The sequence below is a fragment of the Oryx dammah genome, unplaced genomic scaffold (assembly GCF_014754425.2).
Source record: "Oryx dammah isolate SB20612 unplaced genomic scaffold, SCBI_Odam_1.1 HiC_scaffold_24, whole genome shotgun sequence".
Taxonomy (NCBI): Eukaryota; Metazoa; Chordata; class Mammalia; order Artiodactyla; family Bovidae; genus Oryx; species Oryx dammah.
In genome coordinates, this window is record NW_024070208.1 from 57,588,784 (window position 1) to 57,660,872 (window position 72,089).

Genomic DNA, 72,089 nt, shown 5'->3' on the forward strand with positions numbered 1-72,089 from the left:
TTTCAAGATGTAGCATATAAAAAAGCAAAACCTCACTAATCATTTTATATGCTGAAATAATATTTTGAAAGTATACGGTTAAACATAATGTTTTATTAAAATTAATATCTGTTATTTTTGCTATTTTGTTTAGCTACATTTCACATGTTCAACATCGTGCATGGCTAGTGCTTACTGCACTAAACAGGACATCAACAATATAAACAACACATTTGGCCCAGGAACTGCTAAGTATTGTAAAATGCAGTGGTGGTTCAAGAAGTTTGGCAGAGGAGACAAAAGCTTTGAAGATGAAGAGCACAGTGGCCAGCCATCAGATGTTGACGACAACTGAGACCATCATCAAAACTGATCCTCTTGCAACTACATAAGATGTTGCCAAATAAATCAATGTTGACCATTCTACGGTTGTTCAGCATGTGAAGAAAGTTAGAAAAGTGAAAGTTTGATGTGTGCATGCCTCATCAGTGACCACAATTCAAAAATATCTTCATTTTGAAGTGTCATCTTCTCTTATTCTACACAACAACAATGAACAATTTGTCCATCGGATTTTGACATGCAACAAAAAGTGGATTTTATACAACAACTGGCGAGGATCAGCTCAATGGCTGGACCAAGAATTTCCAAAGCCCTTCCAAAAGCCAAACTTGCATCAAGGAAAGGTCATAGTCACTGTTTGATGGTCTGAGCCAATCTGATGCACTACAGCTTCTGAATCCCAGTGAAAACATTACATCTGAAAAGTACACTCAGCAAATTGATGAGATGCACTGAAAGCTGCAATGCTTGCAGTTGGCATTGGTCTACAGAAAAAGCCCAATTCTTCTTCATGACAACACTCAACTGCATGTTGCACAACTAATGCTTCAAAAGTTGAACAAATTGGGCTACAGATTTTTGTCTCATCCGCCACATTCACCTGACCTCTTGCCAACTGAGTACCACTTCTTCAAGCATCTCAAAGACTTTTTGCAGATAAAAGACTTTCACAACCAGCAGAAGACAGAAAATATTTCCCAAGAGTTTTCTTGAATCCTGAAGCAAGGATTTTCATGCTACAGGAATAAACAAACTTATTTCTTATTGGCAAAAATGTGCTGATTGTAATGGTTTCTATTTTGATTAATAAAGATGTGTTTGAGTCTAGATATAATGATTTAAAATTTAAGGTCTGAAACTGCAATTACTTTTGTACCCAAATAATATGTGTATAATATATGCATTCATTATATATACATCTACAAGTATACTACCTCCTGCTTTTCAATGAGACCACATGTAAAAAAAATACATCATATCAATCTGCAGAGAAAGTGTAATCCTATTACTATGTGATTTTACCATGAAAATATACATAGACACATTTTAGTGAATATTTGTTAATTACTTTTCAATGATTGAAATAAACTTGTGGAAAAGCTTGGATATAACTGATGTTATAATTAAGTTACCAAGCTAAGATTAAAATATTGCTAGGAGGACAACATAAAATTATAGCTAAATTTGACATTATTAAAGAGAGATAATAAAGAAGGAAAAAAAGATGGTGATGGGGATGTGTGGTTGATACATTTATTCTATGAAGTAAAAGTCCATGAAGCATAGTGTAAAATGGATGAAATAAGGAATTGATTTTTATATAATTTTTATTTAAAGCTTACTAAAAATTAGAGGAATGACAATATTGAAAGGATAAATGAGGATTGTATCAATAAAAAATCATTTTTACTGGCAAGTAATTCACTGATTATATAAAATAATAAATAGAAAATTAAAAGTTTGCCATATATATTATTTACCTAAATAGAGGAAATGGACACATCTTAAAGCACAGTATTTAAAAATTATTATGTCTTGAAAATAAAACTGACTATGTCGATACTGTTTTTCTGTGGTAAGCTCTTTGCAATATTCTATTTTTTTTACAACATTTATACATTATTAAATACAAGGGATAGGATTTTAATATCTATCAAAATAATAAAGTTTCCCACAAACTTTGATGCACTACTGAGAATTTGCTTTAAGGAAATTATTCAGTGTAATAAAGCTACATGCATGAAAATTTTTATCATGGAATATGGACAATGTTGAAGTGTGGAAACATAACCATAATAAAGGGATAAAATATACAAGTAGTAAACTATTAAAAAGCATGAAGAAATTTAAATCTATGACTATACTGAAGAAATATAATTGTATATATTCTGTTGCATTTATAATGTAATTAGAAATAGTCTAAGAAAAGCAGATGTTTGTTTTTGCTGCTCTTCTGTTTTGTATAGCTTCTGTTTTTTGGCTTTCTAAACCTTTGAGGAGTAAATGTCCCAAAGGGAAGAGATTATGGTGGCAGAATCAGGTTGGGAAATAGAAGGATTAGAATCTAAAGATCAAGAAAAGGAGACATGCTTGGGAAAGAGAATCAAAGTTACACAGAAGAAAACAGTGGAAAGAGTAGCTTGCATGTTGCAGAATTGTCATAATGAAGGACAATCAAGCCATCGAGCTTCCCCAAGGTTGTGTCAATCACAAGTAAAGAAACACTAAATACTCTCAACTCTGAGACAAGAAGCCTGTGTTAAGGCAGTGGGTCTACTAAGAGACTACCCAGGCTGGGCAAGCCCATAAATTCCTGAAAGTGACAGGAACTTCTACACATAAATTAGCAGCACTGTCTCAAGGTCTTCAAAGGCTGGGTGAAGTGCCTATTGAGCTAACCTGCATCATCTGTAAAGGAAATTCACTGGTCAACTGATCCTATAGTTGAGCACTTGCTTTTGACCATGACTTGGGCTTCCCTGGTAGCACATATGGCAAAGAATCCACCTGTAATGTGGGAGACCTGGGTTTGATTCCTGGGTTGGGAAGTTCCCCTGGAGAAGAGAATGGCTGCCCACTCCAATATTCTGGCCTGGAGAATTCAATGGACTGTATAGACCATGAGGTTGCAAAGTGTTGGACACGACTGAGCGACTATGACTTTCACTTGTGCTATACCTATTATTTTCTTACTTTTGCATTGCTTATATAGACGAATAACTTTGAAAAGTGCAATAAAAATAATAAAGACAAAATACACAGCTGCATACATGCATCTAGCAGATATAACATGTCAAATGTCAAATCAGCACAGAAGAGGGACAGTAGCTGGTGGTGGAATTTAGTGAAGAGAACTACACACTTCCCTCCTCTAACTCTGACATCTAGGCAGGAACTTGACCTCTTTCTCACACAGATTAGAAGAATAAGATAGTCACCTGTATATTCCCTGGTAAAGCCAACTTTTTCCCCCACTACTGAAACTTTGTAGAAATAATTGTCTAGCCTCAACAAAAAAAGAGGAAAAGCAAAAGAAAGCAGTCACTTAAACATTTTTCTTTTACATATTTTTCTCATAGTTTTGAATATCTATGATTAAACAAGGACTGACAGCATGCTTAGTTTTAGAGAGATTTCTGAGATTTATTTTCATTTTGTTAAATTTAGCTCATCTTAACATCCAGGAACCTGAACATACTAAAGGAGTTTACTTGATTTTGAAAAATATGAGAGAAATGATAGGATATTGCTGGAAACAAGGATGCATTTTTATTAAGCTGAAAGATAATCACTGTAACCTTAGTAAACAACACATTAACAGGGAAATGCAAATAATCTTGAGTATGAGTAGGAAGGCATAATATTTCCACATCCTGTGATGGCTGTGTTTCTGAGATAGCACTAGGAAGGCCTGAATATTCTCAAATGCTTTGTTCCACCTCTGGGGACTGCCTCCTGCTTGGCGATAAATGTGGCTGGATTTAAGCAGGGTTGAAATACTAAAGTATTTTAATCAAATGAAATGAATTAGATTGTGGTCAAAACCTAAAATAGCAATTTTATTTGCTCTTTAAAAAAAAAACAAATTTGCAATCTATAGGGCAAATTTTCAAAAAAGGAAACTTTTATGGCTCATAATGACGATTACTATTAATCTAAAGCCTTGATTTCTCTTTCTCTAAATATTACTATAATTATCACCTACAAACTACTCCAGGCATATTTCACAGATCCTGACTCTCCATCTGTTGTGGTTTATTATCTAACTGCTCGAGAGTTGATAGACACAAAACATCCTATCACTACACTTTCATTAATTATCAAATTAGTAAAATTTCAATTCCATCAAGTGATGATTCTTTATATAAATCTGTTATCATGCCATTCTCTTCCAAATACATGTTCTGGTTTTCTTTCCTCTTTTCCATGCCAAAGTGCAATTTAAATGAGAGTTCTCTCATGATTTTGTATTTAAGATGCTTGCTGTGACAACTCCCAACCTAAAACCAAACAGAATAAGAAACTCTTTATTCTGCACAATATGAACAGAGTAAAATGTGGACATCAAGGTGTAAAAAGTTATTAAAAATAAAAAATAAAAAACAACGTAGAAAGTGATTATTTCAAGTCACCAGAGATAGAGGCTCATAATCATAATTCATAACATCAAGAAGTAAAAGTCCAGCTTAAGAAAAGATCACCTAAGGGCATGAATCTAGAAGATTATCAGCATCTTTCTATCTAGAAATCCACAGTACTCTGCTTACCTAAAATTGCATGAAACATGTTCCTGGGTCTATTCAGGCAGAATTTAAAAGAATTCCTGTCAAACATTCTCTTTTCCTTAGGACAAGGTGACAGATATGAGCGATCAAAGAAGTACTGTACATATAACCTTTCTTAGCTTTAGAAAGGTTCCTGATTCTGTCATAACATTAAACACTCTGGGAAAATATGACCTTGACTACAAAATTATTGAGGAAGCTGAACACCTGGTTGTTGATTTTAGTGGATTATGTCAACTGAATTGGGGGGATAAAAAATGCCTTCCTTGACTCAGTGATATTTATTACTGCCATCAATAACCTAGATCGATACTTTCTTTCAGAAAAAAAAAAGTCCTTGTTACTCACTTAGGAATCCAGGGACAGGTATTGTCCAAACTGCCCTTCATCATTTCATCTTTGTTGTCCACACCTCATTTGAACTGCAGGTATATCATTCTCTTTCCTATTACAGCCATTCTTAATTTCATTATTTACCCTCTTTTAAATCATAAGTGAAGAACACAAGGAAATACATCAGTTTATTTGAAGTGCTACAATGCCATATTGCTCAGATTGCAAATAATGAGTGAGATAATACAATTAGTTTCCAGAAAGCTGTGTTCTGAAGACTTACATGGGTTATATTTGCAATTTAATTTTCAGTACTCCTTTCCAGGAGTTATTGATTATTTGAATTTGAATTGGAACCTGGGATTCCATACTTTCCACTAGTGCCCTGCAACTAGGTGTTGGACAAATACTCATTTAAATATTATAATTGAACATGTCCTTTAAGTTTGCAAATCAAGAAGCAAGTAAAGATAGGATACAAGACCAGTGTTTGATGCTTTACTGGTTTCTTTCACTAAAGTATTTAAAATTCTATTTATAAAATGCTCTGTGTCTGAGATATGATGACTACAACAGAAATGTCAAGGAATATTTACATAAGAGCACTACACAATCATCAAAGTTAAACATTAAAGGGCTGTCATTTTTTACATTCTGATATAAAGTGAGAGCCTCAGTCCTAGGTATTTCTGGTAAATGATTTAAGACTGTTTCAAGTTACTAAAAACCGTATTCAATTTTGCATAGAATATTCCTGTTTAATGTTTTTGTCTTTAACGAATCCTAAAATGCATGCTAACAATCAATTTATATAAGCTCTTCCACTTTTGATTTGAAAATGTAGTTCCTATCAAGTGTAGAAATAGAAGAAAAATAGATTATAGTTTGTCTATATACACTAGATATGGAGTCCAGTTCAGTTCAGTTCAGTTGCTCAGTCGTGTCCAACTCTTTTTGACCCCATGGACTGCAGCGAGTCAGGCTTCCCTGTCCATTGCCAACTCCCAGAATTTACTCAAACTCATGTCCACTGAGTCAGTGATGCCATCCAACCATCTCATCCTCTGTCATCCTCTTCTCCTCCTGCCTTCAATCTTTCCCAGCATCAGGGTCTTTTCAAATGGGTCAGTTCTTTGCATCATGTGGCCAAAGTATTGGAGTTTCAGCTTCAGCATCATTCCTTCCAATGCAAACAGCACCCTGGACTCATACTTAACAGATGCTGTCCAAGTTCCCAAATAGCATAAATTTAAGGCTGATTTTGAAGAAAGATTGTAACCTTGTGTTCATCTTCAAATTACACTCAGCTGGCTGCATTCATTCTCTGTCATAGTGATGTTACCTCCTTCCTACTTCTCTTACTTCCTATACATCCTTTTGCTAGTAGTAAGGATTGAAAATGAGGAATCTAACTATATCACAAACCTCCTCAAAGACATCAGTGGTTATAATAGATGATATACAAATCAAATTCCTTTTCTTTGAATGTTCATGGGCTGGCCTTTGCCTGTGATAAAATTCTTCTCAGCTCTTTCCTAACTCAAAATTTATGTTCCAGTAACTCTAAACTTTGCACTTGTAGTTCTCAAACATATCAGATTCTCATACACTTATGTCTACATAACTACTGTCTGAGATGACTTTGTTAATCATCAAGCATATATTTGGTTATCATTCAAGTCTCATCTCTACTTTAATTTCTAAACATTCCATCATGCACATCTAGTACACAGTTATCACCACTATATAAACTCAGCTTTGTACCTAGTAGTATTAGTATTTCTCTGTATGTGTTCTCTCAAATAGCTATAAATGCATCATGATTTTTCATTAAGACAATTTCATAATTGATATTTAAGGTCTCAGTTTCATCATAGAATGTCAAAGCTGGACATGACCTTAGATTCATTTGAACATGGCTTCTTTTTGTTAAACACAGTGAGTATGAATACATGGCAGGAGGTTGTTTTGGGAGTGAACCTCAGAGCTTAACTTTTCCAGAAGTTTAAATGCCTTGATTCACCTTTCCTCTAAAAGCCAAATGTTAAGAAAATAGAATGATTAAATGTTAATTTGAAGTCATCTGTGAGAAGCCTCAACGTAACCTTCTGACATACAAAAGTTAAAGCATTCTGCTCTTATTCATGTTTTATCTGACTTTAATGAAAAACTTTTAAATGTTATAAAAAATGTTCTAAGGTAAGATTTGTTTGTATCTATTTTTAAAAATTCATGGTTGTCCCAAATGTTAAAAAAAAAAAAAGCCTGAAATTCAAATGGAAGATATATGTCAATGAGAAATGTAGGGAGAATCTAATGTCAAAAATGTATTCACTGAATGATTATCAGTTTGGCCAATCAAGTAAAACACAGGGAAAAAAAAAAAAGTCTAAATTCCTGTGGCTTAAGATATACTGATTATTTTATAACCTTCCAGGAATAAGGAGAAGTCTCTAGAATTAAAAATGTCAAACAAGAACCTTTCACTCAAAGCTGAGTATTTATGCATATAAATTATTAATATATTTGAAATCCCTTTACAATGAAGTCTATGATGGATCACATCTGATTGAAAGATCTCAGTAAACAACTGAATCTGACTCTAATCATTGAATTTCCAAAGGTATCTTAAGACATGCTTACTTTATATTGTCTTCAATTAAATCTGTTTTCTTAGATGTGATGTTATCATAATATCTGAATCTCTGCCCACTTATCTTTACTGGATACTTTTAGTTGCTCAGTCATGTTCGACTTTTGGGGACCCCATGGACTTATAGCCTACCAGGCTTCTCTGTCCATGGAATTCTCCGGGCAAGAATACTGGAGTGGGTATTCCCTTCTCCAGGATGTCTGGAGTGGGTATTCCCTTCTCCAGGGTATCTTCCTTTGCTTGATAAGATATATGTGCATTTCTTTCTGGGGAGATTTCTTATGAAGAACTATAAAGGATATGATATTTAACCTTGTTTTATGCTTTAGTTATTGGCCTAAAGAAATTCTAAAGAAGCTTAATACTATAGGAAACATAGAGAAATTTCCCCACAAGTGTTTTTATTTTATAGATACTGGCAGAATACAAGAGACTCCCCGATCAGAGGTATAAGATTTTATTACTTGAAGCACAACAGCACCACAGGCTACAGAGCTGCACTTGTTTCCCTCAGCACCACCTCCCACCATGTCCCACAGCATAATACAGAGCAGCCGGATGCATGCTGCACATGCAGAAGGTTTACATCACAGGTAAGGAAACCATAAGTTAAGGAATCCTAATTAAATAAGGCAACTGCTGGCAAGTCTACCCAAACTTTATCCCAGATGGAGACACAATACTTATTAAATTGGACAAAAACAAATCACTACTCTGGCATGAAGAGAGTCATTAACACTATCATTATAGTTGTATCCTACACAAACCTCCTTGAAAAGATACTCCAGAACTAATATTTTCTAAAACAGAGAGCACCAGGCCTAGATGGGTTCACTGGTACATTGTACCACTTAAGAAATGTATTTTACCAATTCTCTGCCATCTCTCTGAGGGGACAGAAGTGGAAAGAATACATCTTAACACAGCCTGTGAGGCCAGGATTCCCCTAAAATAAAAATTCAGATAAAAATGCTACATGGAAAGAAAATTACAGGCCAATATTTCTCATAAAAATATGTGTAAAAATCTTCACCAAAACATTAGCAAATAGAACCAACAGTGTATAAAAAGAATTATACACTGTATCCAAGTGGGATTTATTGCAAGCATGAGAAGGTGGTTCAACATTTGAAAATCAATTAATGAAATCCTTGATATGAATAAGCTAAATAAAGAAAACTCACATGATCTCATAAGTAGGTGCAGAAAAAGCATTTGATAAAATCCAACACCTATTAATGACAAAAATTCTTCATAAAATAAGAATAGAGGGGAACTTATGCAGCTTGATAATGGATATCTACAAAAAGCATACAGCTAACATCATACTTAATGCTGAGAAACTTGCAATTTTCCTACTAGGTCAGGTACAAGGCAAGAAAGGCTACTATCACCACTCCTTCTCAATATCTTACTTGAAGTTCTAGCTAATGAAACAAGATAATAAAAGGGAATAAACTCTACACATATAGGAAAGGAACACACAACTATCTTGATTGACAGATGACATGATTGTCTATGTAGAAAATTCAAAAGTATCAACAGATAAACTCCTGGAAGTAATAAACAATTATAGCAAAGTTAAAGAATACAAGGCAACTATATAAAAGTCAGTCATTTTTCTATATATCAGTAATGAATGAGTGAAATTTGAAATTAAAAAAAATACGATCGCTGAGTTTTCCCTGGTGGTCCAGTGGTTAGGACTTTGCCTTCCAATACAGTGGGTGCAGGTTTGATTCCTAGTTGTAGCTAGGATCCCACGTGCTTCATGGCCAAAGGACAAAGGATAAAACAAGCAATATTGTAAGAAAATTAAAAAAAAATAAAAATAAAAAAACCCCACACAATCCCACTTAAATTAGCATCCAATAAATTACTTAGGTATAAATCTAATAAAATGTATAAAATATCTATAGGAAAAGAACTATAAAAATTTGATAAATGAAATAAAAAAAGTAAATAAATAGAGAGATAGTCCATGTCATGGATATGAACACACAGTACTGTTAAGATAACAGTTCTTCACAACTTGATCTATAGATTCAATCACAATTAAAATACTAGAAAGCTATTTATAGACAGTAAGAAACTGTTTCAAAAGTTTAAATGGAGAGGCAGAAGACAGAGAATAGCCAACATAATGCTGAAAGTAAAGAAAAAAGTTGAAAGACTAATTTTATCCAATTTCAAGACTTACCACAAGGCTACAGTAATCAAGAAATTGGAGTGTTGGCAAAAGAACAAATAAATAGATCAATGGGACAGAATGGATAGTCTCTAAAGAAAACTACATCATTATAGTCAACGGTGGCGATAAGGAGATACCCCTCGTCCAAGGTAAGGAGCAGCAGCTGTGCTTTGCTGGAGCAGCCATGAAGAGATACCCCACACCCAAGGTAAGAGAAACCCAAGTAAGATGGTAGTTGTTGCAAGAGGGCATCAGAGGGAGGACACACTGAAACCATACTCATAGAAAATTAGTTAATCTAATCACACTAGGACCACAGCCTTGTCTAACTCAATGAAACTAAGCCATGTCTGCAGGGCAACTCAAGACGGGTGGGTCATGGTGGAGAGGTCTGACAGAATGTGGTCCACTGGAGAAGGGAATGGCAAGCCACTTCAGTATTCTTGCCTTGAGAACCCCATGAACAGTATGAAAAGGCAAAATGATAGGATACCAAAAGAAGACCTCCCCAGGTAATTAGGTGCCCAATATGCTACTGGAGATCAGTGGAGAAAGAACTCCAGAAAGAATGAAGGGATGGAGCCAAAGCAAAAACAATACCCAGTTGTGGATGTGACTGGTGATAGAAGCAAGGTCAGATGCTGTTAAGAGCAATATTGCATAGGAACCTGGAATGTCAGGTCCATGAATCAAGGCAAACAGGAAGTGGTCAAACAAGAGATGGCAAGGGTGAACGTCAACATTCTAGGAATCAGCGAACTAAAATGGACTGGAATGGGTGAATTTAACTCAGATGACCATTATATCCACTACTGTGGGCAGGAATCCCTCAGAAGAAATGGAGTAGCCATCATGGTCAACAAAAGAGTCCAAAATTCAGTACTTGGATGCAATCTCAAAAGCAACAGAATAATCTCTGTTCGTTTCCAAAGCAAACCATTCAATATCACAGTAATCCAAGTCTATGCCCCAACCAGTAATGCTGAAGAAGCTGAAGTTGAACGGTTTTATGAAGACCTACAAGACCTTTTAGAACTAACACCCAAAAAAGATATCCCTTTCATTAGAGGGGACTGGAATGCAAAAGTAGGAAGTCAAGAAACACCTGGAGTAACCTGCAAATTTGGCCTTGGAATGCAGAATGAAGCAGGGCAAAGATTAACAGAGTTTTGCCAAGAAAATGCACTGGTCATAGCAAACACCCTCTTCCAACAACACAAGAGAAGACTCTACACATGGACATCACCAGATGGTCAACATCGAAATCAGATTGGTTATATTCTCTACAGCCAAAGATGGAGAAGCTCTAATACAGTCAACAAAAACAAGACCAGGAGCTGACTGTGGCTCAGATCATGAACTCCTTATTGCCAAATTCAGACTTAAACTGAAGAAAGTAGGGAAAACTGCTAGACCATTCAGGTATGACCTAAATCAAATCCCTTATGATTATACAGTGGAAGTGAGAAATAGATTTAAGGGCCTAGATCTGATAGATAGAGTGCCTGATGAACTATGGGATGAAGTTCGTGACATTGTACAGGAGACAGGGATCAAGACCATCCCCATGGAAAAGAAATGCAAAAAAGCAAAATGGCTGTTTGGGGAGGCCTTACAAAAGGCTATGAAAAGAAGAGAGGTGAAAAGCAAAGGAGAAAAAGAAAGATATAAGCATCTGAATGCAGAGTTCCAAAAAATAGCAAGAAGAGATAAGAAAGTCTTCTTCAGCGATCAATGCAAAGAAATAGAGGAAAACAACAGAATGGGAAAGACTAGAGATCTCTTCAAGAAAATTAGAGATACCAAGGGAACATTTCATCCAAAGATGGGCTCAATCAAGGACAGAAATGGTATGGACCTAACAGAAGCAGAAGATATTAAGAAAAGGTGGCAAGAATACACAGAAGAACTGTACAAAAAATATCTTCATGACCCAGATAATCATGATGATGTGATCACTAATCTAGAGCCAGACATCTTGAAATGTGAAGTCAAGTGGGCCTTAGAAAGCATCACTAAGAACAAAGCCAGTGGAGGGGATGGAATTCCAGTTGAGCTGTTTCAAATCCTGAAAGATGATGCTGTGAAACTGCTGCACTCAATATGCCAGCAAATTTGGAAAACTCAGCAGTGGCCACAGGACTGGAAAAGGTCAGTTTTCATTCCAATACCAAAGAAAGGCAATGCCAAAGAATGCTCAAACTACCGCACAATTGCACTCATCTCACATGCTAGTAAAGTAATGCTCAAAATTCTCCAAGTCAGGCTTCAGCAATATGTGAACCGTGAACTCCCTGATGTTCAAGCTGGTTTTAGAAAAGGCAGAGGAACCAGAGATCAAATTGCCAACATCTGCTGGATCATTGAAAAAGCAAGAGATTTCCAGAAAACCATCTATTTCTGCTTTATTGACTATGCCAAAACCTTTGACTGTGTGGATCACAATAAACTGTGGAAAATTCTGAGACAGATGGGAATACCAGACCACCTAACCTGCCTCTTGAGAAATCTGTATGCAGGTCAGGAAGCAACAGTTAGAAATGGACATGGAACAACAGACTGGTTCTAAATAGGAAAACGAGTACGTCAAGGGTGTATATTGTCACCCTGCTTATTCAACTTCTATGCAGAATACATCAGGAGAAACGCTGGACTGGAAGAAACACAAGCTGGAATCAAGATTGCCAGGAGAAATATGAATCACCTCATATATGCAGATGACACCACCCTTATGGCAGAAATTGAAGAGGGGCTAAAAAGCCTCTTGATGAAAGTGAAAGAGGAGAGTGAAAAAGTTGGGTTAAAGCTCAACATTCAGAAAATGAAGACCACTGCATCTGGTCCCATCACTTCATGGGAAATCGATGGGGAAACAGTGAAACCATGTCAGACTTTATTTTTGGGGGCTCCAAAATCACTGCAGATGGTGACTGCAGCCATGAAATTAAAAGACGTTTACTCCTTGGAAGAAAAGTTATGACCAAACTAGATAGTATATTCAAAAGCAGAGACATTACTTTGCCAACTAAGGTCCGTCTAGTCAAGGCTATGGTTTTTCCTGTGGTCATGTATGGATGTGAGAGTTGGACTCTGAAGAGGGTTGAGCACCAAAGAATTGATACGTTTGAACTGTGGTGTTGGAGAAGACTCTTGAGAGTCCCTTGGCCTGCAAGGAGATCCAACCTGTCCATTCTGAAGGAGATCAGCCCTGGGATTTCTTTGGAAGGAATGATGCTAAAGCTGATGCTCTAGTACTTTGGCCACCTCATGAGAAGAGTTGACTCACTGGAAAAGACTCTGATGCTGGGAGGGATTGGGGGCAGGAGGAGAAGGGGACGACAGAGGATGAGATGGCTGGATGGCATCACTGAGTCGATGGACATGAGTCTGAGTGAACTGAGGGAGATGGTGATGGACAGGGATGCCTGACGTGCTTCGATTCATGGGATCACAAAGAGTCGGACATGACTGAGTGACTGAACTGAACTGATCTTTGATAAAGAAACAAGGACAAAGCAATGGTACAAAATAGTCTCTTCAATGAATGGTACTGCAACAACTGGACATCCATATGCAATAAAACAAAAATATCTTGGTACAGACTAACACCCTTCATAAAAGTTAATAAAATGTAAGGTGAGGTGAAGTCGCTCAGTCGTGTCTGACTCTTTGCGACCCCGTGGACTGTATCCTACTAAGCTTCTCGGTCCATGGGATTCTCCAGGCAAGAATACTGGAGTGGGTTGTCATTTCCTTCTCCAGAGGATCTTCTCGACCCAGAGATCGAACCCAGGTCCCCTGCATTGGAGGCAGATGCTTTAACCTCTGAGCCACCAGGGAAGAAAAAACTCCTTAAAAAATAGGCAAAAGTCTATGTGATTGTGCATATAGTGGTGACTTTTAGGTATAATACAAAAAGCAAGATCCATTAAAAAAATAAACTGTCTTTAATGAAAATTAATTTTTTTTTCTGAAAGACAATGTTCAGTGAATTAGAAAACAAGCCACAGGCTGGAAAACAAACACTTGAAAAGACATCAGGTTAAGACGTAACCAAAGCATAAATAAATAAATAAATAAACTGAAAACTCCACAATAAGAAAACAAACAACCCAAGTAAAAACTAGGCCAAAGGCCTTTCAGACACCTCATGAAAGAAGATTCCAGCATTAGAAAAGATATGCCAAATCATATGTCATCAGAGAAATGTAAATGCAGTTGATATACTACTAACATCTGTTAGAATGGGCAAAATTCAAAACACTGACACCAAATTCTGAAGAAGATGTGGAGCAATAGGAACTCTCAGTCATTGCTGGAGTGAGTGCAAAATGGTGCAGCAACTTTGGAAGATAGTTTAGTAGCTTCTTATAAATAAAATTTACATATTACTTCTCTGTGATCCAGCAACCAGGCTCTTTGGTATCTATCAGTTGACTTGAAACAAACTACCACATATTTCTCCAGCAGGGAATTGCAATTCAGGGTCTGAAATCATAGCAAACCACACCCAAGTCTGGAACATGAAGGGAAGGTGAATGCTTTTATAGAGATGAAAAGGAAGTTGGAAGGGCTCTAGTAAAAAAAGTCCATGGCTTTTCACTGGCTGAGTCTTTGCCAGGGAAGAAGTTTTTCTTCTTCCTATTGGTCTCTCTTATCATCACAGGATGTGAGAGCACCCCCATTTTGGTCTCCCAACTGTGTTTAATTGAGATTTCATTAAATTTTTGCATAATTGAAGGATTCCAAATTTATGTCCACACATTTAAATCCACACAAATTCTGCACACAGAAGTTTATAGTAGTTTTACTTATAACTGCCATAACTTGGAAGCAACCAAGGTACTTCAGTAGACAAATGGATAAATAAACTATGGTACTTCCAGACAATGGAACATTATTCAGCAGCAAAAGCAAATGATCTACCACATTATGAAAAGATATAGAGGGACATTATATGCATAGAAGGATCATAAATGCATATTATTAATAGTAAGTCAGTCTGGAAAGGCTCCTCCACATTGTAGGATTCTGGTGGGAGATACTGATAATGGGGGAGGCTGTGTAGGTATAGGAATTGTATGGGAAATCTCTGTATCTTTCTCTCAATTATTTTGTGAATAAAACTTTTCTAAAAGTAAGTCTTTATAATCATAATGTTAGATACTCCAGAACAAAAGTTGATCCAAGACCTGCAGAAACATGAAACCTCTATGGAGAATGTTTTCCCAATTTTTCTAGAATCTTAAGGTTCTTTAGGACCTCTTCAAACCATTAGGCAGTAACTGAATTGTTGTTGTTTACTTGCTACGTCATGCATGCCTGACTCTTTGCGACACCAGGACTGTAGTCCACTCGGCTCCTCTGTCCATGGGGTTCTCTTGGCAAGAATACTAGAGTGGGTTGCTATTTCTTTCTCCATATTTAATTTCTACTTCATATAACTTTAACAAAACCTTGAAGAAACTCTCAAAGTTGTTAAAAATGACATCAATTTCAATATTGTTTAAAAAAAAGCACCAGTTCGGTTCAATTCAGTTCAGTCACTCATTTGTGTCCGACTCTTTGCAACACCAAGAATCACAGCAAGCCAGGCCTCCCTGTCCATCACCAACGCCCGGAGTTCACTCAAACTCATGTCCATCGAGTTGGTGATGCCATCCAGCCATCTCATCCTCTGTCACCCCTTTCTCCTCCTGCCCCCAATCCCTCCCAGCATCAGAGTCTTTTCCAAAGAGTCATTTTTTCACATGAGATGGCCAAAGTATTGGAGTTTCAGCTTCAGCATCAGTCCCTTCAATGAACACCCAGGACTGATCTCCTTTAGGATGGACTGGTTGGATCTCCTTGCAGTCCAAGGGACTCTCAGAGTCTTCTCCAACACCACAGTTCAAAAGCATCCATTCTTTGGCCCTTAGCTTTCTTTATAGTCCAACTCTCACATCCATACATGACCACTGCAAAAACCATAGCTTTGACTAGATGGGCCTTTGTTGGCAAAGTAATATCTCTGCTTTTGAATATGCTATCTAGGTTGGTCATAACTTTCCTTCCAAGGAGTAAGCATCTTTTAATTAACTGAATAGTAACTTTTAAGTAACTGAATGCTGCTGCTGCTGCTAAGTCGCTTCAGTTGTGTCCGACTCTGTGCGATCCCAGAGATGGCAGCCCACCAGGGTCCCCCATCCCTGGGATTCTCCAGGCAAGAACACTGAAGTGGGTTGCCATTTCCTTCTCCAATGCATGAAAGTTGAAAGTGAAAGTGAAGCCGATCACTCATGTCCGACTCTTCACGACCCCATGGACTGCAGCCTACGAGGCACCACCATCCATGGGATTTTCCAGGCAAGAGTACTGGAGTGGGTTGCCATTGCCTTCTCCAAGTAACTGAATAGACCTATGCAAATAATGACCTTTTGAAGCATCCGATTTCTGCTGTAATCTTATTGTACACAGTGGTACCTGGGTTATTTTTTTCAGGTTCAGATTCCCTGAGTGGAGATTAAAAGAATGATTATTGTGCAAATGATACAGTGATGAAATTATGTCAGTAAAATCTATGAAAGTGTGAGGAAGCAAGATTAAGCAGGGGGAAAAAAAAATCTGGATAAAGATTTGACTTCTCTAATTTCAGCCTGAACCAACAGAGAACATAAACGGCAGGACAAAGTGGTCAAACTTGAGGGAAGGTAGCTAGCTTTCAGTACTCACCATATCTGTCAGTCTTTGGTTTTATCCATGGCTAGGGTGAGTGCATCAATTCTTCAGTGCTCAGCCTTCTTCACAGTCTGACTCTCACATCCGTACATGACTACTGGAAAAACCATAGCCTTGACTAGACGGACCTTAGTCAGCAAAGTAACATCTCTGCTTTTGAGTATGCTATCTAGGTTGGTCATAACTTTTCTTCCAAGGGGTAAGCATCTTTTAATTTCATGGCTGCAGTCACCATCTGCAGTGATTTTGGAGCCCCCCAAAATAAAGTCTGACACTGTTTCCACTGTTTCCCCATCTATTTGCCATGAAGTGATGGGACCAGATGCCATGATCTTCGTTTTCTGAATGTTGAGCTTTAAGCCAACTTTTTCACTCTCCTCTTTCACTTTCATCAAGAGGCTTTTTAGTTCTTCACTTTCTGCCATAAGGGTGGTGTCATCTGCATATCTGAGGTTATTTACTGCAGGGAGATCCAACCAGTCCATTCTGAAGGAGATCAGCCCTGGGATTTCTTTGGAAGGAATGATGCTAAAGTGGAAACTCCAGTACTTTGGCCACCTCATGCAAAGTGTTGACTCATTGGAAAAGACTCTGATGCTGGGAGGGATTGGGGACAGGAGGAGAAGGGGACGACAGAGGATGAGATGGCTTGATGGCATCTCTGACTCGATGGACGTGAGTCTGAGTGAACTCTGGGAGTTGGTGATGGACAGGGAGGCCTGGCGTGCTGCGATTCATGGGGTCGCAGAGTGGGACACGACTGAGTGACTGAACTGAACTGAGGGTGAGTTACAAAACTGTAAGCTACTTCTGTATGTTTAAGAAAACTCCATTTAGCCAAGACCATTTTTCAGGATAAGGGAACAGCATTCAACTATTGTCAGCCAACACTCAAAGACGCTGAGACATAGGCACTCCAGTCCAATAAAGGTAATGTAGGCAGGGCACCAAGGATGTGGACTACATAGTATAATGACTTTACATAACATAATTTGGCTTCAAATAATCATAAGTTGCCTTAGAAATGTATATTACATAAGAAGCCTTAAAAACATACATATGTCAAATTAACCCTTAAGCACATGTACTTATGTACACATATTTATATACAGTTCCACTGTAACAAATATGAAATATATATATTTAATTGATATAAATTTGCCTTTATATTTTATAATTTGTGAATCATTTCTAATTAGAAAGGTGACTGATTTAATTATTTGACTAGAAATTCTAGACAATGTCTAATTTTTTTTTTTTTTCTCACATAATCCCTGCAGCATGTTCTGGCAATGAAAACCATTTCATATACATTAGCATTGCACTTAAGGTTGTGATAATTACTACTCAAAAGAGTCCTGTAGTATATAAATATTTGAATTTCATACTAAATATATCAGTTTTGTGGCTTTTAGCACTCTCTTCAAATGGGTGCTCATATATCCTTCTTTGATTTTTCTTCCAATTCAAAGACAAAATAACTAACAATCATAACCATAAAATAATTATGCTTTTTAAGCTTTCTTTAAAAGTTTGGCACCCCAACAGCTATTGGTGAGTCTTTACAAAGAAATAGAGAAATTAAGAAATGATAGCTGACTTCCTTTTTGAGGTACAATAATTCTGTTCTAACAAAAGTTGTTTCTCTTTTTAAGAACTTAGGCAGTGTCTTGTCAAAATTAAATACCCTTTTATATTTTCTTATATTAGGGTACCTAATATTTATATTGGGACATAAATTCAAAATGCCAGTACACTGCTTTAATCATACTGGTCATAGGGACAGTCCTTTAGTTTTTTTCAGGATGCTGAAGATCACAAGATTCAGAATGCTCTATATTTAAAAAAAAAAAAAAAAAGGCTGTCCAGCAGACAAATTCCCTAAGCAATAGTGAAGGTCATTGAAAATGCCTTTCACTTATGTTGAAGTTGCCAAATATCCTTTTCATTCAAACATTTTGTTTCAGTGCGTGGAGAATTCAATGTGGTATGAGAGTGAGTCTGAATTACTAAATGAGAAAAGTATGTATTCTGACCAAAATGAGATACCTGTGAGAAATCCATCACTGTTTGCCATTCGGATCAACAGAAGCTTACGCATTTCCTTATGCTGCTCTGGTTCATCTTCATTATGTCCAGTGGCAGAGAGACATCAAATAGATTTACATTTTCTTTTTTTTTTATCTCTGGAGAATATTTATTAATTTTTGTATTACATTGAATTGTTGCTGGTTTGTCTCAGTTTTTGTTTGCCCAAATATATTTGTATTCCATTTCAAGACAAGTAATATTTTACATTTACAAGTGTGAATTTGTGTAACCCTCATAATTCCTTTAGAAAGGTTATTTTTATTTCTCTTATTTAAAACAAGGACATTCTTCAAGAGAAATATACATTACAAAATAGAAAAAATACTATTCTTGTTCTATGATTTGTATGGGAACATAACCTCAGATATGCAGAATATACTACCCTTATGGCAGAAAGTGAAGAGGAACTAAAAAGCCTCTTGATGAAAGTGAAAGAGGAGAGTGGAAAAATTGGCTTAAAGCTCAACATTCAGGAAACGAAGATCATGGCATCTGGTCCCATTACTTCATGGGAAATAGATGGGGAAACAGTGGAAACAGTGTCAGATTTTTATTTTGGGGGGGCTCCAAAATCACTGCAGATGGTGACTGCAGCCATGAAATTAAGAGATGCTTACTCCTTGGAAGAAAAGTTATGACCAACCTAGATAGCATATTGAAAAGCAGAGACATTACTTTGCCAACAAAGGTCCATCTAGTCAAGGCTATGGTTTTTCCAGTAGTCATGTATGGATGTGAGAGTTGGACTGTGAAGAAAGCTGAGTGCTGAAGAATTTATGCTTTTGAATTGTGGTGTTGGAGAAGACTCTTGAGAGTCCCTTGGACTGCAAGGAGATCCAACCAGTCCATTCTGAAGGAGATCAGCCCTGGGATTCCTTTGGAGGGAATGATGCTGAAGTTGAAACTCCAGTACTTTGGCCACCTCATGCGAAGTGTTGACTCACTGGAAAAGAATTTGATGCTGGGAGGGGTTGGGGGCAGGAGGAGAAGGGGATGACCGAGGATGAGATGGCTGGATGGCATCACTGACTCAATGGACATGAGTCTGAGTGAACTCCAGGCATTGGTGATGGACAGGGAGGCCTGGAGTGCTGCGATTCAGTGAGTTGCAAAGAGTTGGACACGACTGAATGACTGAACTGAACTGACTGATGGGGACTATAGGCTGATGTGAAGATGGACTTTTGAAGCTAGATAAGTAAGGCTAAGTCATCTCTTTGACCACTTTGAAAGCAACTGCACAGTTGCAAGTGATCTGAAAACCATGCAGAAGTAGGATGAAGGTATAAAAAGAAACACAGATTCTGTTTCAAGTACTGTATACTGTAAAGAATGAAAAAAGTATAGAAGGAAGATAAAAGGTTACAACTGTCTTGATGAAATAACCATGGCTTTACTGGCATTTCCAAATAGAAAGCCAACTGCCACTTTATAAAATTACACAAGCAGAAATATTAATATTTAAGTAATGATCAAGGGATACTGAAAAATGTTTCATTTCTATCTGCATCATCATATGTTCAATTGAAAATAATAGAGTGGTTAAATATGTTTAATATTGGGGTTTAATGGCAGTTCATTTTGATGAAAGCTGATGATTCATGAAGTTGCAACATATATAAAAGAAGACATATTTGACAAGGAGTTGAAACATCTGGTTTCTATTTGTAAATTTGATGACCATTCTGAATGTCAGTTTCTTCATCAGTTAAATAAAGAGGTTGGGACAAATTATCTGTAAATTCTTTTTTGGATAGATGCATTGTGACTCTATGGACGAAAACACTCTAGAACCAAAATACAACTTTAAATACATTGAAATACTTTATAAGGTGTATATTTAAATATAAATTTTCATTAATATTTCAAAATAGTTTATATTTAGAAAACCTAAGTAATTTTATTTATTAAAATACATATACAAGCAGTATACTTTTCTTATAAAATACATTTTTGTAATATATAATTAAATATTAATCCTAGAAGACATCTAATTTAGACAACTGTTATATAAACCACTACTCTGTATCTAAAAGACTATTGAGATTCTATACATTCAAAATGAGATTACTACTAATAAAGTCTTATTTTTTAATAATTTAATCAATGATTATTTTTAAAATATAAATTTATTTATTTTAATTGGAGAATAATTACTTTACAATATTGTATTGGTTTTGCCATACATCAACATGAAACCTCCACAGGTATACATGTGTTCCCCATCCTGAGCCCCCCCTCCCACCTCCCTCCCCATATCATCTCTCTGGGTCATCCCAGTGCACTAGCCCCAAGCATCCTGTATCATGCATCGAACCTGAACTGGCGATTCGTTTCATATATGATATTATACATGTTTCAATGCCATTCTCCCAAATCATCCCACCCTCTCCCTCTCCCATAGAGTCCAAAAGACTGTTCTATACATCTGTGTCTCTTTTGGTGTCTCACATACAGGGTGATCATTGCCATATTTCTAAATTCCATATATACGCATTAGTATACTGTATTGCTGTTTTTCTTCTGGCTTACTTCACTCTGTATAATCGGCTCGAGTTCCATCCACCTCATTTGAACTGATTCAGATGTATTCTTTTTAATGGCTGAGTAATATTGCATTGTGTATATATACCACCGCTTTCTTATCCATTCATCTGCTGATGGACATCTAGGTTGCTCCCATGTTCTGGCTATTATAAATAGTGCTGCGATGAATACTGGGGTACATGTGTCTCTTTCAATTCTGGTTTCCTCAGTGTGTATGCCCAACAGTGGGATTGCTGGGTCATAAGGCAGTTGTATTTCCAGTTTTTTTAAAGGAATCTCCACATTGTTCTCCATAGTGACTGTACTAGTTTGCATTCCCACCAACAGTCTAAGAGGGTTCCCTTTTCTCCACACCCTCTCCAGCATTTATTGCTTGTAGACTTTTGGATCACAGCCATTCTGACTGGTGTGAAATGGTACCTCATTGTGGTTTTGATTTGCATTTCTCTGATAATGAGTGATGTTGAGCATCTTTTCATGTTTTTGTTAGCCATCTGTATGTCTTCTTTGGAGAAATGCCTGTTTAGTTCTTTGGCCCAAACACTCTCTGACATAAATCACAGCAGGATCCTCTATGACCCACCTCCCAGAATATTGGAAAATAAAAACAAAAATAAACAAATGGGACCTAGTTAAAATTAAAAGTTTCTGCACAACAAAGGAAACTCTAAGCAAGGTGAAAAGACAGCATTCAGAATGGGAGAAAATAAAAGGAAATGAACCAACTGAGAAAGAATTAATCTCAAAAATATTCAAACAACTCAAGCAGTTCAATTCCAGAAAAATAAATGACCCAATGATTATTTTTTTTAAATCTATGAGTTACATTCTATGAGGCCACTATCACCCTAATACCAAAACCTGACAAAGATGCCACAAATAATGAAAACTACAGGCCAATATCAATGATGAACATAGATGCAAAAATCCTTAACAAAATTCTAGCAATCAGAATCCAACAACACATTAAAAAGATCATACACCATGACCAAGTGGGCTTTATCCCAGGAATGCAAGGATTCCTCAATATCCACAAATCAATCAATGTAATTCACCACATTAACAAATTGAAAAATAAAAGCCATATGATTATCTCAATAGATGAAGAGAAGGCCTTTGACAAAATTCAACATCCATTTATGATAAAAACTCTTCAGAAAGCAGGAATAGAAGGAACATACCTCAACATAATAAAAGCTATATATGACAAACCCACAGCAAACATCATCATCAATGGTGAAAAATTGAAAGCATTTCCCCTAAAGTCAGCAACAAGACATGGGTGCTCACTTTCACTGCTATTATTCAAAACAGTTCTGGAAATTTTGGCCACAGCAATCAGAGCAGAAAAAGAAATAAAAGGAATCCAAATTGGAAAAGAAGAAGTAAAACTCTCACTGTTTGCAGATGACATGATCCTCTACATAGAAAACCCTAAAGACTCCACCAGGAAATTACTAGAGCTAATCAATGAATATAACAAAGTTGCAGGATATAAAATCAACACACAGAAATCCCTTGCATTCCTACACACTAATAATGAGAAAGTAGAAAAAGAAATCAAGGAAACAATTAAATTCACCATTGCAATGAAAAGAATAAAATAATTAGGAATATATCTACCTAAAGAAACTAAAGACCTATATATAGGAAACTATAAAACACTGGTGAAAGAAAACAAAGAGGGCACTAATAGATGGAGAAATATACCATGTTCATGGATCGGAAGAATCAATATAGTGAAAATGAGTATACTACCCAAAGCAATATACAGATTCAATGCAATCCCTATCAAGCAACCAGCGATATTTTTCACAGAGCTAGAACAAATAATTTCACAATTTGTATGGGAATTAAAAAAAAAAAAAAACTCGAATAGCCAGAGCAATCTTGAGAAAGAAGAATGGAACTGGAGGAATCAACCTGCCTGAGTTCAGTCTCTACTACAAAGCCACGGTCATCAAGACAGTATGGTACTGGCACAAAGACAGAAATATAGATCAATGGAACAAAATAGAAAGCCCAGAGATAAATCCATGCACCTATGGACACCTTATCTTCGACAAAGGAGGCAAGAATATACAACAGATTAAATAAAATCTCTTCAGATTAAAGAAAATCTCTTTAACAAGTGGTGCTGGGAAAACTGGTCAACCCCTTGTAAAAGAATGAAACTAGAACACTTTATAACACCATACACACAGATAAACTCAAAATGGATTAAAGATCTAAATGTAAGACCAGAAACTATAAAACTCCTAGAGGAGAACATAGGCAAAACACTCTCTGACATACATCACAGCAGGATCCTCTATGATCCACCTCCCAGAATACTGGAAATAAAAGCAAAAATAAACAAATGAGGCCTAATTAAACTTAAAAGCTTCTGCACAACAAAGGAAACTATAAGCAAGGTGAAAAGACAGCCTGCGGAATGGGAGAAAATAATAGCAAATGAAGCAACTGACAAACAACTAATCCCAAAAATATACAAGCAACACCTGCAACTCAATTTCAGAAAAATAAACGACCCAATCAAAAAATGGGCCAAAGAACTAAATAGACATTTCTCCAACGAAGATATACAGATGGCTAATAAATACATGAAAAGATGCTCAACATCACTCATTATCAGAGAAATGCAAATCAAAACCACAATGATGTACCATTTCACACCAGTCAGAATGGCTGCTATACAAAAGTCAGCAAGCAATAAATGCTGGAGAGGATGTAGAGAAAAGGGAACTACCTTACACTGTTGGTGGGAATGCAAACTAGTACAGCTACTATGGAGAACAGTGTGGAGATTCCTTTAAAAACTGGAAATAGAACTGTCTGATGAACTATGGAATGAGGTACCTGACATTGTACAGGAAACAGGGATCAAGACCATCCCCATGGAAAAGAAATGCAAAAAAGCAAAATGGCTGTCTGGAGAGACCTTACAAATAGCTGTGAAAAGAAGAGAAGTGAAAAGCAAAGGAGAAAAGAAAAGATATAAACATGTGAATGCAGAGTTCCAAAGAATAGCAAGAAGAGATAAGAAAGCCTTCTTCAGCGATCAATGCAAAGAAATAGAGGAAAAGAACAGAATGGGAAAGACTAGAGATCTCTTCAAGAAAATTAGAGATACCAAGGGAACATTTTATGCAAAGATGGGCTCGACCAAGGACAGAAATGGTATGGAACTAACAGAAGCAGAAGACATTAAAAAGAGGTGGCAAGAATACACAGAAAAACTGTACAAAAAATATCTTCACTACCTGGATAAGCACGATGGTGTGACCACTCATCTAGAGCCAGACATCCTGGAATGTGCAGTCAAGTGGGCCTTAGAAAACATCACTACGAACAAAGCTAGTGGGGGTGATGGAATTCCAGTTGAGCTGTTTCAAATCCTGAAAGATGATGCAGTGAAAGTGCTGCACTCAATATGCCAGCAAATTTGGAGAACTCAGCAGTGGCCACAGAAGTGGAAAAGGTCAGTTTTCATTCCAATGCCAAAGAAAGGTAATGCCAAAGAATGCTCAAACTACCGCACAATTGCACTCATCTCACATGCTAGTGAAGTAATGCTCAAAATTCTCCAAGCCAGGCTTCAGCAATATGTGAACTGTGAACTTCCTGATGTTCAAGCTGGTTTTAGAAATGGCAGAGGAATGAGAGATCAAATCGCCAATATCCGCTGGATCATTGAAAAAGCAAGAGAGTTCCAGAAAACCATCTATTGCTGCTTTATTGACTATGCCAAAGCCTTTGACTGTGTGGATCACTATAAACTGTAGAAAATTCTGAAACAGATGGGAATACCAGACCACCTGACCTGCCTCTTGAGAAATCTGTTTGCAGGTCAGGAAGAAACATTTAGACCTGGACATGGAACAACAGAGTGGTTCCAAATAGGAAAAGGAGTACGTCAAGGCTGTATATTTTCACTCTGCTTATTTAACTTCTATGCAGAGTACATCATGAGAAACGCTAGACTGGAAGAAACACAAGCTGGAATCAAGATTGTTGGGAGAAATATCAATAACCTCAGATATGCGGATGACACCACCCTTATGGCAGAAAGTGAAGAGGAACTCAAAAGCCTGTTGATGAAAGTGAAAGAGGAGAGTGGAAAAATTGGCTAAAAGCTCAACATTCAGAAAACAAAGATCATGGCATCTGGTCCCATAACTTCATGGGAAATAGATGGGGAAGCAGTGGAAACAGTGTCAGACTTCTTTTTTGGGGGGGGGCTCCAAAATCATTGCAGATGGTGACTGCAGCCATGAAATTAAAAGACGCTTACTCCTTGGAAGAAAGGTTATGATCAACCTAGATAGCATATTCAAAAGCAGAGACATTACTTTGCCGACTAAGGTCCGTCTAGTTAGGGCTATGGTTTTTCCAGTGGTCATGTATGGATGTGAGAGTTGGACTGTGAAGAAGGCTGAGCACTGAAGAATTGAAGGTTTTGAACTATGGTGTTGGAGAAGACTCTTGAGAGTCCCTTGGCCTGTAAGGAGATCCAACCAGTCCATTCTGAAGGAGATCAGCCCTGGGATTTCTTTGGAAGGAATGATGCTAAAGTTGAAACTCCAGTACTTTGGCCACCTCACGCAAAGAGTTGATTCATTGGAAAAGACTCTGATGCTGGGAGGGATTGGGGGCAGGAGGAGAAGGGGACGACAGAGGATGAGATGGCTGGATGGCATCACTGACTCGATGGTTGTGAATCTGTGTGAACTCTGGGAGTTGGTGATGGACAGGGAGGCCTGGCATGCTGCGATTCATGGAGTTGCAAAGAATCGGACTCGACTTAGCAACTGAACTGAACTGAACTGAACTATGACCTAGCAATCCCACAGCTGGACATACACACTGAAGAAACCAGAATTGAGAGACACATGTACCCCAGTATCCATTGTAGCATTGCTTATAATAGCCAGGACATGGAAGCAACCTAGATGTCCATCAGCAGATGAATGGATAAGAAAGCTGTGGTACATTTACATCATGGAGTATTACTCAGCCATTAAAAAAATACATTTGAATCAGTTCTAATGAGGTGGATGAAACTGGAGCCTATTATACAGAGTGAAGTAAGCCAGAAAGAAAAACACCAATACAACATACTAACACATATATATGCAATTTTAAAAGATGTTAATGATAACCCTGTATGTGAGACAGCAAAAGAGACACAGATGTATAGAAGAGACTTTTGGACTCTGTGGGAGAGGGAGAGGGTGGGATGATTTGGGAGAATGGCATTGAAACATGTATACTATCATGCATGAAACGAATCAGAAGTCTAGGTTTGATACAGGATACAGAATGCTTGGGGATGGTGCACTGGGATGATCCAGAGAGATGATATGGGGAGGGAAGTGGGAGGGGGGTTTCAGGATTGGGAACTCATGTACACCCGTGTTGGATTCATGTCAATGTATGGCAAAACCAATACAGTATTGTAAAGTAAAATAAAGTAAAATTTCTAATTGTAAATCTAATTGTAAAATGAAGGACTTTTAGTGAGCATGTAAAATTAAGATCACATTATTTTTAATTATATTTACTGAGAAAGTTAATGTCTTTTTAAAGTGATATGTGGCTCTCTAAATAAAAAGTAAAAATTTTCTTCACAGTTTTATATTATCATATTTTACCTCTTATTCAGTATTATATGGCTATTTGAAAAGAGTGACTGAATGAGTTTGTATGCCTTCTTCTTCACACTATGAGTTTGTATCAAGAAACTAAAAAATTTTGAAATTGTTATAAATAAAAGATAGGTAGTTTGGTAGCTTGATCCTTCTATCAGAGTTTCACATTTCATGTTCTCTGGTATATTCATCTAGCAATACATAGATAGATAGTATGAGAGATACATATATGCCTGGAGTGTAATGACATTACCTTTGAAATTTGATCGTCTTCCAGAGAAGAATGCTTCATTTAAATATACATGTAATGGGACATTCTTTTAAAAGTAGTCATTTTCACTGAAAAGGACAGTCATTTATAAATCTTATCAACAGATTCACTCATCATAGAATTACTATTATTGGAAGGATACACAAAAAATAATCGACTGCTTCTCTTTCTCATGCCTGGGATCATCAGTCTCGTCTCTGAACTCAGGTCCTATCTAATGTTAGTTACTGTTATCAAATTATCAGTGTTCAAGCTTTGTAACAGAGCTGTCAAATTTCATACTGTGAATATCTTTGACCATAAAATATTCACATTTATCAGTCAAATATATTCCAACGTGCTGACAATGAAAATAATACACAAACACCCCTCATAAATATCGAAGGCTAAATTCCAAATCATTGCCACAAGTTGCATATTGAAAAAAGCAAATCACACAAATTTTGGGTCCCCAGAATTTGTGCATACAGAAATTGTGTTTATACTGTACTGTAGTCTATTGTGTGCAATAGCATTATGTCTAAAAAACAATGCATGTTCCTTAATTTAAATTGCTTTATTGCTAAAAAAAAAAAATGCTGTATTCTGAACTTGCAGCAAGTCATAAACTACTTGCTGGCAGTGGTTCTTGTTTTGATGTTGATGGCTGCTTACTGATGAGGGTGGTGGCTGCTGAAAGTTGAGGTGGCTGTGGCAATTATTTAAAATAATAAAACAATGCAGTCTGCTGCTTCAATTCACTCCTCTGTTTAAGAACAATTTCTCTGTAGCTGCAGTACTGTTTGATAACATATACCTCACAGTAGAACTTCTTTCAAAATTGACATCAGTCCTCCAGAACTTGCTGTAGCAATTGAGTAATATCTTCAGGTTTCACTTCTAATTCAAGTTCTCTTGCTATTTCTACGGTATCTGCAATTATTTCCAACACTGATGTCTTCAACCCCTCAAAGTCATCCATGAGGATCTGAATCAATTTCTCCCAAAATTTTGTTAATGATACATTGACCTGTGCCCATGAGTCACAAATGTTTTTAATGGCATCTAGGATGGTGAAGTTTTCATTGCAATCCCAAAGAAAGGCAATGCCAAAGAACGCTCAAACTACTGCACAATTGCACTCATCTTACATGCTAGTAAAGTAATGCTCAAAATTCTCCAAGCCAGGCCTCAACAGTATGCGAACCGTGAGCTTCCAGGTGTTCAAGCTGGTTTTAGACAAGGCAGAGGAATCAGATATCAAATTGCCAACCTCCACTGGATCACTGAAAAAGCAACAGAATTCCAGAAAAACATCTATTTCTGCATTATTGATTATGCAAAAGCCTTTGACTGTGTGGATCACAATAAACTGTGGAAAATTCTGAAAAAGATGAAAATATCAGACGACCTGATCTGACTCTTGAGAAACCTGTATGCAGGCCAGGAAGCAACAGTTCGAACTGGACATGGAACAACAGACTGGTTCCAAATAGGAAAAGGAGTACGTCAAGGCTGTATATTGTCACCCTGCTTATTTAATTTATATGCAGAGTACATCATGAGAAATGCTGAGCTGGATGAAGCACAAGCTGGAATCAAGATTGCTGGGAGAAATATCAATAACCTCAGATATGCAGATGACACCACCCTTATGGCAGAAAGTGAAGAGGAACTAAAAAGCCTCTTGATGAAAGTGAAAGAGGAGAGTGAAAAAGTTGGCTTAAAGCTCAACATTCAGAAAACAAAGATCATGGCATCTGGTCCCATCACTTCATGGCAAATAGATGGGGAAACAGTGGAAACAGTGTCAGACTTTATTTTTAGGGGCTCCAAAATCTCTGCAGATGGTGACCACAGCCATGAAATTAAAAGACGCTTACTTCTTGGAAGGAAAGCTGTAACCAACATAGTTTATTAAAAAGCCATGGCATTACTCTACCAACAAAGGTCTGTCTAGTCAAAGATATGGTTTTTCCAGTAGTCATGTACGGATGTGAGAGTTGGTGTATAAAGAAAGCTGAGCACCAAAGAATTGAAGCTTTTGTACTGTGGTGTTGGAGAAGACTTTTGAGAGACTTGTACTGCAAGGAGATCAAACCTTTCCATCCTAAAGGAGATCAATCCTGGGTGTTCACTGGAAAGACTGATGTTGAACCTGAAACTCCAATACTTTGGCCACCTGATGCAAAAAAGCTGACACATTTGGAAAGAACCTAATGCTGGAAAATATTGAAGGCACGAGGAGAAGGGGATGACAGAAGATAAGATGGTTGGATGGTGTTACCGACTCCATGGAGATAAGTTTGAGTAGACTCTGTGAGATGGTGGTGGACAAGGAGGCCTGGCATGCTGTGACTCATGGGGTCACGAAGAATCAGCCACAACTGAGCAACTGAACTGAACTGAACTGAGGATGGTGAATGCTTTCCCAAAGTTTTTGATTGACTTTTCCATAGAGCAATCACTATCTATGGCAGCTATACCCTTAGGAAATGTATTACTTCAATAGTAACACTTGAAAGTCAAAATTATCACTTGATCCATGCGTTTCAGAATGCGTGTTTCATTTGTAGGTGCAAAAAACAACATTAACCTCATTTTTCATCTCCATCAGGGCCCTTGGGTGATCAGGTGCATTGTCAATGAGCAGTAATATTTTGAATGAAAATTCTTTTGTTTCTAAGCAGTAGGTGTTGATGGTAGATTGAAAAGACTCTAGGAATCACTTTGTAAACAGATGTGCTGTCATCCACGCATACTACAACCCTTACCCCTAATGTTGGCTTTAAAAACCCTTCATTAAAATCTATCAAGAAGTTCAAATCTTATGAGCATCAACTGCATGTTGTCCTTGCTTGGCGCCCTGCAAATAAATGCTGTACTTCCCTTTACCATAACCAGGTATCAGTAAACTGGCTTTATTGTGTGTCTGCAAACAAACCCAAGTTTGACTGGTATTTTGCACAGTAAACACAAAAATCTCAACGTTACCCATGGGTTTTCTTAGCTGATCATGTGAACCAAAAATCACATGATGAGATACATGATAGAGTGTTTTTACATTTTGGAGATTAAAATCTATTTTGAATGTTTCAAATTATTTGTTTTAATATTTTTTGGAATTCAGAATATTTTGGACATTTTTGTCAGACCAGCATACACTGGGATAGTCATCTTTAAAAGGTAATTCACTTCAGTAACTTAGAAAAGTAATTGGAAAGGAAGTTGTACACTTTATATACTCCGACACTTCAAATTATAACCTCTATGCTTCAGAAAGCAATGATTATTTATTAAACCATTATTACCCCCAAGATTTATGTCTTTGTGCACTCTTAGTAACATCCTCACCCACATATGCTATGTCAGGCAAGAAAGAATGAGGTACCTGGATATACTGAATTTACAGCTTTTCATTACATATACCTGAATATTATTGTAGTTGCTCTATGAGTCAGAACACAATGAGACTTTAGTCCTAAGTCTGCTGAAACAGAGAAGAAAGTTAATGCTCATAAATGCATCACTTTAAAGTTATATCAAACTAAATCCAACCAACAAAATCATTTGTAGTAGCTTAAGTGATATTTGTGGAATTATTTCCAGGTTATATTTTCTTATGCATGGTTTAAATCTCAGAGCTGTCATACAAGTAGTCTCTACACAAAAGTGATTCTGATCAACTGTCTGCACTTAGAAATCCCACACAGTTGAAGAAGGAAATGGATAAATGGATGTTGTACAAAAGATTCAAATGACAACAGCTGCAGACAAGCTGTGCATCTGGCACATTCTGACTTGTTATCTCGACACAGCGGAAGTGACAATGGTTTCCTTAATCCTGTGATCATGCTCTGTACAATCTGAATCATTTTCCCATAACTTTTGGACCTCCTACAGACATCTATGTTCCAAATTTCATCTTTTATCGCATTACATCATAGTATTGCAGCAGTATACCATGGCACCATAAACTGATATTTTACATGCTGCCTTTGTATGCATTTAGTACTGATAAAAAGAAAATTACTCAGAACAGTAATTGGTCAGACAGGCAAGTAACAATTATTTGGAGGTACAACAGCCACACACAATGTTATCAGTGACAATGTTTTTTCTTGTTAGTTTCAATTTGACAAATATTTATCACAGCCTGCATTGTGGGTGAAAGCAAAAATGTAATCCTTGTATTCAGGAAGACAAAAATTACATATAAAACATTTAAATATAATCCAGATAGTGCCTCAGTGCTAAGATGTGCAAAATTTATGTTTTATATATGTTCTAAAATGATGTATCTAAGGATATTTATAAAGTAAATTCACCCACCCTTTTGGTGACATTCTCTTAGCAATCACAATAGCTACAGTTTTTGAGCACTCACCATCTACTAGTCACTATCATTAACTCATTTAATTGTCCCAACTACTGCATAAGTCATTTTGTATTATTAGACTATTAGGCCACAGATGAAAATATAGATCTGTGTGAAGTTAAACATGTCTGCACTAAGTGGAGATGAGATTCAAGCCCAGGATTCTATGAGTGTGGAGTGCATTTTCTTAAGCCTTTTGCCACCCTACCTAGTTAGGTGCTAGTATGCACAGTATTTTTCCCCAACTGTATTGAGATACAATTGATATTCAACATGTGTAACTTTACAGAGTACCACACATTGATTTGATACACTTACATACTGAACTATGATTAGTACCTTACTGTTAGCTAATACCACCGTCAAGTCACATAATTATCACTTATTTCCTATGCTGAGCACATTTAAGATCTACTCGCCAGTGACTTTCAATTATACAGTACAGTACTGCTATCTAGACTCCCAATGCTGTGTATTAGATTGCCAGAAGTACTGGATATCTGTACCCTTTCACCAACCACTCATTTACCCCCACATGCCAGCCCTTGGTAATCACAAATTTAGTCTCTGTTTGGCTTTTTCATGGTACTTTTACAAAGTTCTCAGGAATAACAGACAAATTTTGCAACTGAAGGGACATCTTCAATGACTGGAGGAGATGTTGTTACTAGCTTCTGGTGGATAGAGATCAGAGATGCTGCAAATCACCATATACTATACAGGATGAGTCCTTATAATCAAGATTATCCTGCTCAAAATATTAGGAGTGCCAAGGATATTTTAACTAGACAATTCTTTGTTGCAAAAGACAGTCTTATATGTAATTTTGTTAGCCACAACTCGGCCTCTGTATAGGACTTCCCTGGTGGCTCGGATGGTAAAGAATCTGCCTGTAATGCAGGAGACCCAGGTTCGACCCTTGATCGGAAGATCCCCTGGAGAAAGGAATGGCTACCCCCTCCAGTATTCTTGCCTGGAGAATTCCATGGACAGAGGAGCCTGGAAGCTACAGTCTATGGGATCACAAAGAATCAGACAATACTGAGAGACTAACACACACACACACATACACACACACACACACACACACACATACACATACACATACCTCTATACGGTAGAATGTAATAGCATTCCCTTCTTGAACTGTGACAATAAAAATATCTGCAGATATGAACAAATATCCTCTGATGGATCAGCAGCTGACACCTCTCCTTAAGAGCCAGGCCCTGAAATAATTAGCTCATAGTCAAATGAGGAAGACAGAGAAGTAGTCTGCCAGATAGTCATGGTATTTCATATAACTAAAACAGAGAGAGAGAGAAGACATCAGGAAATTAACATTGCTTAGGAGAAAGCTGAGTGCCAAAGAACTGATACTTTTGAACTGTGGTATTGGAGAAGACTCTGGAGAGTCACTTGGACTGCAAGGAGATCCAACCAGTCCATTCTGAAGGAGATCAGCCCTGGGATTTCTTTGGAAGGAATGATGCTAAAGCTGAAACTCCAGTACTTTGGCCACCTCATGCGAAGAGTTGACTCATTGGAAAAGACTTTGATGTTGGGAGGGATTGGGGGCAGGAGGAGAAGGGGACGACTGAGGATGAGATGGCTGGATGACATCACTGACTCTATGGACGCGAGTCTGAGTGGACTCCGGGAGTTGGTGATGGACGGGGAGGCCTGGCATGTTGCAATTCATGGGGTCGCAAAGAGTCAGACACGACTGAGCGACTGAACTGAACTGAACTGAGGTCAATTCATGGAGTCTTCACTATGATGTGACTGAAGGGGGTTTTAAGGATAAAAATATAATATCTATCACAGAAAAAAAAAAAAAAAACAGAGAGAGAGAGAGAGAAGCCACTCAATTCAGTGGGAGAAGACTGTACAAAGCCATAGCAGAGAATAGGAAAATGTGGCCAATGCAGGAAGTGAGGACATGTTCCTGTGGCTCATCAATGGGGTGACAGCAGGTGTGATGCTTAATTTTATGTCAACCTGACTGGACCACAGGGTATTCAAACTTGGCCAAACATATTCTGTTTGTGTCTCTGAGGACATTTCTGGGAAAGATGAACATTTGAATCTGTAGACTGAGTAAAGTAAGCAAGCAGATTACTCTCCCCAAAGAGGGTGGGCCTCATCCAATCAACAGAAGAACAAAAAGGCTGAGTCAGAGGGAATTTCTACCTGATGGCTAGAGCTGTGACATTGCTCTTTTCTGGCCTTTAGACTCCTCCTGAAACATTAGCTTCCCTTGTATCTTAAGTTTGCTGGTTTTGTGGTTGGAATTTACATCACTAGCTCTCCTGGTTCTCAGACATACAGATGTAGTTGGTACTACATATACAGGCTTGCCTGGGTCTCCAGCCACAATCACATAGTCATGAGAGCCAATTCCTTGTAATAAACTTTAAAAGTCCCTCTCTGTAGAGAAGTGTCACTAATAAAAGGAGTGATAGGTGTTGGAGAAAAAAGAAAAGGTCAGAGAGTAAGGCTGGTGTCAGACTCAAGGCCTTGTATAATGAACTAAGACATTTTAACATAACCCAGAAGGAGAAACATAAGTTAAGATAAAATTTTTACATGTCTGTCATTTTTCATGCACTGTTTGCCACAATGGGGGAAGCCAGTATCAGATAATATATGCTTGTTCATGAGTTTATCGGTATGAGGAAAAGGGTGTTGTTTTTGTTTTTTTTTTGGGGGGGGGGGCGGACAATATGGAGTAGAGCCTGGCAGTGAGAGTCTGGATGAAAAGTCCTATTACTCTAAACCAGGCAAGAGATGGTAATAATGGGTACAAGTTACTAATCAGAGAATTAAGAAAGGACAATTTAGGCAGAAGGAACAACACACAAGGTAATATGATAAAAAGGAATGCTGGGGGTACAGTGACTCTTCCCTATTCAACAATATATCATATAATTTATTCCTTGTATTCCAACATAATTTCTTGACTCAGAGGCCATATTTTTATTGTTTAACTTCCCCAAAGCAGGGATAAATTCACAAGGTTAACAATGTAAGTATCATGTTCTCTTACAGCCTTCCAGACTGTTTCTAAACCATGCAAGTAACACACTGTCAGCCTAAAACAGACTGCCAGTTACTTCTCTAGCAAAAAAAAAAAAAAAAAAAAAAAGTTTATTTGAGATGAATAAAGAATTGCAATTTAGGGATTTTTCAACCGTGACAATACATATGCAGATCCCTATACAGCAAAAGGAGAACTCTTTTAAAGAAAAGAAAAATTGGGAGAAAAGCAGAGAGGGCTAGGGTAAACAGAGTCCACTGGAGAAACTAAGAGTCTGAAGGATAGTAGTTTTTTCACTGGTTGAGTCATGACTGGTTCTCATTGGCTGGGCTTTTGTCAGACAAGAAGGGGAAGTCTTTCTGTTTCATTCTGCTGTTAGTGGTGGGGTGTGAAAGCTCCCCATTGTGGCTTCCCCACCCTATTTTAATTGAAGTTAATTTCATTAATTTTTATAATATAAGGTAAATACCTAAAACATTCCTTCTCCTTTTTTCTAAGTAGTGCAATACATGAGTTTAAATGAGCTCTCCTATCCTCAACTGAATACACAGGTTACTTGTTTCTTACACAGAACAACCAGCTACAGTCAACTATTTAAAAGAGCTCTTATCAAGAGAACCAGATTTCTCACATCTACAAATAATAAATTTATGGAACTTTGATGATACGATAATTATTAGGTCATTTTTATATATAGTCCTCTCTATTAACTGCATAACATGTATCTAGGCAGAAAACAAACACAGGAGCTGAAAGTCAGCAAGATAACAAAGTTTTCTTTTTCTCTGTGTTTTATCTGAGTTAACTGAGTGAGTCCAATAAAACCTTTGAGGCAATCATTCCTGAATTATTATATGCTCTCAACTACACCCTGGAGACATATACACTGAAAGAAATACAGGTGGCTGTGGAGTGCTTCACTTAATTGGACCAATGTTATGAGTTAACATTAAGCTTTAATGTGACAGAGATTGTTTTCACAATTCAGAAAATCTAAGATTTTCACTAACGGGTAAGTAAATAACTGTCTGAATCATATTCCTTGTGGTCTTTCAAATGGCTCCAGGCAAAAATGTATGTTAGAAATCTGTCTTAGTAGTTTTCACCTCACCACCTATCAAAATTCTCTTGGTTCAAGGGAAAAAACTCGAAATTTTCTATTTTACAAGTGTGCATGACTGGAAATCAGTGTTGCTACTTCTCTAAGTATCATGTTTTTAAACCTTATTTGAAGTTATAAAATAAAAGGTTCTGTTTAGTTTAAAAGACTCAGGGTTTAGAAGCAGGTAAGTTAAACACTGAGCCGGTATCAATGCCTGTCTTTCAGCCACCCTGTCACCCCTGCTTATGCCCTTGCCCTCAGACAAACCACAGGATGGCAGTTTATCACACACGGCAAAGGTGGAAAGTGATAGAATGCAGAAGAGGTGTTAGAGAAGAGACAGGGAAGAAAGATAGGAGGTTAACTGGACATTACAGAATTGTTATTGTTCCCAGGAAACCAGGTAAAAACCATAGCTTTGGCTCTCCCACATTCATGTTTCATTTGGGGAATGCCGCTGATGTTGAAATTTCTGCTATGTTCCTGGATTGATGTATTAACCTTACTTCATTTCCAAGAAAGCATAGTATGTTACTGGAATATGTATTTTCTAGTTTATACTTTCTTCTGAATTATGAATTCTCATAAATCATATTTTAAAAGGCATGTTCTTTATGAAAAAGCAAAATATGTATCTTTCCTTCTTAAATCATGTGACAGTATAAATGTTTAATAAGTTTTGCAGCAGCATTAATAATTCATTCTAATACACAACAGAACCTGCAAAAATAGTCATTTGAAGCTGGATTTTAGAACCAAATATAAAAGCTTTTAAGGCTAAACCATGGCCTTCTTTATCTGATCACAAAGGAACATATATCCTCTTACAATGAACCAAAGTTTTATATTTTTCACCTTTTTTTTTAAAAGCTGAAAGAGCAAAAAATCAGCAAATGCAAAAAAATAATAATAATTCATTTTACCTTTATAAGGAATCAGAGATACCTTAAATACTCCCCCACTCCCAATTATTACATACACGTTGACAAATGGTAATGCTATTATACAATAACAGGAACCCAGATCCTTTGAGGGAGCTGAATTGAGAACCAGGAAAGAAATACTAAAGATGAGTTGTGAACATCATCTGGTGCTAGAAGCAAGGACTGTGTTAGTTGTTCAGTGGTGAGTGATTGCAACTCTTGAGTAACTCCCAAACCTGTGAGACCCCATGGTCTGTAGCTCACCAGACTTCCCTTTTCATGGAATTCTCCAGGCAGGAATACTGCAGTGGGTTGTCATGCTCTCCTCCAGGGGATCCTCTTGACCCAGGGATCAAACCCAAGTCTTGTGCATTACAGGCAGATTCTTCACCATCTGAGCCACCAAGGAAACAACAAGGCAGTGTTAACAAATGATGGGACTATGTCAAAGGGACACAGAAGTTAACTGAAAGAGCTCCCAGTGTACAAAGTTAGAAAAGAATTAGCAAAAATAAGTAAAATATTATTGAATTATAACTCAGAATATAAAATACATGTCCACAGATCCATACGGATATGGATGACTGAAATGAATGGTTCAATAAATATATTAATGGAGAGTAACAAAGGTCCGTCTAGTCAAGGCTATGGTTTTTCCTGTGGCCATGTATGGATGTGAGAGTTGGACTGTGAAGAAAGCTGAGCGCAGAAGAATTGATGCTTTTGAACTGTGGTGTTGGAGAAGACTCTTGAGAGTCCCTTGGACTGCAAGGAGATCCAACCTGTCCATTCTGAAGGAGATCAGCCCTGGGATTTCTTTGGAAGGAATGATGCTAAAGCTGAAGCTCCAGTACTTTGGCCACCTAATGTGAAGTTAACTCATTGGAAAAGACTCTGATGATGGGAGAGACTGGGGGAAGGAGAAGGGGACGACAGAGGATGAGATGGCTGGATGTCCTCATCGACTCGATGGACGTGAGTTTGAGTGAACTCCGGGAGATGGTGATGGACAGGGAGACCTGGAGTGCTGCGATTCATGGTGTCGCAAAGTGTCGGACAGGACTGAGCGACTGAACTGGACTGAACTGAACAGACAAACTGACCATAAAGAAAAATTCCAAACAACTAATGTAGATATTTCACTTACCCAGAGGTCAAGTATAAATCCCCACTCCTTAAATGAAAGCTGCACATTGTGGTGTCCTTCCAAAGAGGAATGCACTGAAAGAGAGAGGAAAAGAGAAACTTTACAGTGGAGAAATTTGACAAGCACTCTCTCAGCCAGGTGATCAAGTTTAATATGAATAGTAATAAAGTTATGTTGATGTATTTATGCTTGGTATGATGCAATAGGAATGATACTTTACCTCAATGGTTTTTCTTCCCATACTTGCAGTTCTAGTCAAATCATGAAGGAAACATCAGACAAATCCTAATTTGAGAATGTGTTACAAAAATTGTGACCAAAAACAAGAAAGTCTGAAACTGTCACAGCCAGCTGAAACCTACGGGGACATGATGCCACAATGTCTTACCTTGTGTAAATTACTGGCTCTAGAAAAGGTAATTAGGTAAACAATATGGTGTGATCTCTCATCTAGAGACAGACATCCTGGAATGTGAAGTCAAGTAGGTCTTAGAAAGCATCACTACGAACAAAGCTAGCGGAGGTGATGGAATTCCAGTGGAGCTATTTCAAATCCTGAAAGATGATGCAGTGAAAGTGCTGCACTCAATATGCCAGCAAATTTGGAAAACTCAGCAGTGGCCACAGGACTGGGAAAGGTCAGTTTTCATTCCAATCCCAAAGAAAGGCAATGCCAAAGAATGCTCAAACTACCGCACTATTGCACTCATCTCACACACTAGTAAAGCAATGCTCAAAATTCTCCAAGCCAGGCTTTAACAATATGTGAACCGTGAACTTCCTGATGTTCAAGCTGGTTTTAGAAAAGGCAGAGGAACCAGAGATCAAGTTGCCAACATCTGCTGGATCATTGAAAAAGCAAGAGAGTTCCAGAAAAATATCTATTTCTGCTTTATTGACTATGCCAAAGTCTTTGACTGTGTGGATCACAATAAACTGTAGAAAATTCTGAAACAGATGGGAATACCAGACCACCTGACCTGCCTCTTCAGAAATCTGCATGCAGGTCAGGAAGCAAGAGTTAGAACTGGACGTGGAACAACAGACTGGTTCCAAATAGGAAAAGGAGTACGTCAAGGCTGTATATTGTCACCCTGCTTATTCAGCTTCTATGCAGAGTACATCATGAGAAACGCTGGACTGGAAGAAACGCAAGCTGGAATCAAGATTGCCAGGAGAAATATCAATAACCTCAGATATACAGATGACACCACCCTTATGGCAGAAAGTGAAGAGGAACTAAAAAGCCTCTTGATGAAAGTGAAAGAGGAGAGTGGAAAAATTGGCTTAAAGCTCAACATTCAGAAAATGAAGATCATGGAATCGGGTCCCATCACTTCATGGGAAATAGATGGGGAAACAGTGTAAACAGTGTCAGATTTTACTTTTTGGGCTACAAAATTACTGCAGATGGTGACTGCAGCCATGAAATTAAAAGACGCTTACTCCTTGGAAGGAAAGTTATGACCAACCTAGATAGCATATTCAAAAGCAGAGATATTACTTTGCCAACTAAGGTCCATCTAGTCAAGGCTATGGTTTTTCCAGTGGTCATGTATGGATGTGAGAGTTGGACTGTGAAGAAGGCTAAGTGCCGAAGAATTGATGCGTTTGAACTGTGGTGTTGGAGAAGACTCTTGAGGGTCCCTTGGCCTGCAAGGAGATCCAACCAGTCCATTCTGAAGATCAACCTGGGATTTCTTTGGAAGGAATGATGCTAAAGCTGAAGCTCCAGTACTTTGGACACCTCATGCAAAGACTGACTCATTGGAAAAGACTCTGATGCTGGGAGGGATTGGGGGCAGGAGGAGAAGGGGATGACCCAGGATGAGATGGCTGGATGGCATCACAGACTCGATGGACGTGAGTCTGAGTGAACTCCGGGAGATGGTGATGGACAGGGAGGCCTGGCATGCTGCAGTGCATGGGGTCACAAAGAGTCGGACACCACTGAGCGACTGAACTGAACTGAACTGAACATACAGGTGTTAATTTGTGATTAAACATACATCTTCATTTTCACCACTTATGATTTCTAAAATGAAAGAAAAGTACAGAGTTTCAGCACAGTTTATATGTTTCATAGTGAGTTTGTTTTGCTACTCTTTTTGTGCACACTGAGTAGGAGACTGGTTGACTACTTTGTTGTCAGTTCAATGAAATAAAGATGAAATCAGTAGTGGGGTCTAATATTCTAAGTTGTCCCATCGTGACTTTACTTCAAAATGGTCTAATGGGATAAATATATATTTCACCTCTCTCTCTTGTTTAATAAAGATGTAAGACTTCCTGGTCAGATCCTTCCAAAGGAAATAAAAATCACTGACATAACCTAGCATGTTTCAATTGGAAACAACTGTGGTTTAAATTCTGCTTTTGGTTTCCTCTCTTACTTGTTATGACTTAGAAATTTTCATTCTCAATTTGTCACCTACATGGAAGGGAGGAAAAATAAAAATTGCTGAAACACTGTGCCTATTTTCATTATCACAATAGATGTATTCAGCTGAATCTCTGTGTTTCTCTTTCTTTTATATCTTTTAGTGTCAGGGGTCTTTGCCAAGCCCCAGGTTAACTTTTCAGGGAAGGTAATTAAAAGGAACTAGCAGCTGTTCTCTTTCCATAGAAACATGGATTGATAAGCAATAGATCAACAGTAGAAGGCTATACACATATTTTAGTGATGACTTATGCCTAACAATTATTGGGAGTATATAAGAAACAGATCCTGAATATGATTTTAGTAGATGTTCCATTAACCCAAGTAAGGGAGGGATAGGACTGTTTATCAAGATATCTTCATGTGTAAGTTACTTGTTAGAATGTACAAAGAAGCTCTGTCATATAAAGTTTTTTTGAAGTTATTAGGATTATACACAAGCTTCCAAATTTTTATTTGTTTTCTTATTTGGAGAAATGTTATAAAAGCAAGAAAATATATTCATTTAATTTTTAATATGAAGAGTTAAAGATCTATTGTCATTCACTTGCAGTATGGCTATAAGAAAGTCATTTTATCTGTGGGAACATACTTTAATTTCATTCTGTGAATATTAATGCACATATCAGCTTTCATCACTAAAATGAACATCAAGTTAATTTGTAAACAACAGTGCTTACAGTATATAAAGATTAATAGCAGTATTGACACACTGGCTTCAAAGAGAACACCCTCAAATATGTTTTCCTTTGCCTATTCAAGGTTATACAAATTACAAAATTGCTTCCATTTTCAGTTTCAATATGTAAAGAACTTGGAAGTCATTATACTCACATAGGTCACAGGGAAAACTATCTGCCCAAAACACTCTTCAATTTCTCTCTGAAATTTGGAGAGACAGATGAATACAGAGTCACAGCTGAGATATGCTTACCTAGAGCAGAAGTCACTGGGGCCATAAAATGATGATAGATACACTTACATGGTGATGTTGATGAACTGCTGGAGGCTGAGTATGGACTAGCATGAAAACGAGAAACTTACAAGGACTACAGTTTTGGTGTATTGCTAATTTCTCTGCTGTTTGCTTATAAATATTACAGAAAGTGAAAGTGAAAGTCGTTCAGTCCTGTCCAACTCTTTGCAACCTCATGGACTATACAGTCCATGGAATTCTCCAGCACTGAACACTGGAGTGGGTAGCCTTTCCCTTCTCCAGGGGATCTTCCCAACTCAGGGATGAAACTCAGATCTCCTGCACTGCAGGCAGATTCTCTACCAGCTAAACCACAAGGGAAGCCAAAGAATACTGGGGTGGATAGCCTATACTCAGGAAAAGAACTGCAGTCTCCTGCATTGAAGGCATATTCTTTACCAATTGTGCTATCAGGGAAGCCCATAAATATTCCAGACATAATAACAACACCAGGAAGATTGTTTATCAATTGTGTATTTACTTAAATCAAAGTTCAATAAAGTATTTATTTAGAAGAGAAGGAAACTTAAAAATAATTAGTTCCATCTGTAAGTATTTTTTAATTTTCTGTCTCGTTTCCTGGGATTAAAATCTACTCTAGGAGGCGGTCCTAAAATGGTGGAGAAATAGGACAGGGAAACCATTTTCTCCCCCATAAATTCATCAAAAGAACATTTAAACACTGAGTAAATTCCACAAAACAACTTCTGAATGCCGGCAGAGGACATCAAGCATCCAGAAAAGCAGCCCATTGTCTTCGAAAGGAGGTAGGAAAAAATATAAAAGACAAAAAAAGAGACAAAAGAGGTAGGGATGGAGCTCCATCCTGGGAAGGGAGTCTTAAAAAGAGAAGTTTCCAAACACCAGGAAACACTCTCACTGCCAAGTCTGTGGCAAGCCTTGGAAGCACAGAGGGCAACATAACAGGGAGGAAACATAAATAAATAATTAAAACCCACAGATTACAAGCCCAAAGGTAACTCCCCCAGCAGAGAAGCAGCACAGACGCCTGCACCCACCACTAGAAAGCAGGGGCTGGGCTGCATTGCTTAGAGTAAGGATCTGGCCTGAATGCCCCGAGGGCAAACTGAGCTAACTAACTTGGGTTAGCAAACCAGACTGTTGGATACCTACCACGCAAAAAGCCAGCCCTAACCTAAGACACCACCAGGCCCGCACACAGAACAAAGAACTGAACAGAGATAGCCAGCTGCAGACCATCCTCCTCTGGTGACAGGCAGCCAGAGCCAGAAGGGGGCAATCGTAGCCCCAGAGAGACATTATCTACAAAACCATAAGCAGGCTTCTTTGCTAACTAAGACTTCTTGGGGTTCTGGATGGTCAACATCCACCTGAGAAGGTGCGGTGGTTGTACACCCAGAACACCGAGTGACAGGGACAGGGGAGGTGATAAGTCACAGCGACCTTGCTCGCCAAACACCTCATCACCTGAGCTGCTCGGACCTGGAAAGGGCACAAAACGCAGGCCCAACCAAGACTGAGCCTCTGAGGACAACTACCCGAGTGCCTGAACCTGACCGGCTTAGACCTGGTAGGTACATGCAGCCCAGGGCTGGTCTCAGACAGCTTCCGGTGGAGCAACCTAGAGCCTGAGCAGTGTGGGCAGGGAGGGTACACTCGCCTTGAGCGGGGGCAGGCCCAGTGTGGCTGAGACACTGCGAGCACACGTCAGTGTTATTTGTTTGCAGTATCCCTTCCTCCCCACAGCGTGACTGAACAAGTGAGCCTAAAAAAGTGTCCACCACCACCCCCTTTGTGTCAGGGTGGAAATCAGACACTGAAGAGACCAGCAAACAGAAGAAGCTAAAACAGAGGGAACCGCCTTGGAATTGACAGGTGCAATAGATTAAAACCCTGTCGTTAGTACCGACTTCATAAGAAAGGGCCTATAGATTTTGAGAAATATAAGCCAGACCAAGGAACTATCCGAAAATGAACTGACATTACAATACTCACAAACCAGAGAAAGCCCTAGATATATTTTTACTATTTTTACAATCATTCTTTTTTATTTTTTTTTAAAATTTTAAGTCCTCTATTACTCTTTTAATATTCACTTTTATAACCTACTATTACTTTACAAAAAAAAAAAGACCCTATTTTTTAAAAGCAAACTTCATATATTATATATATATAATTTTTGTGACTTTTTTTTTCACTTTCTTTTTTATCTTCTTTTCTTTAATATTGTAATTTTGAAATTCCAAACTCTAATCTAGATTTTTATTCTTTGCTTTTTGGTATTCGTTATCAATTTTGTAACTTTAAGAACCCAATCTTCAGTACCCATTTTTACTTGGAAGCAAGATTACTGGCTTGACTGCTCTCTCCCTCTTTGGACTCTCCTTTTTCTCCACCAGGTTGCTTGTGTCTCCTCCCTACCCCCTCTCTTCTCTACCAAACTTTGTAAATTTCTGTGTGTTCTAGATGGTGGAGAACACTTAGGGAACTGATTAATGGCTAGATCTGTCTCTCTCCTTTTCATTCCCCCTTTTATCCTCCTGGCCACCTCTGTCTCCTTCCTCCCTCTTCTCTTCTCTGTATAACTCCATGATCATCTCTGAGTGGTCCAGTTGTGGAGTGAACATAAGGAAGTGATTACTAGCTAGCTTGCTCTCTCCTCTATTGATTCCACCTCATCTCATTCGGATCACCTCTAACTCCCTCCTCCCTCTTCTCTTCTCCATGTAACTCTGTGAACCTCTCTGGCTGTCCCTCACTGTGGAGAAACTTTTCATCTTTAACCTAGATGTTTTATCAACAGTGTTGTATAGAAGGAGAAGTCTTAAGACTACTGTAAAAATAAGACTAAAAACCAGAAGCAGGAGGCTTAAGTCCAAACCCTGAAAACATCAGAGAACTTCTGACTCCAGGGAATATTAATTGACAGGAGCTCATCAAACGCCTCCATACCTACACTGAAACCAAGCACCACCCAAGGGCCAAAAAGTTCCAGAGCAAGACATACCACTCAAATTCTCCAGCAACACAGGAACACAGCCCTGAGCTCCAATATACAGGCAGCCCAAAGTTACTCCAAAACCAATGAGATCTCATAACTCATTACTGGACACTTCATTGCTCTCCAGAGAGAATAAATCCAGCTCTACCCACCAGAACACTGACACAAGTTTCCCTAACCAAGAAACCTTGACAAGGCACCTATACAACCCCACCCACAGTGAGGAAACTCCACAATAAAGAGAACTCCACAAACTGCCAGAATACAGAAAGGACACCCCAAACTCAGCAATATAAACAAGATGAAGAGACAGGGGAATACCCAGCACATAAAGGAACAGGATAGTTCAGTTCAATTCAGTTCAGTTGCTCAGTCGTGTCTGACTCTTTGTGACCCCATGAATCGCAGCATGCCAGGCCTCCCTGTCCATCACCAACTCCCAGAGTTCACTCAGACTCACATCCATCGAGTCTGTGATGCCATCCAGCCATCTCATCCTCTATCATCCCCTTCTCCTCCCAGCATCAGAGTCTTTTCCAATGAGTCAACTTTTCACATGAGGTGGCCAAAATACTGGAGTTTCAGCTTCAGCATCATTCCCTCCAAATAAATCCCAGGGGTGATCTTAATGTCCACCAAACCAAACAGAAGAGGAAGAGATAGGGAATCTAACTGATAAAGAATTCCAAATAATGATAGTGAAAATGATCCAAAATCTTGAAACCAAAATGGAATCACAGATAAATAGTCTGGAGACAAGGATTGAGAAGATGCAAGAAAGGTTTAACAAGGACCTAGAAGAAATAAAAAAGAGTCAATATATAATGAATAATGCAATAAGTCAGATCAAAAACACTCTGCAGGCAACAAATAGTAGAATAACAAAGGCAGAAGATAGGATTAGTGAAGTAGAAGAGAGAATGGTAGAAATAAATGAATCAGAGAGGAAAAAAGAAAAACGAATTACAAGAAATGAGGACAATCTCAGAGACCTCCAGGACAGTGTTAAATGCCCCAACATTCAAATCATAGGAGTCCCAGAAGAAGAAGACAAAAATGAGAAAATACTTAAGGAGATAATAGTTGAAAACTTCCCTAAAATGGGGAAGGAAATAATCACCCAAGTCCAAGAAACCCAGAGAGTCCCAAACAGGATAAACCCAAGGTGAAACACCTCAAGACACATATTAATCAAATTAACAAAGATCAAACACAAAGAACAAATATCAAAAGCAGCAAGGGAAAAACAACAAATAACACACAAGGGGATTCCCATAAGGATAACAGCTGATCGTTCAATAGAAACTGTTCAACCCAAGAGGGAATGGCAAGACATACTTAAAGTGATGAAAGAAAATAACCTAGCCCAGATTACTGTACCCAGAAAAGATCTCATTCAAATATGAAGGAAAAATCAAAAGCTTTACAGACAAGCAAAAGCTGAGAGAATTCAGCACCACCAAATCAGCTCTCCAACAAATGCTAAAATATATTCTCTAGACAGGAAACACAAAAACGGTGTATAAACTCTAACCTAAAACAATAAAGTAAATGGCAACGGGGTCATACTTATCAATAATTACCTTAAACATAAATGGGTTGAATGCCCGAACCAAAAGACAGACTGGCTGAATGGATACAAAAACAAGACCCCTATGTATGTTGTCTACAAGAGACCCACCTCAAAACAGGGGACACATACAAACTGAAAGTGAAGGGCTGGAAAAAGATTTCCATACAAATAGAGACCAAAAGAAAGCAGGAGTAGCAATACTCATATCAGATAAAATAGACTTTAAAACAAAGATTGTGAAAAGGGACAAAGAAGGACACTACATAATGATCAAAGGATCAATCCAAGAAGAAGATATAACAATTATAAATATATATGCACCCAACATAGGAGCACTGAAATATGTAAGACGAATGCTAACAACTATGAAAGGGGTCATTAACAATAACAATAATAGTGGGAGACTTTAATACCTCACTCACACCTATGGATACATCAACTAAATAAAAAATTAACAAGGAAACACAAACTTTAAATGATACAATAGACTAGTTAGACCTAACTGATATCTATACGACATTTCACTCTGAAACAATTAATTTCACCTTTTTCTCAAGTGCACACGGAACCTTCTCCAGGATAGATTACATCCTGGGCCATAAACCTAGCCTTGGTAAATTCAAAAAATATTGAAATCATTCCAAGCATCTTTTCTGACCACAATGCAGTAAGATTAGATCTCAATTACAGGAGAAAAACTATTAAAAATTCCAACATATGGAGGCTGAACAACAAGCTGTTGAATAACCAACAAATCACAGAAGAAATCAAAAAAGAAATCAAAATATGCATAGAAATGAATGAAAATGAAAACACAACAACCCAAAACCTGTGGGACACTGTAAAGGCAGTGCTAAGGGGAAAGTTCATAGCAATACAGGCATACCTCAAGAAACAAGAAAAAACTCAAATAAATAACCTAACTCTACACCTAAAGCAACTAGAAAAGGAAGAAATGGAGAACCCCAGGGTTAGTAGAAGGATAGAAATCTTAAAAATTAGGGAAGAAATAAATGCAAAAGAAGCAAAAGAGATCATAGCAAAAATCAACAGAGCCAGAAGCTGGTTCTTTGAAAGGATAAATAAAATTGACAAATCATTAGCCAGACTCATCAAGAAACAAAGGGAGAAAAATCAAATCAATAAAATTAGAAATGAAAATGGAGAGATCACAACAGACAACACAGAAATACAAAGGATCATAAGAGACTACTATCAGCAATTATATGCCAATAAAATGGACAACGTGGAAGAAATGGACAAATTCTTAGAAAAGTACAACTTTCCAAAACTAAAAAAGGAATACATAGAAAATCTTAACAGACCCATCACAAGCACGGAAATTGAAACTGTGAACAGAAATCTTCCAGCAAACAAAAGCCCAGGTCTTCACAGCTAAATTCTTCCAAAAATTTAGAGAAGAGATAACACCTATCCTACTCAAATTCTTCCAGAAAATTGCAGAGGAAGGTCAACTTCCAAACTCATTCTATGAGGCCACCATCACTTTAATACCAAAACCTGACAAAGATGCCACAAAAAAGAAAACTACAGGCCAATACTATTGAGGAACATAGATGCAAAAATCCTTAACAAAATTCTAGCAATCAGAATCGAACAGCACATTAAAAAGATCATACACCATGATCAAGTGGGCTTTATCCCAGGGATGCAAGGATTCCTCAATATCCACAAATCAATGTAATACATCACATTAACAAATTGAAAAATAAAAGCCATATGATTATCTGAATAGATGCAAAGAAAGCCTTTGATAAAATTCAACATTCATTTATGATAAAAACTCTCCAGAAGGCAGGAATAGAAGGAACGTACCTCAACATAATAAAAGCTATATATGACAAACCCACAGCAAACATTATCCTCAATGGTGACAAACTGAAAGCATTTCCCCTAAAGTCAGGAACAAGACAAGGGTGCCCACTTTCACCATTACTATTCAACATAGTTTTGGAAGTTTTGGCCACAGCAATCAGAGCAGAAAAAGAAATAAAAGGAATCCAAATTGGAAAAGAAGAAGTAAAACTCTCACTGTTTGCAGATGACATGATCCTCTACATAGAAAACCCCCAAGACTCCACCAGAAAATTACTAGAGCTAATCAATGAATACAGTAAAGTTGCAGGATATAAAATCAACACACAGAAGTCCCTTGCATTCCTATACACTAATAATGAGAAAATAGAAAGAGAAATTAAGGAAACAATTCCATTCACCATTGCAACGAAAGAAACAAATACTTAGGAATATATCTACCTAAAGAAGCTAAAGACCTATATATAGAAAACTATAAAACACTGGTGAAAGAAATCATAGAGGACACTAATAGATGGAGAAACATACCATGTTCATGGATCAGAAGAATCAATATAATGAAAATGAGTATACTACCCAAAGTAATCTATAGATTCAATGCAATCCCTATCAATATACCAAAGGTATTTTTCACAGAACTGGAACAAATAATTTCACAATTTGTATGGAAATAAGAAAAACCTCATATAGCCAAGGCAATCTTGAGAAAGAAGAATGGAACTGGAAGAATCAACCTGCCTGACTTCAGGCTCTACTACAAAGCCACAGTCATCAAGACAGTATGGTACTGGCACAAAGACAGAAATATAGATCAATGGAACAAAATAGAAAGCCCAGAGATAAATCCATGCACCTATGGACACCTTATCTTCGACAAAGGAGGCAAGAATATACAACAGATTAAAGACAATCTCTTTAACAAGTGGTGCTGGGAAAACTGGTCAACCCCTTGTAAAAGAATGAAACTAGAACACTTTCTATCATCATACACAAAAATAAACTCAAAATGGATTAAAGATCTAAACGTACAATCAGAACCTATAAAACTCCTAGAGGAGAACATAGGCAAAACACTCTCTGACATACATCACAACAGGATCCTCTTTGACCCACCTCTCAGAATATTGGAAATAAAAGCAAAAATAAAAAAAATGGGGCCTAATTAAACTTAAAAGCTTCTGCACAACAAAGGAAACTATAAGCAAGGTGAAAAGACAGCCTTCGGAATGGGAGAAAATAATAGCAAATGAAGCAACTGACAAACAACTAATCTCAAAAATATACAAGCAACTCATGCAGCACAGTTCCAGAAAAATAAACGACCCAATCAAAAAATGGGCCAAAGAACTAAATAGACATTTCTCCAACGAAGACATACAGATGGCTAATAAACACATGAAAAGATGCTCAACATCACTCAATATCAGAGAAATGCAAATTAAATCCACAATGAGGTACCATTTCATGCCAGTCAGAATGGCTGTGATCCAAAAGTCTACAAGCAATAAATGCTGGAGAGGGTGTGGAGAAAAGGGAACCCTCTTACACTGTTGGTGGGAATGCAAACTAGTACAGCCACTATGGAGAACAGTGTGGAGATTCCTTAAAAAACTGGAAATAGAACTGTCTTATGACCCAGCAATCCCACTGCTGGGCATACATACCAAGGAAACCAGAATTGAAAGAGACACGTGTACCCCAATGTTCATCACAGCAATGTTTATAATAGCCAGGACATGGAAGCAAACTAGATGTCCATCAAGCTGTGGTACATAAACACAATGAAGTATTACTCAGCCATTAAAAAGAATACATTTGAATCAGTTCCAATGAGGTGGATGAACTGGAGCCGATTATACAGAGTGAAGTAAGCCAGAAAGAAAAACAGCAATATAGTATACTAATGCATATATATGGAATTTAGAAAGATGGTAATAATAACCCAGTATGCGAGACAGCAAAAGAGACACAGAGGTATAGAACAGTCTTTTAGACTCTGTGGGAGAGGGAGAGGGTGGAATGATTTGGGAGAATGGCATTGAAACATGTATAATATCATATATGAAACGAATCACCAGTCCAGGTTCGATGCAAGATACTGGATGCTTGGGGCTGGTGCACTGAGACGATCCAGAGGGATGGTATGTGGAGGGAGAGGGGAGGGGGGTTCAGGATGGGGAATACGTGTATACCTGTGGTGAATTCATGATGATGTATGGCAAAACCAATACAATTTTGTAAAGTAATTAGACTCCAATTAAAATAAATAAATGTACATTTAAAATAAAATAAAGTGCTTTCTTTTAAAAAATAATAAAATCTACTCTAAGCTTTTTGCTATGGGCATGTTTTATATTTAATATTTTTGCTCCATTATCTCTTTTCTTCAAGTGGATTAGATCCCCAGTATTTTTATGCTATGATAAGTAATTCTAGATCATTAAAGATTTGCCCTGTATTTTTGTTAATTTATAGTGCTATTTATCTACTATTTATGATTGCCTATCATCTTCATTACCAATTTCTCAGTGCAGTTAAAGTTATGTTAATATACATTGAGGAGGATTAAATATGAGCTATTAAGTTCTTCTCAGAGACATTTGTCTATTTTGGTTTTTCTCAGACATGTCTATTTTGAAGTGATTATTTGTTTATTTATAGGGGTTTCTGATGTTACCAACTTTACTAATTGAAAAAATATAGTGAAAATTTTCAACCTGTCATTTGAGATATGGGAAAAAAAGAGGGTATTGAAATGCTCAGCCAGAAAATTTTGCAAAAGGGCTGGTACTGTAGATCCTGAATAATTTTCCAAGATTTTTATGAAACAAGTATCTTCTGAGTTTATTTCCTACTATTTGTTACTTGAAATGTTTGTCTAAAAGATGAACAGTTTTGTCTTGGCTTTTCTTTGGTGTATCAGCGCACTAGGGGACAAATAATCAGAATGAACTGCAGCTTTTCTAAAATATACTTCATTAATAGGACAATTTAAAAGTAAATCGAGGAGAGATACACGTATGATAAAAACTATAAATAGCCACATTTTTCAATTATTAAATAACTATATTTAATTTCATTGAATATTAAATTAAATAAAAATTTCATATGTACATCATTTCAGTTGAGTGCAGTCGTTCAGGCACGTCCGACTCTTTGCGACCCCATGAATTGCAGCATGCCAGGCCTCCCTGTCTATCACCATCTTCAGGAGTTCACTCAAACTCATGTCCATCAAGGCAGTGATGCCATCAAGCCAGTGATGCCATCAGGCCATCGCATCCTCTGTCGTCCCCTTCTCCTCCTGCCCCCAATCCCTCCCAGCATCAGTCTTTTCCAATGAGTCAACACTTCGCATGAGGTGGCCAAAATATTGGAGTTTCAGCTTCATCATCAGTCCTTCCAATGAACACCCAGGACTGATCTCCTTTAAGATGAACTGGTTGGACCCCCTTGCCGTCCAAGGGACTCTCAAGAGTCTTCTCCAACACCACAGTTCAAAAGCATCAATTATTTGGTGCTCAGCTTTCTTCACAGTCCAACTCTCACATCCATACATGACCAGTGGAAAAACCATAGCCTTGACTAGACGGACCTTTGTTGGCAAAGTAATATCTCAGCTTTACAATACACTATCTATGTTGGTCATAACTTTCCTTCCAAGGAGTAAGAGTCTTAATTTCATGGCTGCAATAACCATCTGCCATGATTTTGGAGCCCCAAAAATAAAGTCTATCACTTTCCACTGTTCCCCATCTATTTCTCATGAAGTGATGGGACCAGATGCTATGATCTTAGTTTTCTGAATGTTGAGCTTTAAGCCAACTTTCTCACTCTCTTCTTTCACTTGCATCAAGAGGCTTTTTAGTTCTTCTTCACTTTCTGCCATAAGGTTGGTGTCATCTGCATATCTGAGGTTATTGATATTTCTCCTGGCAATCTTGATTCCACCTTGTGCTTCTTCCAGCCCAACATTTCTGATGATGTACTCTACATAGAAGTTAAATAAGCAGGGTGACAATATACAGCCTTAACTTACTGCTTTTCCTATTTGGAACCAGTCTGTTGTTCCATGTCCAGTTCTAACTGTTGCCTCCTGACCTGCATATAGGTTTCTCAAGAGTCAGGTCAGGTGATCTGGTATTCCCATCTCTTTCAGAATTTTCCACAGTTTATTGTGATCCACACAGTCATAGGCTTTGGCATAATCAAGAAAAAAAAAAGTAGAAATAGGTGTTTTTCTGGAACTCTTTTCCTTTTTCTATGATCCAGCAGATGTTGGCAATTTGACCTCTGGTTCCTTTGCCTTTTCCAAAACCAGCTTGAACATCTGGAAGTTCACGGTTCACATATTTCTGAAGCCTGGCTTGGAGAATTTTGAGCATTACTTTATTAGTGTGTGAGATGACTGCAATTGTGCAGTAGTTTGAGCATTCTTTGGCATTTCCTTTCTTTGGGATTAGAACAAAAACTGACCTTTTCCAGTCCTGTGGCCACTGCTGAGTTTTCCAAATTTGCTGGCATATTGAGTGCAGCACTTTCACAGCATCATCCTTCAGGACTTGAAATAGCTCCACTGGAATTCCATCACCTCCACTAGCTTTGTTCATACTGATGCTTTCTAAGGCCCACTTGACTTCACATTCTATGATGTCTGGTTCTAGTTGAGTGATCACACCATTGTGATTATCTGGATCATGAAGCTCTTTTTTTGTACAGTTATTCTGTGTATTCTTGCCACCTCTTCTTAATATCTTCTGCTTATGTTAGGTCCATACCATTTATCTCCTTTATCGAGCCCATCTTTGCATGAAATGTTCCCTTGATATCTCTAATTTTCTTGAAGAGATCTCTAGTCTTTCCCATTCTGTTGTTTTCCTCTATTTCTTTGCATTGATCGCTGAGAAAGGCTTTTTTATCTCTTCTTGCTATTCTTTGGAACTCTGCATTCAGATGCTTATATCTTTCCTTTTCTCCTTTGTTCTTCATTTCTCTTTTCACAGCTATCTGTAAGGCCTCCTCAGACAGCCATTTTGCTTTTTTGTATTTGTTTTCCATGGGGATGATCTTCATCCCTGTCTCTTGTACAATGCCACGAACCTCATTCCATAGTTCATCAGGCTCTCTATCAGATCTAGTCCCTTAAATCTATTTCTCACTTCCACTGTATAATCATAAGGGATTTGTTTTAGGTCCTACCTGAATGGTCTAGTGGTTTTTCCCACTTTCTTCAATTTAAGTCTGAATTTGGCAATAAGGAGTTCATGATCTGAGCCACAGTCTGCTCCTGATCTTGTTTTTGCTGACTGTATAGAGCTTCTCCATCTTTGGCTGCAAATAATATAATCAATCTGATTTTGGTGTTGACCATCTGGTGATGTCCATGTGTAGTCTTCTTTTGTGTTGTTAGAAGGGAGTGTTTTTATGACCTGTGTGTACTCTTGGCATAACTCTATTAACCTTTGCCCTGCTTCATTCAGCATTTCAAGGCCAAATTTGCCTGTTACCCCAGGTGTTTCTTGACTCCCTACTTTTGCATTTCTGTCCCTTATAATGAAAAGGACATCTTTTTCGGGTGTTAGTTCTTAAAGGTCTTGTAGGTCTTCATAGAACCGTTCTACTTCTGCTTCTTCAGTGTTACTGGTTGGAGCATAGGCTTGGATTACCGTCATATTGAATGGTTTGCCTTGGAAATGAACGGAGATCATTTTTTCATTTTTGAGATTGCATCCAAGTACTGCATTTCAGCCTCTTTTGTTGACCATGATGGCTACTCCATTTCTTCTAAAGGTTCTTGCCCACAGAAGTAGATATAATGGTCATCTGAGTTAAATCCACCCATTCCAGTCCATTTTAGTTTTCTGATTCCTAGAATGTTGACGTTCACTCTTGCCATCTCCTGTTTGACCACTTCCAATTTGCCTTGATTCATGGACTTAACATTCCTATGCAATATTGCTCTTTACAGCATCGGATCTTGCTTCTATTACCAGTCACATTCACAACTGGGTATTGTTTTTGCTTTGGCTCCATCCCTTCGTTCTTTCTGGAGTTAGTCACAGTCAAAAATAATTTACTAATGGCAAAATAAATCTGTTATTTATAATAGTCAAATGGGAATCTATCTTCACCTAGGATGTTGAAAACTGACAAATGCTGCTTTATCACAACAAAGAATTAAAAAAGATAACCCTAAGAAACGACTGTTCTTGTTTTCTTTTTTCTTTTTTTTTTTTTTAATAAATAATCTGAGGCTTCAGGACAACTAGGATTCCTAACATTCAAGAGGGGACAGATGTTGCCAAAGAGAGACAAAAAGTGGTAAAGCACTGAAACATAAAAGAGAAGTCCAAAAAGCACAGTGTTAGGGAAAACAGACAGCATTCATGAGCAGACAGAGGATTTCAACATAGAGAGCGAAACTATAAGAAAGCTGAAATAAAAGACAGCAAATTTAGAAAAAAAAACATATATCAGATATGAAGAATCCCTTTAATGGACTCATCAACTGAAGAAATTTACATCCAAGGAGAAGATCTGTGAATGGTACCTCAGTAAGAAACTACCAAAATGAAAACTCATAAAGGAGAAACAAGTGAAACCAAAACAGAACATTTTAGGACTATGTGACAATTTTCTGAAAATGTAGAAAGACATTGGCCACAGACTCCAAAAATTTAAACAACCCCAAATGAGACTAAAACAAATGCAAAAACAAAACAAAACACACATGAATAAACACCTCCACACATCATGATCAAATGATTACATCAAAGTAGGAAAGCTGAAGATAAAGAGAAAATCTTAAAGGTAGTCATGCGGCGGAGAGGATACACATTACATGCAGAGAAAAAGACAGAAATTACAACAATTATTATGCAAGCCAGAAGGCAATAGAGGGTTATTTTTTAAAGCTTTAAATAGTAGAAACAAACAAACAAAACAAGGAGGAATTTATACCCAAGTAATCTATTTTTCAAAAAATTATACAAAACAAAACATTTTTGGACAAATAAATGCTAAGTAAACTCATTGCCAGAAGAATTATGCCACAAAATTGATAAATGGAATTATTTAGGAAGATATCTGATATTAATTGGATGGAAACTTGGATTTACACAAAGAAATGAATAGATTTAAATATAGTGAAAATGACTCAAATATAATAGCCACTTACTAAATCCACTGTTATTAACTGAATTAAACTCATCGTTGGTAAATGAGATTGAAGCAATGGGAGAAAAAAATATCAAAATAAAATTGCATGGTGGTTATGAGTTATTTAAAAATATAAATAGCTTTATTTTACATCTCATATTCAATTTTAATCCTGTGTTTTCTTAAACCTTTTTTTTTTTTTCAGGTTTAACAGGTTAATGTGGAATTTTAAAAGGTTAGATTGGTAAGTCTACATTAATGCTGCATTGAGTGCGTGAATGTGATCAGTCATGTCTGACTGTTTGTTACCCCATGAACTATAGCCCACCAGGCTCCTCTATCCATGGGATTTTTCAGTCATGAATACTGGAATGGGTTGCCATTTCCTTCTCCAGGGAATCTTCCTGACTCAGAGATAGAACCAGTGTCTCCTGTGTCTCCTGCATTGTCAGAATTATTCTTTACCACTCTGTCACCATATTGAAATTCAGTTCCATAAAGTTTGGAAATCAAAGTTTTACTCAAAGTAAAATTAGAAAATATAAAAATATGCATTGTTTATAAATATATATAAACATCTTTGAGCTATAAAAACACGTCTTATTAAAATTTGAAGTAGATTATCCACTGGCCTAGATTAATTTATTATTCTTAATCATTAATGCACTGATTTTCAAAGCTCTATATTTTAGTTTTTCTTTCAAGAAAAATAGAGTATGCAGAATTTTATTTGAAATTAAAAAATTAACTAATTTCTTGGTAGGGAAGTTATTTTGTTCCCCAATGCACTGTAACATTATATATTCAATAAATACAATATAGTTTTTAAAAGCTTTGGGAAACATTATAGTATTCTTTGTTTCTTTTTCTTTCTTTCTTTTTTTTTTTTTTTTACATTGCACATTGTAATAGAACCTAAAAGCAATAGATTTGTTCTGAGTATTGAGAAATAAAAATATGTATTTTAAAACTGTTCAAATGCACATAATTATGTAAGTATCACACTGTGTTTTTTAATTGATTGAATTTGACTGTTGTTGAAATTGCTTGACAATTCACAATGCTATCAACCAATTAAGATATCTTTTGTTTTTATTTGAACAAGCGTTGACTGACTTTTCAATATCTCTATCATTTCCACCCACAAAAGAATTTCAAAATTCCATCTTCTCTCCTCTTTTCTCAACTGATATCTACTTTCAAAGTGCTGGTTTAGAGCATTCTATTCAGCATGCTTCATTAAATCCTCAAATTCAAACATTATTTCCTCTTTTAAATCTCTGAGGTTCTAATTTCAGGAAATTGGGAGAATACTCTCATGAATAACATTTACAAAGTTTAAAATGATTGCAGGAATTCCTTTGACCTATCTGTCTTAATAACATTAACAACAAATCACATGAAAAGGATGATAACATAGGGTAGAGATGGCTGAGCAAATTCTAGCTGTCAGCTCAGGGCTGGGAGCTAATCTCCACTAATTTTTACTGAGTCTGCTTACCCAGAAGCTGTTTAACAGAAAGTAGTAACCATTTTGAGTGTTTGTATTAAGACATCAGCATTTGATTCATTAAGATTTATCCTAAGATATATGGAAAAGAAGGGGAAAAAAGGTCCAGACATGAGAATATGTTGATATTCCTGGGCATTCAGGTACAACTATTACGGCTTCCCTGGTGGTTCAGTGATAAAGAATCTGCCTGAGATGCAGGAGACGTGAGTTTGATTATCAAGTCCTGAAAATCCCTTGGAGAAGGAAATAGCAATCTGCTTCACTATTCTTGCCTGGGAAATCCCTACGACAGAGTAGCCTGGTGGGCTACAGTCCATGGGGTCCAAAAGTTAGATACAGATGTTAGAGACTAAACAACAACAAAAGTAGAATTGGATGAAACATACAAACATGGAAACATACAAACATGGTAGAATTATAGAGACCTTTTACAATTTAAATCAGGTGTTGATTTAATTTTGAAGACTACACAAGTCAGGATAGATTCTCTTATTTGGCCAAGGACTTCCCTGGTGGCTCAGAGGGTAAAGTATCCGCCTAAAATGTGGGAACCCAGGCTTGATCCCTGGGTCAGGAAGATCCTCTGGAGAAGAAAATAGCGACCCACTCCAGTACTCTTGCCTGGAGAATCCCATGGATGGAGGAGGGTGGTAGGCAATAGTCCATGGGGTTGCAAAGAGTTAGACATGACTGAGCAACTTCATTCACTCACTCACTATATGTGAAGGGCCTCCCTGATAGCTCAATTGGTAAAGAATCTGCTTGCAAAGGAGGAGATCCAGTTTGATCCCTGGGTTGGGAAGATCCCTTGGAGAAGGGAAAGGCTACCCACTGCAGTATTCTAGCCTGGAGAATTCCATGGACTATGCAGTCTAGGGGGTTGCAAAGAATTGGACACAACTGAATGAGTTTCAATATATGTGAAATGATATTTTAAGTGATATTCCTTATAGCTTCTTATTGTGCAGACATTTAAAGTATTTTAACATAATCGGATGAAAATATTTTAAAGAATAAATGTTTAGTGAGCAAACTTCTTCAATCGAATAATAAAATTATCCCAATATAAACAAAATTTATTGTAAGATACATGAGAGCAGAAAAGCAAAAACTATCAATCTAATTTTAAAGCCAAATTTTGACTTTTTTCATGCATAAGATATTTATGTCAACTTTTAGAATTTAAAAGTGATTACACCTTAATTTATGTGAAATATTCTCCCTCCAAAAAAGTGCTTGGAGTGTAAACAACAGTTGAGAATACTGGATGCATGATAAGGTGCAAAAACTTCATATTCCTCAACTGAAATCATAGTAATTAAATTATAATTAGCATTTGAAGACAGTAATAGCTAGACTTATTTATTCATGATTAAAAAGTAAAAACTGACCTCAAAATAAGGTAACATATACCTCACTGACAAATTTTACTTAAGCTCATTTATATTTTTACTTGCAAGTCAACCTACTATAAATGGGAACCCTCCAACAAAGGACTCTAGAATGAGTCAACTGGAATATGACAGACACTCTCATTCGTGCCACACCTCCCCTCATCTCCCCCACAGCAGCCCCCAAATTTCCTTCACTTTAGTTTCTGTAGAAATTTTAGCAATCTTCTCTCATGTCTCCCAGAGTCTCTGGACAACTCATGATGGCCTAAAGTTGTCCATAGACCTTGTGATGCAAAAAACTGCTCTCTTCAGTCCCACGCTATCTGCCATTAGACTGGTAATTACTGTTTTAGAGTTCTCTGTTCTATGGCCTGCCTTTCCTCCTGTACAGAATATCTGATTTACTGTTCTGGATCTGGGAGTGGGGATAGAGGCCTACTTCTTTCAAAAGTGATGCTTCTGAAAAGTGAGACACTATGACAAGGTGGTAGGCTCTTCTCTTCTTGGTTTCCTTCCCCTGAATTGGAACTTCTGCCCTATGAGCAAGGTGGTGTGATGACAGTGAGGTCCCCAATATCCTTATCCTATCTGAGTAAAGACTTAGCTCGATAAGTAGGAACTGGATAGTAGAGAGCATCCTACTTCTGACCACCCTGACCATGATTATTATCTCCAGTGTTGAACTGGGTAAAATGAGAAATGTTAGCAGACTGCCCTTCACATGGAGGTATCTTGCCTTCAGCTGTAAGCTGGGTGGAGAAAGAGCTCTGTTCTTGGCTGCACCCACCTGGAGTGAAGTTTACATCCCACTGGGTGGGAGAGGGAAGAAAGGGCATATTGAGGTTCAAATGGCACTCTTTTAACTGAGTTTTAGTAAATGTTTTAAAGATAAAGTTTTTTTTTTTTTTAATGTATGTTCTTAGGTCAGGTTAATTTCCAGAGATTTTCTATTATTGCATTTTAAAAATAATTTTCACTCATTATGTTCATTTCCCTATTAAGTTCAGTTCAGTTCAGTCACTCAGTTGTGTCCAACTCTGTGACCCCATCGACTGCAGCACTCTAGGATTCCTTGTCCATCACCAGCTCCCAGAGCTTGCTCAAACTCATGTCCATCGATTCTGTGATGTCATCCAACCATTTCATCCTCTATTGTGCCTTTCTCCTCCCACTTTCAATAGTTTCCCTACAGTTCACAAAACTTTCTTGAAAGCAAAAATTTCCCATGCAAACCTTTCATGATGACAAATTTATAATAAATGTATAAAATCACATTATGCTTTCTTGATTAAAAAAATACACATGCAAAAAAGTTAAGTGCCTTTGAAAAATACTTTGTGCATATCATTTTATACAATTCATTATTTTTAACTTGAGGTTTAAAATATTAATTTATTTCATAGCCCAGTTTAATCCTTATTATTTCACTCCTTAACATACATATGATTTTTTTTCATTAATAAGTATCTTCAATTCAGGAAAATGAGGAAACATTCCCAAATTCACAGATCATATGAGTGTCACAGCCAAGTCTCAATCCCCATGCTGTTAAGAGCTGAAATTGATTGTTCTTTGCTGTTATGCTCTAATGAGTTTATAAATCAAGTTAATGAGATTAATAAGAAGTAACCAAACTAGTAATTCAAATGTGTGTCTGCCAGTATCCAATACAGATCATTTTCTCAGTAATTATGAGACTCTACCTGTGATAGGACTGATTTGGACTCACTGATATGGTATGAAGTTTATTTTTTAAGGTGAAAAGATCAGAACAAACAGAAGCTACAAAAATGGCAAAAGACCAAAACAGAACACACTCAACAGAAAGCCTCATCTAAATTTATTTTGCTGACTTAAAAGTGTTAATTGCTCAGTCTTTTCTGACTCTTTGAGACCCCATGATAGCCCACCAGGCTCTTCTGTCCAAGGAATTTTCCAGGCAAGAATACTGGAGTGGGTTGTTGTCCTCTCTCCAAGTGATCTTTCCAGCTGGGGATCGAACCTCGGTCTCCTGCATTGCAGACAGATTCTTTATTGTCTGAACCACCAGGGAACTCCAAGGCCACCCCCAAACAAAGCCAGCACAATTTCCCTTTCCTGGTGGTTTACAGTCAAGAGAGACCATTCATACCTGGATGAGAATTTATAATAAGAAAAAAATACTTATCAAAACTATGCTTACTTCCACTTGTTTCCAAGACTTGTTTCTGATTAGTTTCCTAGCATTTCCTTTTGTCTGGAGGTCCTAACTCCCTTTTTTCTTATGATGCTATATAAACCCTAAGATCCAGCTCTTCTGAGAGCCACTTCTTTATATGTTCCCAAGAATATAAATAAGCTTTGCCTTTTCTCCTATAAATCTATCTTTTGATAGCTTATTTGCAGGCCCTGAACCACTTAAGCTATGCTGCTATAGTGTGTGTGTGTCTGCATGTGCACGCACGTGCTGGTAGTGTGTGTATGTGTGTGCTGGTAGTGTGTGTGTGTGCATGTGTATGTGTGTGCATGTGCATGTTTGTGCATGCACACTGGTAGAAGGATAAGTTATTTTTCCTCCCAACAACTGTTCTGGAAGCTATGTAGCTAGACCGTTGGGATCATATTTCAATTTAGACTCTCCAGGTATAGGTCATCAAAATCTATTAGACAGCAATTGTTCAGACTGGAGAACTATGAGAAAAATAATTTGACTTGGGACTAAAAATTAGTCACTGAGAACAGGATCCTGATTTTATAGCAGTCAAATACACTTAGAGATGTCTCAGGATGCATTAAAAAGAAGAAAAAGAGCAAGAATAAATAGCAAACCCAAGTGTTACTACTGAGGAACAGATGAACACTTTGAAAGGATGCAAAACAGTGAAAAAAACAGAAAGATTAAAGTTGTTCTTCAAATGAAAGCTAAGTTAACCAAATGATGAAAAACAACCTCATTAAAATTTTGTCAACAAAAACATGATGCATTTTTTTTTAAAGTGTGGTAAATGAGTAGCTAAAACTCCACTGAAAAATTTAGGGAATATTGCCGTCTTCCCCAGATTTCTGTGAATTTCCAAGATTTTGCAGTTTATGATTTCATGACAAATATTTGGTGTGAAGTATTTCTTGTGTTAGTTCAGTTTACAGATTATTATACAATTTATTATATGCTGCCTCTATACTGTAACAAAGTCTCACAGGTACTGAATCCCTCTAACTTAAAACAATCACAGAATAACATCATGAGAGGAGCCATGCATGTGACATAAAATACAGCTTTCAAATGACAGAAGTTTATATTGCAATATTTCAAACAGTTTAAAGATGTATTAAGACTTCATGTGTGGGAAAAAAGAAAAAGATCACGTGTATGCCTGAAAGTCACCTAAAGAACCCATTCCTCCATTACCTGACATTTTCACAAGCCATTACAGCATATATTATGCTTCAGTCTTTCATGGATTTATTATTCTCTTTCTCCTCTTTCCACAACAACAAAGTCCTTCCTGGTGGAAATAATACACTTTTTACCATTATAATATGCAAAGAATTTGTTTTTGTTCAGTTACTAAGTCGTGTCCGACTCTTTAGGATCTCATGGCATGATAGGCTCCTCTTTTCTTCACAATCTCCCAGAATTTGCTCAAATTCACGTCCATTAAGTTGCTGATGCTATCTAACCATCTCATACTCTACTGCCCACTTCTCCTTTTGCCTTCAATTTTCCCCAGCATTCAATTTTTCGAGTGAGTTGACTCTTCACATTAGGCATCCAAAGTATTGGAACTTTGGCTTCAGTGTCAGTCCTTCCAATAAATATTCAGGGTGATTTCCATTAGGATTGACTGGTTTGATCTCCTTGCAGTCCAAGGGACTCTCAAAAGTGTTCTATATGTCCTTCTTTATTTAACCTCTAGCATATGAAGGTATTGTTCTAAACCAAAATAAATTCTAATATTGTAAGAATACTGTAATCAAGGGTCAGCTGTGTATATCTGTGTGTGTATACATAGGTTTATATATTGACAGCATTTTTGCACAAAGTTAAAATAGATTAAGATTTTAAACTAACTCTGCATACACAACCTTCAAAGGTATTGGCTTTCTGATATGGCCAATACCTAGTTTACTGTATTATATCCTTGTTTATATATGTATTTCATATCCTTATTTATATATGTATTCCTCTTATGCTCATTCTTCTTTATTATTGTACCAATTGCCTGAAAATACTTCCCCTAAAATACTTCACCATAAATCATTGTTTTCTGAGCTACTATATTTTTAACCCAATTCTATTTTTATAAAAATCAGCCTTATCTTTGACACCATGTTTAGAAGCCTAGTAATTGAGTATACTGCTTTGTGTAATACTTTTTTCAAAAGAAGGAATATCCTAGCAAAAAAGTCCTTACTAGTTGAAATAGTTTCTCGGGATCTAAAGATAAAATGAAGTGCTAGAAATGGTTTCACTTTGAACTGATAAGGAAATAAAAATTAAAACAATAGCCATGATATTTTAATTGATCAAACTGAAGATAAGTACATAGGACCAGCTTTTTTTTTTTTTTTTTTTTTTTTTACTACACTTGATCTATATCACCAGTGGCAAGCAGATTTCTGCTTTGGGACTCTCTCCTATTTTATTAAAGAAATAAGAATGATTAAAATATCAAACTATGTTTGTTTCATTTGTCTAAAGTACTTGCAATGAAATAATATATTTGGGTATAAAATATTACTTTTTCAGTTTTAGTTCTGGTTCAAAAATACATATGAACATATATCTTCTTTCATAAAACTGCTTATATACTATGAAAATTTTGAGAGAAATCAGTTCTACATTTAATTCCATTTAAAAATGGTTATTCTAATAAAAAATAACTCTGCTTTCTGGTTAAAACATAGTTTAAATTTAGTCTCTCTACAACATTTTATTAGAAAGAGATATTTTCCTCTATCTAATCACCTGTATTAAAAGAAATATTGATGGCAACAATGCAATTGTCAGTTTTTATCCCTTACCATGTGTCATTCAATACAAGTGAAATGCAACATCTGTTTAAAAATTTAAAAGTCAGGACTGGAGTTGAAAGGAAACATAAAAAGAAATTTTTAAAAATTTGAGGATTTGATGGTAGATATTTTCTTCTTAGAGCCTAAATAGGCTCCCTTGAAATTTTAATGAAGAACTGACCAGTATAGTTTTATATTTGTGTATAACAAAAATTTCAATGATGAGTTATATGATTCCTAACAATTTTTCAATCTGAAGTTCTGATTAGCTTTACAAATAGTTACCTATACATTTTATATTGCTTAAGCTTTATCTATTTTCTTTCCCATTAAAACTTAAACACTTCAACAAAAATAACTTTTTATTTTATAATTAACCTTCTATATTTGAAGAAAATAAATTCAACAATTTTACTCCTTGTGATTCACGTAACACATACTAAAACAAAAAAATATCTGCCTTAATATCACCAAGACTTAGGTGAGTAAGCAAATTTTGTAGCTCAAGTTATTTTGGTAACTCTGTAAGCATAAATTATGATAGCCAATATCAAAGGAAGAGTCTATAATATTTCATATCAAAGGGTTATATATAAATGGGAGATAATATGTTATTTTTTGTGATCATAATGTGGTAATATGTTATTGCCTTGGTAGATACAAACACAGGTGTGAATATTTTGTTTTTATATATTATGAACCTATTTACTCATATTTCTTGCATTGGTTAATTCATAACTCATTATCATTTTGAAGGTTCACCTTAACTCTCACTTTAAACTAAATCAGCCAGCCCATTAATCTTTCAATAAATCATCTATTCTCCTTAATATTTTATCAGAATTTTTTTCCTTATATATAGTTTGTATTTTCCAAGCAATATTTTAAGTTTCATGAACTAGTGATTACATATATGTGTCACCATGTTATAGAATCTCAAATACAGATGAATTGATCTATATTGATCCTATATAGATGAATATTTAAATAACTGTATTTCTCAAACATTTAGTTTTCTTTTTTAATACAATATTTTTAAATTTAGGTTGTTCAGGGTTTAATTTTTTCTCTCAATCTTATGCAAGATGTTATAAAATAAATGAAATTTTGCATTGCTTATTTGTTTTGTTTTCTCATTTGTTTAGTGTTACACATGTGCTTCTTTTGTGGCACTAAATTAATTTCCATAAAGTCACTATATCAAATTGCATCCACATGCTATAATAAAAACTGTACTTAATTCATTCTTTATTTATAAATTTAAAGAAAACATTAGTTATGAATAAAGTAGAAATGTATTTACTTCATTAATACACAAGGAAGAAAGTTTTGACTATTTAAGTTTACTTTGTCATTGTAAACAATGCATTTACTGAAGTCATATCCATTTCTTTCTCTTTAAAAATTTTTTATAATGCCCATTTTCCTCAAATTGTTTAAGATTTTAGTTTGCTCTATCTTAAAAATGTAAACTCTGGGTACCATCTGAGGCCTATCAAATACAGTTTCCACAGAAATGATCTGCAAATCTAAGTATATAAACTTACATAAATTTAATACAAAGTCTAACTTGTAACATTTTAAGTGCTTCCTCCAAACATACACATACTCACATAGAAACATACATATGACAAATGTAAATAAAATCTAAAGGAGAAAATCAAACTAACTGTACATCCAAAGACATCAGCACTATTTAATTTTTATGTATCACTGTATCTGAAAATATTTAATACTATTTTAGTCTTAACTCTGTGAACTCCATTAAAGCAAGTACAGAAGAAAGATGAAAGAAAAAGGAAGAAAGGAAGGGAGAGGAAAAGAAAGGGAGAGGAAAGAAGGAGTACAGAGGGAGGGAGAGAGAGAAGGAGAGAGAGAGAGAGAGAAGAAATGTAAGTAAAGCTGAGGAAGATAATATGCCTGTTCAGTTGCAAAAACACTGAAGTGGGTTGCCATTTCCTCCTCCAGGGCATCTTCCAAACCCCAACCCAGGAATCAAATTCACATCTCCTGATTTTCCTCCATTGGCAGCCAGATTCTTTACCCTGGGAAACCAACACTGAGAGATGATTCTTTATGGATGTCTGAGGTTTCCTAATATTTTGCAAAGATATTGACTGTCTTTGTTCTCGACTATGTTTTCAAAGGTATCTGTTTAACAATCAGCCAAAGAAGATGGAAAGTGCCTTCCTTTGGAGCAGGCATGCTTAACTCCCTTCATAAAAAATTTCAGTTTCCTAATGTCAGAATGTCTTTCCATAAGAGACAAATCATTGCATTTTCAGGCATCTATTTGGACCCAGCTGGGTAATTCCCATGGGCCTTAGTGGCAAAGTGGACTGAGGAAACATTCTGATGTCCATGCTACTTGCACTGCCATTAGCCATAAAGTTTAATGTCTATGACTCATGTCTCCTGTATTCTGTCAGCATCTCTAAAATTGTGCCAAATTACTTGCCAGCTTTTAAGTAGAGCATAGTCACAGAAATCTCAAAGTTCTTGACAACTTTAGCAATAAGTATAGCAAACTGACATAGATCTACTTCTGGAAAAGGAAGAGTATAGGCTTTCTGTATGTTGATTAATGGGATCTGAAGAAATTTCATGGGAACTGATAGTGAATGTCCAAAATGTTATGCTCTACCCGGTAATAAATTATCTGTTTTATTTTGTCTTAATGTAGAAGAATTTGGGATAATACTGCATGCTATGTGCCAGATAATAGTATCAAAGACAGGTGACCAAATCGTGTCCTGATTGTTTTCAACACTTCCCAAGGATTAGTTCTTGCTAATCTGGCAGTGAGCCTCAGGTCTGCCTCATTGTAACAAGCAGTATTAATTTCCGTTCTGAGTAACCAGAAGATTCCAACCCATTTCAGACAACAATTATACATTCACCCATAGCATGGTACTGCCAAGTGATAACTATGGGAACTGGTGTGGAAGGGCATCCGGAAGCTTTCACAGGTGTTTTCCATGAAAGGTGCAGGAGCTGGGAGGACAATCCCCTGCTGTTTTTAATAGCTGTAATTAAGGTTATATAAAATGACAATGAAATCATGGTCTAAATTGCCTCATGGCGTGACAGATGATAGATCCTACATTTAAATATAAGGTTCTTGCAAATTTTTGGAGAATTGTGACACATCATTTTGTTTTGAGAGAGAAGATATAGGAGTTTCTCTGTCTAAAACAGAGTATTATGAGAGCCTTCCCTCTCCAGTACCTAATGGGCTCTTTTATACTTGTAATTTTATACCCATTGAAAAGGCAATCTATGGACTGAAAGGAGATATTTACAAACCATATATCTGATAAGGGCTTAATTTCCAAAATATAATTAACTTCTAGAACTCAATAGAAAAACAAACCCAAATAACCCATGTAAGAAAAAGGTAAAAGTCTTGAACTGACATTTCTCTAAAGACAGATAAATGGCCAGCAGGTAAAAGGTAAAGGGAACTTCATTAATCATCAGGGGAATGCAAATCAAAACTATAGTCTCACATTGCAATAGGATGAATATTATCCTAGAAACAAACAAAAAATAACAAGCGTTGGTGAGGATGTGGAGAAATTGGAATCCTTGTATGCTGTTGGCGGAAATTTTTCATTAATATTTTTCTAAAATTAAATAATATTAATAGAATTTCTACCATCCTGATAGTAACTAGTTCATTTAATGTTTACCCCTCTCCCACTATCTATTATTATTAAAGTAAACTAAAGTTGCTCAATAGTGTACAACTCTTTGCGACCCTGTGGACTGTAGCCTACCAGGCTCCTCCGGCCATGGGATTTTCCAGTAAGAGTACTACAGGGGGTTGCCATTTCCTTCTCCAGTGGATTTTTCCAACTCAGGGATTGAAACCGGGTCTTTGGCATTGTAGGCAGACGCTTTACTATCTGAGACATCAGGGAAGTTCAAAATTATAATATGCTTAGTTGTCTCCAACTCTTTGTGACCCCATGAACTGTAGCCTGCCAGGCTCCTCTTTCCATGGAACTTTCCAGGCAATAATACTGGAGAGGGTTGCCATTTCTTTCTCCAGGGAATCTTCCCAACCCAGGGATTGAATCCAAGCCCCTTACATCTCCTGCATTGGTAAGAGGGTTGATCTACCCGCCTCTGTCCTCCACTAGCCTCTGTCCCCCACACTCCTTATTATTAAGGAGCTCCCAAAAGGATGCCTTATCAGGCCAAAGAAAACTGTCCATTAACAGAAGTTGCTATACAAGGTCACTGCTCATTTTCTGCACATGAACAGTTCAGTTCAGTTCAGTCCCGCAGTCATGTCCGACTCTTTGTAATCCCAATGGACTGAAGCATGCCTGGCCTCCCTCCCCATCACCAACTCCCAGAGTTCACTCAAACTCATGTCCACTGAGTTGGTGATGCCATTCACCCACCTCCTCCTCTGTGAACCACTTCTCCTCCTGCCTTCAATCTTTCCCAGCATCAGGGTCTTTTCCAATGAATCAGTTCTTCGCATCAGGTGGCCAAAGGATTGGAGTTTCAGCTTCAGCATCAGTCCTTCCAAAGAACATTCAGGACTGATTTCCTCTAGGATGGACTGGTTCGATCTCCTTGCAGCCCAAGGGACTCTCAAGAGTCTTCCCCAATACCATAGTTCAAAAGCATCAATTCTTTGGTGCTCAGCTTTCTTTATAGTACAACACTCACATCCATACATGAATACTGGAAAAACCATAGCCTTGACTAGATGGACCTTTGTTGGCAAAGTAATGTCTCTGTTATTTAATATGCTGTCTAGGTTGGTCATAACTTTTCTACCAAGGAGCAAGCGTCTTTTTATTTCATGGCTGCAGTCACCATCTGCAGTGACTGGAACCCAAGTAAATAAAGTCTGCCACTGTATCCACTGTTTCTCCATCAATTTGCCATGAATTGATGGGACTGGATGCCATGATCTTTGTTTTCTGAATGTTGAGATTTAAGCTGACTTTTTCATTCTCCTCTTTCACTTTCATCAAGAGGCTCTTTAAGTTCTTCTTCACTTTGTGCCATAAGGGTGGTGTCAAACTGCATATTTGAGGTTATTGATATTTCTCCCAGCAATCTTGATTCCAGCTTGTGCTTCCTCCAACCCAGCATTTCTCATGATGTACCCTGCATATAAGTTAAATAAGCATGGTGACAATATACAGCCTTGACATACTCCTTCTCCTATTTGGAACCAGCCTGCTGTTCCAGGTCCCATTCTAACTATTGCTTCCTGACCTGCATACACAGAGAAGGGAATGGCAACCTACTCTGCTACTCTTGCCAGGAAAATTCCATGGATGGAGGAGCCTGGTTGGCTGCAGTCCATGGGGTCGCTAAGAGTCGGACACGACTGACCAACTTCAATTTCACTTTTCACTTTAATGAATTTGAGAAGGAAATGGCAATCCACTGCAGTGTTCTTGCCTGAAGAATCCCAAGGACAGGGGAGCTTGTGGGCTGCCATCTATGGGGTTGCACAGAGTCAGACATTACTGAAGAAAGTTAGCAGCAGCAGCAGACCTGCATACAGATTTCTCAGGAGGCAGGTCAGGTGGTCTGGTATTCCCATCTGTTTCAGAAGTGTCCACAGTTTATTGTGATCCACACAAAGTCTTTTGCATAGTCAATAAAGCAGAAATAGATGTTTTTCTGGAACTCTCTTGCTTTTTCAATGACCCAGTGTAGGTTGGCAATTTGATATCTGGTTCCTCTGCCTTTTCTAAAACCAGCTTGAACATCTGGAAGCTCACAGTTCGCATACTGTTGAAGCCTGGCTTGGAGGATTTTTAACATTACTTTGCTAGCGTGTGAGATGAGTGCAACTGTGCATTAGTTTGAACATTCTTTGGCACTTCCTTTCTTAGGGACTGGAATGAAAACTGACCTTTGCCAGTCCTGTGGCCACTGCTGAGTTTTCCAAATTTGCTGGTATATTGAGTGTAGCACTTTCACAGCATCATCTTTTAGGATTTGAAATAGTTCAACTGGAATTCCATCACCTGCCCTAGTTTTGTGCAGTGCATGCCAAACTGCTGATGAACACTGCAGTCATCTTACAGAATATGAAGATGCTGCATGGTTGCCTGCTAAGTTACTTTAGTCATGTCCTACTCTTTGTGACCCCATGGACTGTAGCCAGCCAGGCTCCGCTGTCCATGGGATTCTCCAAGCAAGAATACAAGAGTGGATTGCCATGCTCTTCTCCAATGAAGTTGCTGACATTCACCTAAAACAAACATCTTACTCCTGGATATTCTCATCTTGTGAAGTAGAAATTGCCAGACTGTCTTCGGAATCGAGATGGATTTTCATTTTAAGATATAAACTATGAACTAGTAATGCCTGTATCAGAGTTTTATATTCCAAAATCTTCCTTTCATCTATTTTACAAAATTCCAAAACTTCTCCATCTACTAGTTAGGAAAGTAATTAAATTGTAAGACCTAACAGTGATATATGTCATATTATATGCAATCTTCTTGCCTATTCTCCCCCTATATATTGTATTTCATAACTTACAATCCCTTTATTATCAGTTCAGTTCAGTTCAGTCATTCAGTCGTGTCCCACTCTTTGCAACCCCATGAATTGCAGCCCACCAGGCCTCCATGTCCATCACCAACTCCCAGAGTTCACTCAAACTCATGTTCATTGAGTTGATGATACCATCCAGCCATCTCATCCTCTGTAATCCCCTTTTCCTCCTGGCCCCAATCCCTCCAAGCATCAGAGTCTTTTCCAATGAGTCAACACTTTGTGTGAGGTGGACAAAGTATTGGAGTTTCAGCTTCAGCATCAGTCCTTCCAATGAACACCCAGGACTAATCTGCTTTAGGATGGACTGGTTGGATCTCCTTTCAGTCCAAGGCACTCTCAAGCGTCTTCTCCAACACCACAGTACAAAAGTATCAATTCTTCGGCGCTGAGCATTCTTCACAGTCCAACTCTCACATCCATACATGATCACTGGAAAAATCATAGCCTTGACTAGACGGACCTTAGTCAGCAAAGTAATATTTCTGCTTTTCAATATACTATCTAGGTTGGTCATAACTTTCCTTCCAAGGAGAAAGTGTCTTTTAATTTCATGGCTGCAATCACCATCTGCAGTGATTTTGGAACCCCCCAAAATAAAGTCTGACACTGTTTCCACTGTTTCCCCATCTATTTCCCATGAAGTGATGGGACCGGATGCCATGATCTTAGTTTTCTGAATGTTGAGTTTTAAGCCAACTTTTTCACTCTCCTCTTTCACTTGCATCAAGAGGCTTTTTAGTTCCTCTTCACTTTCTGCCATAAGGGTGGTGTCATCTGCATATCTGAGGTGATTGATATTTCTCCCAGCAATCTTGATTCCACCTTGTGCTTCTTCCAGCCCAGGGTTTCTCATGATGTACTCTGCATAGAAGTTAAATAAGCAGGGTGACAATATACAGCCTTGACGTACTCGTTTTCCTATTTGGAACCAGTCTGTTGTTCCATGTCCAGTTCTAACTGTTGCTTCCTGACCTGCATACAGATTTCTCAAGAGGCAGGTTAGGTGGTCTGGTATTCCCATCTCTTTCAGAATTTTCCACAGTTTATTGTGATCCACACAGTCAAAGGCTTTGGCATAATCAGTAAAGCAGAAATAGATGTTTTTCTAGAACTCTCTTCCTTTTTCCATGATCCAGCAGATGCTGGCAGTTTGACCTCTGGTTCCTCTGCCTTTTCTAAAACCAGATTGAACATTATCAGTACAAAATTAGATATGTCATGAATGTCAACTGATACAAACAGACGAAGTTGAAGTTGTAACAACAGCAAATAAGTATATATACCAATCTACGTCGTATAATATGCTCAACCTGTCACAGTGGAGAGCTTAAAGAGAACCGGAAGGTAAAATTTTATCATGTTACTACTTTACTTAGGTTAACAGATATTACACTAAAAGAAGTGCTTCTCTGATGGCTCAGTTGTACAGAATTTGCTTTCCAATGCAGCAGATGTGAGTGCGATCTCTCACATTCAGAAAGATTCTCACTTTCAGGAAGATTTCCTGAAAAAGGAAATGGGAATCCACTCCAGTATTCTTGCCTTGAAAATCCCATGGACAAAGAAGTCTGACATGCTATAATCCATGGAGTCACAAGAGTCACACACACATAGGAACTAAACCACCACCACCACCAGAATAAAAAGAAAAGTGGAGGAGAAATAGAGATAAAGAAATCCCTGGTTTTAGAAAAGGCAGAGGAACCAGAGATCAAATTGCCAACATCTGCTGGAACATCGAAAAAGCAAGAGAGTTCCAGAAAAACATCTATTCCTGCTTTATTGACTATGCCAAAGCCTTTGACTGTGTGTGTCACAATAAACTTTAGAAGATTCTTAAAGATATGGGAATACCACTTGAGCAACCTGTATTCAGGTCAGGAAGCAACAGTTAGAACTGGACATGGAACAACAGACTGGTCCCAAATAGGACAAGGAGTATGTCAAGGCTCTATATTGTCACCCTGCTTATTTAACTTCTATGCAGAGTAGATCATGAGAAACGCTGGACTGGAAGAAGCACAAGGTGGAATCAAGATTGCTGGGAGAAATATCAATAACCTCAGATATGCAGATGACACCACCCTTATGGCAGAAAGTGAAGAGGAACTAAAGAGCCTCTTGATGAAAGTGAAAGAGGAGAGTGAAAAAGTTGGCTTAAAACTCAACATCCAGAAAACTAAGATCATGGTATTTACTCCCACCACTTCATGGGAAATAGATGGGGAAACAGTGGAAACAGTGTCAGACTTTATTTTTTTTTTTGGGGGGGGGGCGGCTCCAAAATCACTGCAGATGGTGATTGCAGCCATGAAATTAAAAGATGCTTACTCCTTGGAAGGAAAGTTATGATCAAACTAGATAGCATATTAAAAAGCAGAGAAATTACTTTGCCAACAAAGTTCCATCTAGTCAAGGCCATGGTTTCTCCAGTGATCATGTATTGATGTGAGAGTTGGACTGTGAAGAAAGCTGAGCACCGAAGAATTGATGCTTTTGAACTGTGGTGTTGGAGAAGACTCTTGAGAGTCCCTTGGACTGCAAGGAGATTCAACCAGTCCATCCTAAAGGAGATCAGTCCTGGGTGTTCAATTGGAAGGACTGATGCTGAAGCTGAAACTCCACTACTTGGCCATCTCTTGCAAAGAGTTGACTCACTAGAAAAGACTCTGATGCTTTGAGGGATTGGGGGCAGGAGGAGAAGGGAATGACAGAAAATGAGATGGCTGGATGATATCACCGACTCTATGGAAATGACTTTGCATGAACTCCAGGAGTTGATGATGGACAGGAAGGCCTAGCGTGCTGGGATTCATGAGGTCACAAAGAGTTGGACATGACTGAGCGACTGGACTGAACTGAACTGAACTGATCCCTGTCATATGTAATTCTGGCTTCCACCATAGTCAAGGACAGTTTTTCTTAACAATAAGTGATGTGTAAAATGTGAACATAAAGGAATTTTCTTTGCTTTGGCAAAAGCCATTCTCTTTTAACTTTGATAAAGAGCCAATTATTATTCAATTTATAAAGTATAAAGACATA